At 38.7% G+C, this 72089-nt stretch overlaps 1 protein-coding gene across 1 annotated transcript; it reads left to right on the forward strand.

Moving 5' to 3' along the window:
* Positions 1-628: 628 nt before the first annotated feature.
* CCL28 (C-C motif chemokine ligand 28) lies at positions 629-32683 on the forward strand. The gene is made up of 3 exons (XM_044657757.1): positions 629-737; positions 30929-31055; positions 32476-32683. The coding sequence occupies exons 1-3, from the start codon at positions 674-676 to the stop codon at positions 32672-32674; spliced, it is 390 nt and encodes a 129-aa protein (XP_044513692.1). The 5' UTR covers positions 629-673; the 3' UTR covers positions 32675-32683.
* Positions 32684-72089: the final 39406 nt, after the last annotated feature.

Below are 72089 nucleotides of genomic sequence, written 5' to 3' on the forward strand. Positions count from 1 at the left end.
ATGTCTATGTGTGGGTAAAGTTAAAAATAAGACTTGTTGCCTTGAAGCTGATCTTTTGGGGATATAGTAGCCCCATTTCACTGAAGTAAAATCCATAGAAATAATCTTTTTTTTTTCCTGTCTTAGAACAGATCCTGAGTATTGGTTCCTAGGCAGAAGAGCAATAAGGGCTAGGCATTTGGAGTTAAGTGACTTGCCCAGGGTCACATAGATAAGAAGTATCTGAGACCAGATTTGAATCTAGGTTCTCAGACCTGGCATTCTATCCACTAAGCCGCCTAGCTGTCCCAGTAATATTTTTGAATATCAAATCCCAGAGAGAGGTTAAATGATTTGACCAAAGTCACATGAGTAGGAAGTAGCAGAGCAGACTATGAACCCATGTCCTCCCACTCCTTTAATTCCATTTTGACTCCTTATCCAAATCCCTCAGAAGGTAACTAGAAGGAAGCAGTCTTTATTCATCTACTCAGACTGGCAAAAACCCAATCGAGCCAATGGTCCAACACAACCTCACCCAGAAAAAGAAATATGAGAAATGTATGACATTTAGTACTTCTGGGGGTGGGGCTCAACTCATTTATCTCCCCATCCACCCTCTGGACTTGGGCACACCTGGAGCGTCTCGCTTCCTGAAAGCCGGCTCCCAGGAGGAGGCTGGAGGGGAGAGGCAATGGGGCTCACAGGAGCAGCTCTCCTGGCTGCTGGGGTCCTCCTGGTCATTCAGGCCTCAGAGGGTGAGTGGTGGGGCACCGGGCTTTCTCCAGAAGCTTAGCTTCCCTGGTCAGAGGGAGTTCAGGGCTAGGCTTTTCTCAGGTGGGCGTTGAAAGGGAAAGTCTGCTGAGATGGAAGGATCTACACCTTCTCTGGAGTTTTCTTTCCTATAACCTGGGAGATGGGCATAAGGTTAAAATCTGGACCCACTGGGAGGACACTTTCAGGGAAGGTCCCTTATTTCTTGCTAACTAGGAACCTGCCAGCTCCATGGCCAGGAGGTAGGGCACGGCGCTTCCAGACCAGTTGTGAGAATCAGCTCTTTCTCCTTTGAGTTGGTCCGGGGACAGAAGACAAGGAAGGATCAAAGGGGCAAGTTTGGAGGGGCAGCTTGGTTGCCTAGGTAGGGCACTGGACTTGAGATCCTGGAAGACCTGGCTTCACATTCTATTTCAATCACTTACCAGCTAGCTGATCCTGAGCAAGTCAGTCAACCTTTCTGGTTTTTTTTTCTTTTTTTTTTTTTCTTTTTCTTTTTTTTATTAGACATTTATTAATATTCGTTTTTAATCTGTTTACATACTTTATGCCCCTACTTTCCCCTTCACCCCCCCCCCCCCGCTCTCCCCCCACCCATGGCCAACGCACATTTCCACTGGTTGTAACATGTGTCCTTGTTCAGGGTCTATTTCCCATTCATGTCCGCCTCAGCCCATGCATTCAAGCAATTGTTTATCTTATATGTTTCCTCTCCTGCAGTCCTTCCTCTGAATGTGGGTAGCATCTTTACCATAAAACAACCTTTCTGTTTTGGTTTCCTCATTTGTAAAATAAGAGCATGATGACTTCTCTGGTCACTTTGGGTCTCAGTCTATGTGACCCCATGACTGTTTCACCTAAGATCCAGAGATTTGGAGCTAGAAGAAACCTTAGAGATCATCGTGTCCAATCTCTTCACTTAAAATAAAAGGAAACAGGAGACAGCTAGGTGGCTCAGTGGATAGAGAGCTTCTGAAACTGAAGCCTGGAACTACTTTTGGAAAGGGAAAGATCGGCTAAGGGGACCTTTATAATGAGAAGAGGACAAGAGAGTGAGCAGGGACAAGCTCTGAGCTGGCATTTGCCAAGTATTTAGATTAATATTTGTGAATCATTTTCAGATATGTAAGGCCTGGCCATTGGATGAAGGAATGACAGTTAAACTTTCCTTGCTTTTTAGTGCTAAATAGAAAACCTAAAGTGGCTCTTTAAATATTCCAATTGAATTATTTCATTGCTTGGAGACCATTTTCTTAAAATTTACCAACTGTAAGTTTCTCTATTTCCACTTCCCATCTGGAAAAGAGAGGTAGGGAGGATAGGAAGTGTTACAAGGAGGAGACTAGGATTAGTATGGGACTAAGAGTGAGTCCTGGTGGACAGTAGTGGAGGAGACTGGAGAAAACAAGCACAACTGTGATTCAAATATTCATAGGATTTAGACCTAGAAGGAATCTCAGAAGCCATTTGGTTCAATTCCCTCAACTGAGGTCAGAGAGATGATAGGATTTGTTCAAAGTCACAAAGGTAGAAAGCAACAGAGCTGGAATTTGAATCCAGATCCTATGATATTTCCATTACACTTTGATATTGTTCATTTGTTTTATTCATATCCGACTCTTTATGACCCCATTTGGGATTGTCTTGGCAAAGATACTAGAGTGGTTTTCCATTTCCTTCTCCAGCTCATTTTACAGATGAGGAAACTGTGGCAAACAGTGTTAAGTTACTTGACTAGGGTCACAAGTGTAGAAGTGGAGATTGTCTACCTTTGTACTATGTACCTCAGAATTCCTAAGTATTTCCCAGAATTCCTTTTTAATCTCTCCACCACTTTGGGTGATCACAGTTTGTATAGTTTGCTGTAAGCACTTCCTCTTCCTCTTTTTTCCTTCTGTGAGAAAGGTGGCTTTTTATCTTGCTTTTTATGTTAGTTATTAATAAATCTTCTTAAATATAATACTTAGAATATTAGATATAAATTTTGAGAAGTCAGTGTCTGAGGCCAAATTTGGACTCGGGAAAATGGTTCCCCAATTCTCTATCCACTGCACCACCTAGCCGCCCACTTCCATTATACAATGAGGATGAATTGGGGTGGGGGGGGAAGCAATAACGAGCAACTAACTGCCTAATGGAGCAAGAGGAGCAGCCTCAGGCCTGTCCTTAGTTTAAGTGTGGAGTCTAGCAAGAATTACATTGAGAGTTCACCTAAGCTGACAAGAAAGGTGATGGACATTTTTGGACATGGCCAATGTGGACATTCATTTTGTTTAATTATGTGAATTGTTACAAGGATTTTCTTTTTCCAATGAGGGAAGGAGGTAGAAAGGAGAGAAAATGGATTTCCTTAGTAGAAAAAAGTAAATTTAATTTAAAAAATAGAATCATGTTAAACTGAATATCAAGGGCAGAACTTGAGGGATATAAGAAATCACAAAAGGGCAGCTAGGGGAATTGGGGTGGGAAGAGGTAGAGAGGGGCCATTTCATTTCTGTGCCCAATGATAGGGCATGAGTGTGTTGGAAGGGCAGAGTTTAGGTCTATGACAGCCTCAGGTCTTTTTTTTAGAGCCAGCTGTCAGAGCCACCTCTTAATCCCTGAATCTGGAAGGTGAGGAAGGGACAAAGAGACAGAGGCATCAGCTGGCGCAGCAGGGTAGCAGTCAAGGATCATAGGACAAGCTCTGCCAGCTGGGTTCTTTAAGACACACTTTTATTGCTTCAGGCTATAGGGCTATCATTTCATGTCTAGCCCTAAAACATTAGGTGGGTCACTTAATAGCCAGTCAGACACCTCAGTGACAGACATATCCATGGCCTGAAGGAGTTGATGTAATTGCCTAAGCCAGAGAGCTGCTGACTTACCCTTGGACCTTAGCCTTGGCTACCACCCGAAGGGTGCCTAATGGGTAAATTTTGGCTGTGCAGTCTCCTCCAAGTTGCTGATATGGTTGCTGGCTCCTGCAGATTCAACAGATTCCTCCAAGACCAGAGAAATGTCTCCCTAGTCTACATGACCCTAACCCAAAACAATATACATTACTATGCACAGCTTTATGGGGTGAAGTGATGTGAACATTTCCCGATACACTAACATTAAAATAAAGAAGTGCCCAGTTTTTCAGCTAGTAGGCATCGCTATGCATATCTCCCAACTGTTTTTTCCCCAAAATTAAATGGCTTATTCACAGTTCAACACTGACCAACAATACAATTAGCTAAATTTAGTAACAATTTAAATAAAAAATTAATTTCAATACCTAAAGTACCATGGCACCTTTCTAGTCCCTCTTAGTTTCATGCTTCTGTAGCCATTCCTTTTCTTCTTTTATATCGTCATGACCAGTGCAGTCAAAACTTCTACTTCTGTATCATTTATTTATTCTGTTTTGCATGATTGCAAGAGAAGCTTCCTCCAGATGACCCTGCATGCTTGGCCATTTTTTCAGTACTGGTAGCTTTTTTCGAATACATCCCAACTCAGTTATTCTAATGGAGGAGACATAATACTCTTTGCTTCCTTTTTCCACTTTCATACGCCTCCCTCTCAACCCTTGTCTTTTTCACTAATCATTAACCACTCCTCCTTGGAGATTCACAATATCCAAATTCATCACCCAATTCAAATATTGGTGGCCATTATCTACTAACCCCTAGAACATTCTCTCTCCTTTTTATAATGAAGTCAAGGTCAGTATCACGTGCTCTCTCTACTCTTGCTCTCATACTGGGAAGTCTTCAAAATACGTATCATTAGAACTCAAATATCCCAACTTCCCAATTCCCCAATCTACCCAAATCTCGATATCTATTCCTCCATTCTGTTGTTGTTTAGTTATTCTAGTCGTGTCCAACTCTGTGATCCCATTTGGAGTTTTCTTGGCAAAGATACTAAAGTGGTTTGTCATTTCCTTCTCTGGCTCATTTTACAGATGAAGAAACTGAGGCCAATAGGGTTAAGGGACTTACCTAGGATCACATAGCTAGTAAGAGTCAAGCCAGACTTGAACTCAGGGAGATGAATCTTCCTGATTCCAGGTCACCTAGCTGTTCAAATATATGTAGGGATTTACTCACAAATATTCCATTTTCAGTTTCAAGAGCTCTGAAATTCTTTTATCTACTCATAATCTTTTATCATTTTATATTTGATCCAGGAGGCAGTCTGAAGCCTCTGGAGTTTATCGATTAGGGGGTGACATGTTCAGACCTGCGCTTCAGGAAAATCACTTTATGGCTGATTGGAGAATGTATTGGAGTGATGAGACTTAAGAAAGGCAGACCCACCAGCAGTCTATGGTAATAATCAAGGCATGAGGTGCTGAGGGCCTCTCCACCATGGTGGTGGCAGTGTCAGAGGAGAGAAAGGGAGAAAGGAGAGTGAGAAATGTTGCAAAGCTGATTTCATGGACCGTGGCAATAGTTTGGATATAGGAAGGTGAGAGATAGTGAGGAGTCCAGGATGACTCCTATGTGTAATCCTGAGCCCCCTATAGTAAGAGGGAAGGTAGGATGGTGGGACACTTTAAGGGGAAAGATAATGAGTTCCATTTTAGATGTCTATTGGACATCCTGAAGATGGGTGATTGAAGATTAACTGAGAGGTTAGGACAGGAAAGGTACATGTGAGAATCATTAACATAGAGAAGGTAATTAAATCCACAGGAGCTAATGAATCAGCAAGTGAAGTATTATAGAGGGAGAAGAAAAGAGAGAGCACAAGAGAGAACCTGAGAGACCCCTCAATTTTCTCCTCTCTATACGCCTCTCATACCTCCACTGTCACCCACCCTTTCAGCTAAGGTCTTCACCAAAATAAATGAGGTCATTCACTAAGAGCTTTATCTTCTGTAATGTATAGAAATGGTCAGCCATTTTCTGTAGGTGCAAAAAAGCAGTTTTCCCCTTTAGAACATAGAATCTGGCAAGGCAGCCCTGGGCACGTGCCAGTCTGGCAGTTGGGAAAGGAGCATAAATTGGGTGCACAAACCCCTCAACCCCACTTCTTCTTTGGGTTGGGAGGCAGGAGGTTGTCTGTTGTTTGGACTCCAGGAGGAGGGAGATTGGTATAGGCAGGCAGGCAGGGTTTAAACTACATTTAACTACATTGCTAGCTGTAACAATCATCTTAGTATTGATAAGGCCACTGAGCCTTAGTTATTAAATAAGATAATCTCATAAACCTTCAAGAATCAACAACAGCCTCTGAACCAGGGGAGACTCTCAAAGTCCCCTGGACTCAGCACCTAGGCCAACTTTCTATTTAGACATTAGCATAACTTATTATACTTATTACAAGGTTAAAACTAAATAGAGTTCACCTACTTCCCTCTCTCCCATCTCCCAGTTTACCTTTCTGTCAATCAACCTGAATAAACCCAGTTAAACTTCAAGCCTCGGTTAGTTTTATTAAGAGCTGATAGCTTACCTTAGAGAAGACATCATCATTTTATATATTATCGTAGTCAGATCATGGAAACTAGCTTAGCTGATCTAATTACATCTAGATCAAGCTTGTGCTAGATCTATAAATATTGTTAAGGTCCCAGGAAATCAAGACCAACTTCCTATTTACTTCTAAGCCAACAGACTCCTTGGAGCTGTTACTAAGGGACTAAGTCTGTCTTAGAATTCCATCACTCTTCAGTGAAGCTTACCAGGCTGTTGCAGGAAGCAAACCTCTGTCTTCCATATCTTGACTAAACAACAGTGCTTCTCTGAATTAATAAATAATAGGACCTTAACCCCCCTTTTCATAACACTTCTCTCCCTCTTCTCATCTTATGTCCCTTTGAAATCTTTGATCACTATTTCAACATTTTGCTCACTGTCTCAAATAAAGAACCCACCATTCTTCTTGCCAAAGCTAATTCTTCCACATGGAGCCTTGATCTCATCTTCCATCTCCTTCAACAGATTGGCTCCCACAATTATCCCCCAATCTCCAGTTACTCCTAATCTACTGATTCCTTCCTTCTCTTCTGCCTACAAAACATTTCTAGGTCCCTCAATACTTTAAAAAAAACCCAACCTTACTTTTATCCCCACTAGCTATCATCCTATATCTCTCCTCTCCTTCTCAGCTAAACTCTTTGGAAAATACATCTACACTTGCCCATCTCTTCATCTCCTAAACTCTTGGTAGGCTGGTTTCTAGTCCCATCGTTTAACTGAAATTGCTTCTTCCAAAGTTACTAGTGATTTCTTAATTCCAAGATAATGGCCTTCTTTCAGTCCTTATCTTTCTTGATCTCTTTGCCACAGTTGATGCCTTTGATTCCCAGCTTCTCTGGGATGTTCTCTCTTCTCTGGGTTTTCATGATACCGCTCTCCCCTGGTCCTCCTACCTCTCTGCTGCCCATTTTTCAGTCTCTTTTGCCAGATCTTTATCTAAAGGTATTCCACATTACTTTGTGTGTCTCCCATGATTCTGCCCTGGGTCCTAGTCTCTTTTCTCACTCTATTTTCTCACTTGGTTACCTCCCATGGATTTAACTATCAGAATATTTCCTGTCCTAATCTCTCTTTTGACTTCTAGTCCCAAGGTGTCCTTTTGGACACTTTGAACTAGACATCTCATAGGCATTAAACTAACATGTTCAAAATAGAACTCATTCCTCCCCATTCTACTCCCACCTCCCACCTCCCACCCCACCCTGGCAGAATCCTCCTCTTTCCAATTCAAATCTGATCTTAAATACTTCAATAAGTTTTTTTGGCCTCACATTCCATTTGGCCCATTATAGTCTTTAGGGAGTTGTTTCTTCAGTGTTTTATTTTGGGGCCTCCATTTCTATTTGTCCCTTTCTAGTTTCTAAGTTGTTGAATTTTTCTGTCATTTCTTTTATTACTTGATTTTTTAAACTTCTTTTCAAGTTCCTCCAAGAGGTCTTTTGAGTCCTGACATTCTTTTTCACTTTCCTTTGAGGCTTCGTATGTCTTTGTGACATTGTTGTCTTCTTCCAAGTTTGTATTTTGATCTTCCCTGTCACTAAAATAACTTTCTAAGGCTAGGCTTTTTGTTGTTTTTTTTGCTCATTTTTCTAGTTATTATCCTTACCCCCCACCCTGTTAGCTTATCTCTCTGTTGAGGTTCTTCTTCTCAACTTGTGGGCTAGAAGTAATGCTTTCCAGCATGCAATATAGCCTTCTCTGATGTTTGGGGGTCTTTGGGTCCCTCACTGTGCACTTTTATGGAATATACAGGCTGACGACTTGTGGGAAGATTTGAAGCAGTTTTTTCCAACTGGATTCTGCTCCCCCTGCTTTTGGTTTCTGTGTTGTCTCCTGTGTTGTGCTGCTCCTCTTCTCTGCCTTCTTTGTTGTCTTAGGCTGTTTGGTAGCAGGTAGTGCTTCTTCTGGATCTACTGTTCATTGCCTCATGCTGCTTGCAGTACTTCCACCATTCTGCCATTTTTTTTTTGCCACAGGCCATTTTGCAGTTTCTATGACCTTAGACACTTATTAGCAATATGACCCTAGGAATGTCACTTAACCCTATTTACCTTAGTTTCTTCATCTATAAAATGAGCTGGTGAAGGAAATGGCAAACCTCTCCAGTAAAATCCAAAAAGGGTCACGAAGAGTTGTATGCAAATGAAACAACTGAACAACAAACTCTCCATGTATTGTATATGTACCTAATTATTTCATATTTTCCCCTGTTGACTGTGAGCTTCTTAACAGCAAGGATTGTTTATATCTCTCTTTTTTATCTCCAGAGCATATCACATAGTATTGATGTAAGATAATATATGTAAAACACTCTGTAAACCTTAAAGCATGATATAGTTTCTGGCCATTATTATTATAATTGATGTTTAGCAAGTGCTCATTGATTGACTGACTCCCAGCATTGTTCCCTAAGGCTCTCATTTTAAATACAGATTTTTTTAAATTCTGAGAGCATGGTTTAAGCAACTTCTCTGAGGGCACACAGCTAAAGGATAATGCAGCCCCTTATGTAGAACCCCTTCAATCACACAGAATGGTGGTGGTGGTTGTTTTTTGTACTTAAAGAGGACCAAAATGATGTCACTGATGATATTTTCCAACTTGTACACAATTGCATTTAAGTCAGGCAGAACTACACAAAGTCACCATCCTCACTCTCTATTCCAGAGTGTATATTAAACAGTAGCTCATAAAAAACAACTGCTTGATCACATGAGTCGAGGGGGACATGATTGGGAATATAGACTCTAAGCAATCACCCTAATGCAAATATTAATAATATGGAAATAGATCTTGATGACACATGTAAAACCCAGAGGAATTGCTCTTTGACTATGGGAGGGGGGGAAGGGAAATAACATGAATCATGTAACCATGGAAAAATGTTCTAAATCAATTAATTAAATAAAATTTTTCAATTAAAAAAAAAAAACAACAGTAGCTCATATTCACATTCAACTTCCTTCACAATAACACTGTGATCTTTTGGGTTAAGATGGCGGCAGAGTAAAAAGCAGCTGCTTAACCTCTCCTAACCCACACATATAGAACTCCTCAAGAGGACATAAAAATAAATCCAGACCAACGAAGGGATCCCACAACAGGGTGCAGCATTGAAGGTACGTAGAATTGGGGCATTTCCATGCTATAAGGGGGTGAAACAGCTCTCACTAAAACGCCAGCTGAGCAACCTCCTCCCCCACCCCACACCACCTACAGTGCCAAAGCCAGCGCACAAGAGTTAGAGCAAGTTTGGGGCACTCATTAATTCCTTGGCAGCTACCTGGGATCACCACGACCTGCTCCTGAGAGCAGCAAGACTTAAGACCCCAAGAGGCTAAAGAACCGGACTTTGAGCACAGGTGCAGACACAGGTGCAGACATGGATCCTGAGCAAAGGCATGGACCTTGGGTGGGGGCCCAGAGCAGAGGGGTGCATGACTGTGGAAGCAGTGCCCTGAGACTGCTAAAGGAGCAGAAGAACAAGCAAGGGGACCACCAGGAGGCTTGACCCTGAGAACAATTAGACCTGTGACCTCAGGAGCCTAAAGAGTGCAGAAAGACCCTGGCTGTGAGGATAAAGCTGAGAGGGCGCATGGCACAGTGACTCAGGTGAAAACTACTCCACAGCTCCATAGGCAGCAAGCCTGTCTGCCTTACCCAGACTTCTGACTGAGAAAGAAATAATAATAATGGCAAACCAGGAACAACAACCCTAAAAGAGAAAAATCAAGAAGAAATCTGTAACACTCAACAACTTTTACACAGAAAAAATCCAGACAACAGAGTAAACAGCAGAGAAGAACAAACAAGTAATCACATCCAAACCTTCCCAAAAAAATAAAAATTGGTCACAAGCTCTTGAAGAGTTCAAATCTGAGATCATGAGAAAGATGGAAGAGATTTGGTGAGAGAAGTGGGAAATAGCTCAAAAGGAAATTAACGGGTTAAAAGACAGAAACTCCCAATTGGAGAAAGATGCCCCAAAATCAAATGAAATGGTAAGCAAATTGGAAACAAAAATTAAATAGCTCAAAAACAGGATAGACCAAACCAAAAAGGAAAATCATAAGGTAATAACACAATAACTCTGTGATGTAGGTAGTACAAGCATTATCTTAGTTTTCAAGAACATTCCAAATAATCTGTTATCCTTCTTTTCCATCTCTGATCTTATTCTTTCATCCTCCAAATCTTAACAGAAAATCACAGAATCTCAAGTTGGAAAGGAACCAGTTCAACCCATTCAAGGATTATCTCTACAACATTCCCAACAAATGATCATTCTACTTTTATTTGAAGGCCCATAGTGAGCAGTACCCACTTATGATCTACAGAGGCAGCCTTTTCTTCCACCTTTAAATAGAAAGAGCTCCAATTGTTGGATAGTTTTTCATTATAGGGAGCTAAAGTCTATTTCTAAACAATCCTCCCATCTCTAAATCATAGCATCATAACTTTAAATTTGAAAGGGACCTTTGAGATCAGTGAGTTCCACACCTTCATTTTACAAATAAGGAAACTTCATCCCAGAAAGTCTAAATGATTTGCTGATTGTTACTCACCTACTGGCAAGAAAGATCTAGGAGGTCATTTTGTCCAACATCTTTTACAAGAGGGGAACTTGAAGTTCAGAGGTTAAGTGGCTTGCTTATGGTCACATAAGGATGAGGTCCAGGATGTAAACCATATTCCAAACAATATCCATCTGCATTTTAGTCTCTCCACAGTATATTCAGGTTTTTATTCCTTTGCTTTTACAAGTAGGTGTGGTATGAGTTAATTACTTTTGGCACTGAGGTGTGTCTTGCCAGGTCTCAAATTTCCTTTTCACTAAAACAAGGAGATCAGATTAGATGGCTTATAAGGACCCATCTAGTCCTAAAACTCTGATTTTTTTTATATGTGTGCTATTATATGAAATTGTCCTGGTTTTGCTCTTGAACCCTTATAATCATTTCCATAGAAGAAGGAAATAAAGAAGGAAAATGAGCATTTCTTAAGGGTGTACTATGTGTCAGACACTGCTCTAAGAGCTTTACAAATATTATCTCTTTAATCCTCACAACAACCCTGGGAGATAGGTGTCATTATTATCCCCATTTTACAGTTGAGGAAACTGAGGCAGGTAGCTTTTCCCCAGGGTCGTATAGCTAATAGGTGTCCAAGCCTGAATTTCAATTCTGCTGAATTTCAATTCTGATCTTCTGTTTTCTAAGCCTCATACTATATTCACTGTATAACCTAGCTGCAATTCATTTAGCTACTGTGGTCAAAGTAAAATAGTATATGGCAATAGTTTCCAGCCTTTATGTAGCATTGTCACCCTTTTTTTTTTTTAACATTTATTAATATTCATTTTTAACATGGTTACATGATTCATGCTCCCCTTTCCCCTTCAACCCCCCCCGCGCCCCCCCCACACCCTTGGCCGATGCGCGTTTCCACTAGTTTTGTCATGTGTCCTTGAACAAGACCAATTTCCAAATTGTTGGTAGTTGCATTGGTGTGGTAGTTTCGAGTCTACACCCTCAGTCATGTCCACCCTGACCCATGCGTTCAAGCAGTTGTTTTTCTTATATGTTTCCTCTTCTGCAGTCCTTCCTCTGAATGTGGGTAGCGTCTTTACCTATTGTCACCCTTTTAACAAAATAATTGTTTTGCTCCTTCTAATTTTTTTTAAAACTCTTACATTCTGTCTTAGAATCTATCTATTGTTTCTAAGGCAGAGAGCAGTAAGGGCTAAGCAACTAGAGTTAAGTGACTTGCCTAGGATCACACTGATAGGAAATATCTGAGATCAGATTTGAACCCAGGACCTCTGGTCTTCAGTCCTGGCTATCTACTGAGTCACCTAGCTGTCCCTCCTCCTCCTCCTTTTATTTATTTATTCATTCATTTATTTATTTGCTTATTTGTTTGTTTATTTATTTGGTGTTTAATATTTTTTTTTTTAGGAAAAATTTCCATGGTTACATGATTCTTGTTTTTACTTTCCCCTTTGCCCCCCTTCACCCTCCCCATATCCAATGCGCATTTCCACTGGTTTTAACATGTATGATCAATCAGGACTTATTTAGATATTATTGATAGTTGCATTGTTATGGTCATTTAGTGTCTACATCCCCAACCATGTCCACATCCACCCATGTGTTCAAGTGGTTGTTTTTCTTCTGTGTTTCTACTCCTGCAGTTCTTCTTCTGAATGTGGGTAGTGTTCCTTTCCCTAAATCCCTCAGAATTGTCCTGGGTCATTGCATTGCTGCTAGTACAGAAGCCCATTACATTCGATTTTACCACAGTGTATCAGTCTCTGTGTACAATGTTCTTCTGGCTCTGCTCCTTTCGCTCTGCATCAATTCCTGGAGGTCTTTCCAGTTCACATGGAACTCCTCCAATTTATTATTCCTTTGACCACAATAGTATTCCATCACCAGCAGATACCACAATTTGTTTAGCCATTCCCCAATTGAAGGGCATCCCTTCGTTTTCCAGTTTTTTGCCACTACAAAAAGCACAGCTATAAATATTTTCATACAAGTCTGTTTATCTGTGATCTCTTTGGGGTACAAACCCAGCAATGCTATGGCTGGATTGAAGGGCAGGCAGTCTTTTAGAGCTCTTTGAGCATAGTTCTGAATTGCCATCCAGAATGGTTAGATCAGTTCACAACTCCATCAGCAATGCAATAATGTCCCAATTTTGCCACATCCCCTCCAACATTCATTACTCTCCCCTTCTATCATTTTAGCCAATCTGCTAGGTGTGAGGTGGTACCTCAGAGTTGTTTTGATTTGCATTTCTCTAATTATTAGAGATTTAGAACACTTTCTCATGTGCTTATTGATACTTTTTATTTCTTTATATGAAAATTGCCTATTCATGCCCCTTGCCCATTTATCAATTGGGGAATGGCTTGATTTTTTTATACAATTGATTTACTTCCTTGTAAATTTGAGTAATTAGACCTCTGTCAGAGTTTTTTGTTATAAAGATTTTTTCCCAGTTTGTTGTTTCCCTTCTGATTTTGACTACATTGTTTTTGTTTGTACAAACCTTTTTAATTTAATAAAATCAAAATAATTTATTTTGCATTTTGTAATTTTCTCTAACTCTTGCTTGGTTTTAAAATCTTTCCTTTCCCATAGATCTGACAGGTCTACTATTCTATGTTCACCTAATTTTCTTATAGTTTCCTTCTTTCTATTCAAGTCATTCACCCATTCTGAATTTATCTTGGTGTAGTGTGTGAGACATTGATCTAAGCCTAATCTCTCCCATATTGTTTTCCAATTTTCCCAACAGTTTTTGTCAAATAGTGGATTTTTGTCCCAAAAATTGGGCTCTTTGGGTTTTTCATAGACAGTCTTGCTGATGTCACTCACCCCAAGTCTATTCCACTGATCTTCCCTTCTTTCTCTTAGCCAATACCATATCTTTTTGATCACTGCTGCTTTATAGTATAGTTTAATATCTGGTACTGCTAGGCCACCTTCCTTCAGTTTTTTCATTATTTTCCTTGATATTCTTGATCTTTTGTTGTTCCAAATGAACTTTGTTATAGGTTTTTCTAATTTGGTAAAAAAGTTTTTTGGTAGTTTGATAGGTATGGCACTAAATAGGTAAATTCATTTGGGTAGAATGGTCATTTTTATTATGTTAGCTCATCCTATCCATGAGCAATCAATGTTTTTCCAATTGTTTAGATCTAGTTTTAATTGTTTGGAAAGTGTTTTGTAGTTGTGTTCGTACAACTCCTGTGTTTGTTTTGGTAGATAGATTCCTAAGTATTTTATGTTGTCTAGGGTGATTTTAAATGGTGTTTCTCTTTCTACCTCTTGCTGCTATGATGTGTTAGGAAAATATATAGAAATGCTGATGATTTATGTGCATTTATTTTGTATCCTGCAACTTTGCTAAAGTTGTTGATTATTTCTACAAGCTTCTTAGTTGATTCTCTAGGATTTTTTAAGTAGACCATCATATCATCTGCAAAGAGTGATAGCTTAGTCTCCTCATTGCCTATTTTGATACCTTCAATTTCTTTTTCTTTTCTAATTGCTACTGCTAGTGTTTCTAGTACAATGTTAAATAATAGAGGTGATAATGGGCATCCTTGTTTCACTCCTGATCTTATTGGGAAGGCTTCTAATTTATCCCCATTGCATATGATGCTTGTTGATGGTTTTAGATATATACTGTTTATTATTTTTAGTAAAGGCCCTTCTATTCCTATACTTTCTAGTGTTTTCAATAGGAATGGATGCTGTATTTTGTCAAAGGCTTTTTCAGCATCTTTTGAGATAATCATGTGGTTTTTGTTGGTTTGCTTGTTGATATCGTCAATTTCCTCCTCCTTTTAATAAAGCAAACTATGCAAGTAATTTCTTAGCCAATATTTGATTCAAATAAAAGTAAGAATGGATTATAATTTTTCTAACACTCAAATAAATCTTAAACAGATTGCTTTTTGGTGTTTTTCCAGACCTGTGATTTCATTGGTAAGAAATGAATTTTTTTAAGCCAGTGGAATTGACACAACCCTGAAGAAAGGGAAACAGTTGCACCTAAGGGCATTAGTGGCATATTCCTCTATATTACTATTTTTTTTAAGAAGGGGCAGGGATTGATGCTAAAAGGTGACCCTGATACTTTCAGCCACAGCAGGGCTACCAGTCCACATTGTTCCCCACAAAAGGCAATCTATCTGTAAGTAAGACAAATGTCCACTCATCATGGTGGTTTATGCCAGGTTTTGAACAATCTAGTGACTTTCTGGGCTGGCTTTGCCTTCAGGGACGTGAGTGGATAGATATGTCCCCAGGTACAAGCTCCAGCCAGCTGTTGACCCCAAAACAGTGTCCTCTACTGGGGAAGTAGTACCTCAACAGAGAGGGAACTCCTAGGGAGAAAATTCCTTCTATCAGTTTGGATGAGCATGTGCTTCGCAATTTCTAGCCTTAGAGTGTTGCCTTGGGGTACCAAGAGCTTCAGTGACTTTACCAGAATCAAACAGCCTAGACACAGATATTTAAACCTGAGTTTTATCAGCTGAGCCTCTCACAGTAAAATAATATGTACCATAAATCATTGTTCTACTACATTTACTGTTATAAGATCTTAGGTTTTTGAGGAGATCTGTTTTTTTATTCTCCAGTAATATTTTATTGTATTTTACCCCAATTATATGGAGAAAAAATTTTAATATTTGTTTTCTGGCATTTTGTGATCCAAATTATCTCCCTCCTTCTCCTCTCTTCTCAAGATGGCAAGCAATTCTGATATAGGTTATACATTTACCATTATGGATTCATATTTCCTTATCATTTTGTGTAAAAAGATACATATCATGCCTACAGGAAAACCTCATGAAGGAAATAAAATGAAAACTAGTATGCTTCAATCTACATTCAGATTCCATCCGTTCCATCTATGGTGATGGACAACACAAAGTAAGCATATAATTTCTTTTTTTCTCATTCATTCATTTCTAACTATTAGTGTCATTATTTTAAGCAAAGGAGATTACTTTGGGCCAGGGGAAAGGATTTGAGGTAGAATTAGGAAATAGAGACAGTATAATATGAAAAAAAGAAAGAAAGAAAACTGAATTTAGACCCGGAAGACCAAATTATAAAACCCTTGTTCTACTTGTGCCCTGGGAAAACAAATAGAAAAAAAGACTATCCCTGCTCTAAGAGAACTCAGACTCCAGTTGGGGGAGGCAACATGTAAAAGGAACTTCACCTACAGAGCAAATGGAAAGGCCCAGTGGTCCTAAGTTACTAGTTGTGGAATGGATGGCAAAGCCCTGGAGTCTTTAGGTTAAATCATTAAGTCAGTCAGTAGTGGTGGAAATGAAAAATTGAGGCAAAAAAAGATGAAGTGATTTGCTCAGGGTCACATAGCTAGAAAGTGCCTGAGGCTGGAATAGAACTCAGATTTTCCTAACACCAAATTCAGCTTTCTCTCTACCTGTATCACCTAACTATGCTTATATGTGGGTTGACAGGGCTTTGGGGAAAATGGGGAAAATGATGCACTATTAGTAGAACTGTGAATGGGTCCAACCATTCTGGAAAGCAATTGGAATCATACATAAAAAGTTAACAAACAGTGCATGCCCTTTGACCTGCTACAGCACTACTAAGCCTATATCCAAAAGAGATCAAAGAACGAAGAAAAGGTTCTCTATGCACAAAAATTACAGCTCTTTTTGTGGTGTCAAAAAGTTGGAAAATGAGATTCACATTAGGTGGGAAATGGCTAACAAATTGTGATAAATGAATATAAAAGAATTGTTAGCATACTGTAAGTAAAGAGGATTTTTCTTAAACCCTAACCTTCCATCTTAAATGCAATACTGTGTATTAGTTCCAAGGCACTAGGGTGGTAAAACCGTACAATGGGGCTTAAGTGACTCAGCCAAAGTCATACAGCTGAAGCCAGATTCGAGCCTAGGGATTTCCTGTCTCCAGACCTGGCTTTCAATCCACTGAGCCATCTAGCTATCCCCAATAAGGTAGAATTCAAAGAACCATGAAAAGATACAGACTGAGGTGAGCACCACCAGAAGGGCAATTTATAACATCAATATTTTTTTTAAAAGACAAACAGTTTTGAGGACTTTTCTAATCTGATGAAGAATAAAATGAGCAGTACCAGAAGAATTTAAATAATAATATTAAATAATAAATTAAATAAATAAACCATTTAAATAATAACAATGTAAAGGCAAACATGAAATAACTATGAAAGCTCTAAGAAATTTGTTCAACACAATGACTGTTCATGGGTAACACTTTATGTATATACATAATCACAGATATGCATATACTGTGAGTATAAAATTGTGAAAGATTGCTGGACTTAGAATCAGAGGAACCAGGTTCAAATCCCAGTTCTACCTCTTCCTATCTGTGTGCCCTTAAGGAAGTCACTTATTCTCTTGGTCTTGGTTTTCTCATCTATAAAATGAGAAGATAAGATCATATGTCTTCTAAGGTTCCTTCCATTGCAAAATCTCTGATCTTGTGATTCTAATGGCACCCTCTGCTTGACCTAGTAGATGCAAATTTTGTACATGTTTCTTTGCCTCTCTCATACCTAAGACATGTATCATAATTGTCTGACATGTGTATGGCCCTTTAAGGCAACTAGATGGCTCAATGGATGTAGTGCCAGACCTGGAGTCAGGAAGACTCATCTTCATGGGTTCAAATCTGGCCTCAGACACTTATTAGCAGTGTGACCCTGGGCAAACAATTTTACCTTGTTGGCCTCAGTTTCCTTATCTATAAAATGAGCAGGAGAAAGAAAAGGTACTCTGGTATCTTTTCCAAGAAAACCCCAAATTGGATTACAAAGAGTCAGTCATGTTTGAAAGGACTAAACAACCAAAGGCTCACCAAGGGATTGACATCTTGGTTGATCTTTGCGACACCAGGAGGTAAATGCCATCTCCATTTTACACCTAAGGAAACTCAACCCTTATTGGTTGAATAACTTGCCCCAGGGCAGTGATGGTGATACCTTTTAGAGATGGAGTGCCAGGCCCTGCCCCCACCCCACCTCCCAGACCACATGCCAGGTATGCACCCCCTTATCCCAAACAGAGGAGGGAAGAAACATTCCCATTGGGCTGCTGGGGGGAGAGGTGAGTGAAGTAAAAAATGTCTTCAGCGAAGGTGGAGAGGGGAAGGAGAGTGGCCTGAGTGCTCTGCTCCCCTCCAGCTCTGCTGCCTATGAGCCTCCCATCTTACCCTCAGTGCGCTCCCATTGGCTGCTGGGCAGAGGGACGGGGATGTGAAAAAATGTTGTCAGGCATGGTGGAGAGAGGGAGGGAAGCATCTTCTCCTAAGTCCCTCTACCTTTCTAGTAACAAACTGGGGAGAGGTGTATAAATGGAGATTTTGAACCTTGGACTTCATCACCCATAAGTCCCTTAGTTTTCCCAAAATTCCCTTTAATCTCTCCTGTGCCTCCACGTTTGCGTGGTTGTTTTATATTTGGCTGTAACTCCTCCCTCTTTCTCTTTTGTTCCTGGGAACCATCCGGTTAGTAACCTTTTGGTTAGGTCTCTGTTAGTTTATTGTTAATAAAATATTCATAAATATAATATTTAGTATTTTGCATATTAATTTTAATCTCAACATTTTGGTGACCACAAAGGGACTTATGGGGGATGAAGTCCAAGGTTCAAAATCTTCATTTATATAGGGAGGGAGGCAGCCTCATGATCACAGAGAGCACTCTTGCATGCCTCCTTTGGCACCCAAGCCATAGGTATGCCATCACTACCCTAGGGCACATAATAAGAATCTCTAGCTGGATTGGAATTCAGGTCTTCCAGACTCCTAATATGAACTCTATTCCACTGCCTGACATCCACTCCCATGGTGTGGATGACACAGATGTTAACAACTCTATTCATCTCAAGGACAATGAGGACCACCAAACCTTGCCACTTCCTTTTAAGGTCCTTTAGGCTTCCTGTATGGCTATGTTCGTATGCCCTAAAGTCCTACCTGCTACCCCCATCCCAGCACTGATATATGACCTTCCAAACTGGGACTGACCAGCTAGGTGGTACGGTGGATAGAACACTAGACTGATAGCCAAGAAAACCCAGGTTCAAATCCAGCCTCAGATACTTACTAGTTGTGTGACCCCAGGCTGTGACAGTCACTAAACAGCTTGGTTCCTCAGTTTCCCCAACTGTAAAATGTGGATTTTACAGCCTCACAGGGCTGATGTGAAGATCTACTCTGATATTTGTAAAGTGCCTGGCACATAGTAGAACACTTGCCACCTCATTTATCTTGTCCTTAGTAAGGCTTTGAAGGAGATTAAGTAAGCATCTGCCTTTTAAAGAGAATTGTCACCTTTTTTTTGAAATTGCTTGTCCTGTCTGCCACTCCTAAGGGAAAATTGTCTACTTTTTTTTTTAAGCTACAGGAATATAAACACCGTCCAACCACTAGAGGGCTCTGTTGACCAGAATCCAAGAGTTTGACCGTAGGTGAGTTACATACCTATCCTCAGTTTCTTCATTTGTAAAACGATCTGGAGAAGGAAATGACAAGCCATTCCCAGACCTCCTCTTCCAAGAAAACTCCAAATGGAGTCAGGAAGAGTTGACATGATTGAGATGACTGAACAACAATAGTAATGTTCGGTGTGTGTATATATGTATATTTATGTTTATGTCTTCTCCCTCTAATGTAAGAGAAGTTCTTTGAGGGTGAGGATTGTTTTATTTTTATCTTGGCACAATAGCAGGCATTCAAGAAATGCTTGTTGAATAACATCGAATCAAAAATGTACTTATCCTTCAAAATTCAGGGCGAGTTATTTTTTTCCCATGGATGTACATCTGCAAATGACCATTCAGACTGGCCAACCCAAACTCCACATTTTACAGAAAAGGAAGGTGAGCCCCTGTGGAAGGTGAGGTGATCTTCCCAAGACTGCGGTCTAGCTGCTAAATGGCAGAGCAAAGACTTGCGCTCAGTTCTCCTCTGTGCGGGGAAAAAAATGTCAAACTATTGCTTGCCAGAAGATGTACTACTTTAATTTACTATCATGTTTAAAATTCATGAAGCCTTCTACAGACAGATAAATATTTATTATTTCTGAATTGCTCCATTCACTTTAATGGCATTAATTAATGTAATAAAAATCTAAAACTGTAATGGTTTTATAGTCCTCAATAGAGTTATAATTAATGTGAACTTTCTGTTGATTTTGTAGGTGCAAAGAAGCAATTCTGAATAGTTTTCAGTTTTTAAAAATATTTTTTAACCCTTACCTTCTGTCTTAGAATCTTAGGCAATTGGGGTTAAGTGACTTGCCCAGGGTCACACAGCTAGGAAGTGACTGAGGTCAGATTTGAGCCTAGGTCTTCCTGACTTCAGGCTTGGCACTCTATCTACTGTGCTACCTTGTTGCCTGAATAGTTTTCAATTTTTTTAAAGAAATAACTACATTGAAGTATTAGGGGAAGCAAACCTTTATTTAATAAAGACATTTTATATTGGGGGAAAAAAAGAAATCCTCCCAAATCATTGTTGCCTCAGTGTTGTCGTTCAGTCATATCTGAGTCTTTGAAACCTCATTTGGGGTTTTCTTGACAAAGATGCTAGAGTGATTTGTCATTTCCTTATTCAGCTCAATTTACAGATGCAGAAACTAGGCAAGCAGAGTTAAGTGACTTGCCCAGGGTCATACAGCTAGTAAGTATTAGATGCAGATTTGAACTCATGAAGATGTATCTTCCTGATAACCGGCGTAGTGATTGGATCTATCTACTATACCCCTAGCTGCCCCTCAGTGGTTTCTCCCTCTTCTGAATTCCAGTAGTATTTATTGACTCTACCATTTATTTGATGATGTATCCTTGGTACCTGGCATAATCAGTGCTTATTGATTAAACACCTACTGTGTACCAGGCAATGTGCAAGGTCCCAGCAATATAAAGATGAAAAAGAACAGTTTCTGACCCAACCTCAAGCAGTTTATAATCTAAGAGTGAATACAGAGGAAGAAGGATATAGACATATAAATAAGTATTTGATAACCTGTGATAAAGGCAATGAAAAGAGAAGGATTTCTTTTTAAAAACATTAGACTATCTGAGGGAAAAGAGATCACTTTCAGTTAATGTTGGTTACCAGAGTTGAATTCCTGCCTCAGATGCTAGATGTGTGACCTTGGACAAGTCACTCTCAATCTCAGTTTCCTCTTCTGTAAAAATAGAATTAATAAAAGCACAGAGTTCTTGAGAAGATCAATGAGAGACCATATGTAAAGTGTTTGCAAACCTTAAAGTCCTATACAAATGAGAGAGCTATTATTTAGATAGCCCAGGGACTTCTGGGTTAAGATGACTGCAGAGTAGAAGCAGAACTCTTTACTCTCCTCACCAACCTATATATAGCATACCTCCAAAGGACAAAAAAACCAAATCCAGATGAAAGAAGGGACCCCACAATAGGGCGCAGTATTGAAGATATGTGGGATTTGGGTACTTCCATGCTATGAGGCGGGGGGGGGGGGGAATAACTCCTATCAAAACACAACCTGATCAGCCCTCCTCTACCCCACCCACAATACCACTGCGCACCAGAGTTAGATCGAGCTGGGGTGAAAAATCTGGCTTTTTGGCAGCTAACTGGCACCACTAGGAGCTTGCCCCTGAGAGTAGCAAAACTTGAGACTTCAGGAGGCGGGAGAGTGCAGACCTTGGGTGTGGGAGTGGGGCTGAGAGAGGCAGTGGACAGTGGAAGCAGCTTAGAGAGCTAGGCTCAGGGGAAAACCTCAGGTGGAGGAGCAAGCATGGGCCAGTTTCTGGGTTCTGGGCAGCCAACTAGGACCATGGGGGCTTGACCCTGAAAACAGCTAGACCAGAGACCCCAGGAGGCTGGGGAGTACAGACCTTGGGCACAGGAGTGAGGCTGAGAGAGGCCATAGGTAGCAGAGGCCTAGCAGACAATGGAAGCCAGGAGACTCACAAAGTAGCCTCAGGCAAAAACTGCTCCTTAGCTCCATTCAAAGAGAATCTGCCTGCCTTACTCAGACTTCTGGTTGAGAAAGCATAATGATGCCAAGCAAGGCCCAAGAAATAACCACCAAAAAGACCAAGAAAAAAAGCTTTGAAACTTGATAACTTCTGCACAGAAAAAACCCAGAAAGCAGAGGAGGACAGACAATTAAAGACATGCAAACCTTCCCCCCCAAATGAAAATTGGTCACAAGCTCTTGAAGAATTCGAATCTGAGATCATGAGAAAGATGGAAGAGATCTGGCAAGAAAATAACAGTTTAAAAGGCAGAATTTAGCAACTGGAAATTGAGTTCAGAAATCAAATGAAATGATAAGCAAATTGAAGACCAGAAATGACCATCTGGAAGTCATGGAGAGACAGATAGTCCAGATCAAAAAGGAAAACCAAAATATTATAGCCAAAAAACAGTTTTTAAAGGCTAGAATTGGGCAAGTAGAAGCTAATGATCTCATAAGACAGCAAGAATTAATAAAGGAAAGTCAAAAGACTGACAAAATAGAAAGAAACATGAAATATCTCAATGAAAAGATAATAGATCAAGAAAATAGGTCTAGAAGAGACAACTTGAGAATTATTGGTCTTCTGGAAAAATCAGAGACAAATAGAAATCTAGATATCATACTACAAGAAATTATCCAAGAAAACTGTCCCAATTTCCTTGAAGAAAAGGACAAAATAGACATTGAAAGAGCCTAGAGAACACCCTCTACACTAAATCCTCAGAAGACAACCCCCAGGAATGTAATAGCTAAATTCAAAATTTCCAAGTTAAGGAGAAAATATTACAGGAAGCCAGAAAGACACAATTCAGATATCAAGGAATACCAATCAGGATTACATAGGATCTGGGAGCCTCCACACTACAAGACCACAAGGCTTGGAACATGATATTCAGAAAGGCAAGAGAATTGGATCTATAATCAAGGATCACCTACCCATCAAAACTGACTATATACTTCCATGGGAAAGTATGGGCATTCAACAAGATAGAAGATTTCCAAGTATTTGCACAGAAAAGACCAAGACTAAATGGAAAGTTTGATATCCAACCACAAAAACCAAGAGAAACATGAAAAGGTAAATAAGAAAGAGAGGGGAAAGAAAGAAAATTCGTATTTTTTAAATTGTCTTCTTCAAGGGCTTCAATAAGATCAAATTATTTGTATTCCTATATGGAGAAATATTATGTTTAATTCTAAAAAATTGTACTTGCTATTATAGTAATTAGAAGAATTAGTAATAAGGAGAGGTTGGAGTACTAAATGGTCTAAGATGATTTGGGGGGGGGGGGATTGAGGGAGGGGTGGGAATAGAAGATGGCACCAAGAGTAACTTGAAGGAATAAGAAAAGTAGGATAATCTATACCACATAAAGAAGGCATGGGAAGGGGAGGGGATGAATACTATTACAAGAAGGTGAGGAAGAGAGCATCAATAGGAAATACTTAAACCTTACTCTCAGCGGAATTAATCCTGAGAGGAAAGAGTAGCTAGATCCATTGGGATATCAAATTCTATCTAACCCTAGGAATAAAGTCAGAAGGGATAAACCAAGGGAGGCAGTGTGGTGGGGAGTTCATAAAGGGAGGGGAAGAAAAGGGGGAGGGAATTCATTAGGCCTTAAAATATAAGAGGGGAAGGGGGTGGAAAGGGTAGTAAACCAAGGGAGGGGACAAGGGGAAGTGATTTAAAACAAACCACTGGCTTAAAAGGAAATAGCGTAAGAAGAAGGGGTAGAACTAAGAGAGGATACCAAAATGTTAGGGAATATACAACTGATAATTATAACCCTGAATGTAAAAGGGATGAACTCACTCATAAAACAGAAGCAAATAGCAGAGTGGATTAAAAAACAAAATCCTACCATATGTTGTCTACAAGAAACACACATGAAGCAGGTGGACATACATGGGGTTAAGGTCAATGGCTGGAGCAAAATCTTTTGGGCTTCAACTGAGAAAAAGAAGGCAGGAGTGGCATTCATGATTTCTGATAAAGCCAAAGTAAAAATAGATCTGATTAAAAGAGATAGGGAAGGTAATTACATCCTGATAAAATGCAGTATAGATAATGAGGAAATAACAGTACTCAATATGTATGCACCAAATGGTATAGCATCCAATAGGAGAAACTGGCAGAGCTCAAGGAGGAAATAGATAGTAAAACTATACTAGTGGGAGATCAAAATATTCCTCTATCAGATCTAGATAAATTCAACCAAAAAATAAATAAGAAAGAGATAAGAGAGGTGAATGAGATCCTAGAAAAATTAGATTTAATAGAAATGTGAAGAAAAATAAATAGGGACAAAAAGGAATACACCTTCTTTTCAGCTGCACATGGTACATTCACAGAGATTGACCATGTACTAGGGCATAGAAACATGGCAAACAAATGCAAAAGAGCAGACAGAAATAATAAATGTAACCTTTTCAGATCATAACGCAATAAAAATAATAATCAATAAGGGCACATGGACCAGCAAATCAAAAACTAATTGGAAATTAAATAATATGATTCTCCAAAATCAGATAGTTAAAGAATAAATCATAGAAACAATTAATAATTTCATTGAAGAGAATGACAATGATGAGACATCCTACCAAAATCTGTGGGATGCAGCTAAAGCAGTACTCAGGGGGAAATTTATTTTTTTTTATTTTTATTATTTTTAAACCCTTAACTTCTGTGTATTGGCTCCTAGGTGGAAGAGTGGTAAGGGTGGGCAATGAGGGTCAAGTGACTTGCCCAGGGTCACACAGCTAGGAAGTATCTGAGGCCAGATTTGAACCCAGGACCTCCCCTCTAGGCCTGACTCTCAATCCACTGAGCTACCCAGCTTCCCTCAGGGGGAAATTTATATCATTGATTGCATATAATAACAAATTATCAGGGCAGCTGGGTAGCTTGGTTTAAAAGAAAAAATAACAAGTTAGGGAGGGCAAAGATCAATGAACTCGGCATGCAAATCAAAAAACTAGAAAGGGAACAAGTTAGATAGCCCAGAGGCCTAGTAAGTGTCTAGAAGCAAGAGATGATTGACTGATTGGATATTTGAAGTTTAGGAGAGGGAAGAGAGGAAATGACTCTGAGATCAAACAGAAAATAAGATGTCTAGAGAAGTACCCAAGAAGGATCTGAAAGAAGAGAAGAAGGTGTGAGTAATTATTAGATTCCATTGATGGTGTTTTGCTGGTAATTAAATTCTTTCTTGAGGACCTGAAGAGCTCTTGTCCAGGCTCAGTAGGAGCCTGTTAATTACCAATTAAGACAGAATAATGATTGTATTTAGAGAAGAAAAGGGAAAGTAAGCCTCATGCAGGAGTTTTAAGAGATTGAGTTCCCTTTACCCCAAGAACTACCAATAAGAAGACTGAAGCTTCAAAGATCTTGCTTAAAGCAAGTATGGAAGTTCCAGGGGATTTTGTAATGAACCTACAAAATGTTTGTATTTCAACCAGAATCAAATAACTTTTCCTACACAAAATACAGGTGATCTTCTGTCCTATAAAAGAAGGTGAAAGGGCTTCAAGATTATTTCTCTTCTACTGCCTACCAGATTGTTGCATCCTAGGGTAAGAAGTGCCCTGAAAAGAAAGCAAAGAAGGCAAAGGTTCTGAGGAGGAATTCAAGCCTTATGATCAGAACTGAAAAAACAAAAATTCTTCCTCTCTAATCCATTCCTTGTTCTGATTGGTCCCTGAGGGCAAATGTAGGGGTTAAGGGTGGAAATTTCAAGGAAATAGATTTTGGCTTCCTATACAGTAAAACTACCCAACAATTGGAGGTTTTTCTATTTAAAGGTGGACTGGGCTGCCTGGCCTTGAGTTCCTATGAGACATTTTAGAGATAAGGTCTATAGCAACACCAATATGACAGAGGCAAGGAAGGGGTGTGGCATCAGTGTAGGCCAGCATATGAATCTTTTCTTAAGCAAGGAATTGAGATCATTATTTTACCCTCCACTTCCCTGCATAGTATGTTCTCTGTAACTTCTCCAGATTTAGATAACAGTGGCAAACTCAATTCCCACCTTCCAGTTCACACTTTATATTTGGAATTTGGCTTGACTTTGCTGGTTTCTGATTTACTTTCTTTGTTCCACTTAGACCAGGTCATCGTTTCCTTAGTATCTCAGACCATATTAATTATATAGCCTTCAGCAAAGGCAAAGAGTCAGAGAATGGACCAAAGGAAATCATTCATAGGTGAATAAATTTTATTTCCATGCGACTGTGAAGACCCAATGGATAGGAAAGATTTGTAGTTGTTTCATTCAACAGTCTTAATACTTCTTGTGTCACTGGCCAGCTAGGTGGAACAATAGTTAGAGTCCTAGGTTTTGAGTTCAAAACTGGCCTCAGATACTTACTAGTTATGTGACCCTAGGAAAGGGTCCTACTCTGTTGGTCTCAGTTCCCTCATCTGTGAAATGAGTTGGAGAGGGGAAGGGCAAACCGCTCCAGTTTCTTTGCCAAGAAAACTCCAAATGGGGCCACAAAGAGTTAGAAATGACTGAAAACTACTAAACAACAAAAACTAATGGCATTTTGTGCTTGGGAAGTAGGAACACAGAAAATGAAAGGTGGGTTAATGCAGAGTTGAAGATTAATAGAATGATAAGAGCAGACAGACAAGGGAAAGAAGAATGAAGGTTGTTGCTTTATTGAAATGTTTGACTTATAAAATGAAGACTGGGCAGAAGAGAAGTGGAACCCGACAGATGATGGACCAGGAATGCTGGGAGTGATCAAAGGATCAAGAGTTATGACAAGGGTGAAGACTGGATTAAAGAAGGGGTATGGTGTTGGGATAGATGGAGAGACAGAAAGAGAAATTTCAGAATTGAGGATGATGGCAAGTTAGAAAAGGTGCTGCCTTTGGAGCTAGAGAAACTACATTTAAACCTTAATTCTGCCACTTACCCTAGAGATTATTTTGGGAGATTTAATTCGCTGTAACAGCTTACTTTCCTCCTCCAAATGAGGGGGTTGGACTAGATGACCTCTAAGCATCCTTTCAGCTTTAAATCTATAACCTGTGAGACAGGTTTGAGGTCAGTTAGTAAATGTGTAAGCATTTATTAAGTATCTACTATGTGCCAAATGCTGGAAATACAAATAAAGATAAAAGATAGTCTTTGCTCTTGAGGAGAGACTCTAATAAGGAGAAACCATACAAATAGCTATGTACAAAACAAGCTATCTACCAGAAAAATAGGAAATTATCAACAGAGGGAAGGCACTACAATTAAGAGTGATCAGGAAAAACTTCCTTGAAGAAGGTGAGATTTTAGTTAGACTTGAAGAAACCCAGGGAAACCAGGACTTGAAAATAAAGAAGGAGAGCATCCCAGGCATGGGAAATAGCCAGTGGAAAAAGGAGAAATCAGTAGAGAAAGATGAAAAAAAAAAAAAAAGGGAAAAGCAAGGAGGGCACTGTTACTGAATTGCATAATATATGCGAGGTTTAAGACATAAGAAGCCTAGGAAGGTAGGCAGGGTCATGTTACAAAGATCTTTGAACACCAAACAGAAGATTTTATATTTGGCCCTGGAGACAATAGGGCACCACTAGAGTTTATTGAGTAAGGAATGTAATGTGGTCAGATTTGTGCTTAAGGCAAAGTGATGGCAACATCTAAGGTGCAACCAACTCTGAGTAGCAAGAAGTGGAGTAAAAATAGCAGTGGTGAGAATTAAGGGAGTTGATAAACTGAGAGATAAAGCATTAGAATAGTTACCAGTGTGAATACTGACAAGTGATAGTGATGAGGGAGAAGACAGTAATCAGGTGCTAACAACTGAAGAAGATGACAATGATAAAGATGTGGGTAACGTCATATAATTACATAAGGTGCATTTCAAAAGATGCAAAGTTTATGGTTAACAAAAGTGACATTACAGAGTTTGCCAACTCTTCTTGGCCTTGTAGTTAGGGTCATGAAAGAATTCTGAAAACACTCAAAACAGATACTGAGAGACTTGATTTCTTCAAAGTCAGAAAATATTTACTGATTCCTACAGGCCAGTACCTTGAGACAAAAACAAAATAGTTCCTCACTTCAAGAAGCTCACAGTCAAGTAGAGGAAAAGAACCTATAAAAAGATTCTATGGTCCTAATAATTTAGGTCATTTAAGACGGAATAAAACATGATGGCCAATGACTTTAATCCCTGCTGCTAGGGAAGCTGGAAGCTGATGGATTGTATGAGCTCAGGATTTTTGAGCTATAGTAGGGCTAAAATGATCACTTTGCCCTGTAGCTCTAAAAGATTTGGGCAGTTTTCATTTATGATTTCTTGAAAAAATGATGTTTAAGCTCTTTCTTTGGCCATGGCTTTCAAGCATCTAATGATTCTCAAGTTATCTCTCCTTGACCTGTTTTCTGGGTCAGCTCTTTTTACTATGAGATAATTACATTTCCTTCTAGTTCCCCCCACCCAGTTTTTTTACTTTAAGATTTATTATCTCATAGGGTCATTAGCTTCTATTTGATATCTCCAAATTTTTACAGACTTGGGTAAAGTTTTGTAACTCTTGTGCAAGCTACTAATTCCCTTTCTAATTCTCTCTTCCATACCTCTCATTTCTTAACTAATTTTTTCTTCTAGTACTCCTTTTTAATTTATATTTAAAAATTCAAACTTTTAGGACATCTATTTCATCTTTTCAAAAGATTCCAGATGAACTGTTGCCCAAGTTGTGTTATTCCTTGAGGTCTTGCTTGTAGATTTGGGGAGTCATTCTCTTTTTTCCATGTTTGTGCTTTGAATATACATAACAGTTTTTTGTGATGATGTTATTTTTTGATTATTTATTCTTCAGGATTACTTTCTAACTTTAGACTTTACATTAGGACTGAACTCTCCAAATTTTGGAGGGAATGTCTAGGCTGGTTCTTCACTGCTTTCTTGGGGGTGTTGAATTATTTTAGTCTCTCAAGGACAGCTCATGCTGGAGACTATTTAGCTTTCAGTGTTCTAGATGTAGTCTGGTCCAAGGAAAGATCTGCTTTTTTCCTTCTTGATCTGAATTTTCTAAGTTCCCAACCAGGGTTTAGGTCTATGCAACACAACTATAGCCTTGCCCCATTTGGAGTTCCATTGAACTGCTATTGGACTTAGTCACTTAGCCAGCTGGAAAATTGTGCTGTTTTAGAATGACAGAACTTCAGCCTCTACTTTAGTCTGGGATTCTTGCCCTGGTTATTCCACTGCAGGCTTCAGAAGAGTTTAATGCTGAAACTGTCCGAGTTCAGGACCACATACTAGTTGCTAAATTCTGAATTTGACTCTCATTCAATACATAGCCTAGGACCTATAACTACTTCTTAACCTGGAATATCACTACTAGACAGAGTGCCATGGATTTGTGACCAAGAACTTAGAATAAACCACAGAGCTGCCAGTTGACATCTTTTCCTGTGCCCTACACAAATTTAGACCCTTCTGTGCTATGTTTGAGGCTTATTCTTGCCATGGTGCATAGCTTCTCCCTGGCCTACAGTGCTCTGTGAAGAGTTTCTGCTTAAACCATGTCCACATTGACCACAAACCTCTCTATCTCCCTGTGCTAACTGGTGCTGGGAAAATAACTTTCTGGTTTATTTTCACTGGATTTTCTTATGGGAAAAACCAGAGAAATTAACTTAAATATTATATGTGGGTTCAGAAGGGTGAATAGGAGACAGGAATGACAAAAGATGGGACCAAACAAGTTAGGGAGACTGGGTTTAATGTTAGGGAAAATATTGACAGAAGTGACAATTTCCCTATCAGAACTCAGTTTGGTAGACTTTCTAGATATTTATAGTGGCTCCTGATTTTCTCTAGGATAAAATATGAACCCCTCTGTTGGTATTTAAATCTCTTCACAACTTGTTTCCAACCTGCTTGGCTTGTTGTCACACTCTTTATAGTTCAGACAAACTGACCTTACTCTTCCTCACACATGATGCTCTGTTTCCCATTTCTGTACTGTTGTGCTGCCTCATTGCGTGTAATGAAATCCCTTCTTACCTCCATCTCCACTTTCTAGAATCTCTTGTTTTCTTCAAAACTCAGTTCAAGCACCATTTTCTTTTCTAAATGAAGCCTTACTAGCTCTTCACCAAGCCACTTGTGCTATCCTTACCAATAGCTTGCATTTATTTTGTCTATATTTTAAATTTATACATAGGTGTACATGTTACTTACCCTCTTAGGTGTAAACCTCTGCAGGACAGGAAATGTTTCCTTTTAGTCTATGTATTTCCATGGCCCAACACACTGCCAAACACATCGTATCTGCTTGAGAGATCACTGTTGAGTAATTGAATGGTGAGGACTGTGGCAGAATAGGGCTGACCTCCATAAGGATGAGCTTGAAATTATTATAGGGGCAAGGGATTTTCACACATCCAGTAATTGATTATCTTCTTTTTTTAATTAAAAAATTTTAAACCCTTACCTTCCATCTTAGAATCAATAGTGTATATTGGTTCCAAAGCAGAAAAGCAATAAGGGCTAGGCAATAGGGGTTAAATGACTTGCCCAGGGTCATGCAGCTAGGAAGTATCTGAGGCCAGATTTGAACCTAGGACCTCCCATCTCTAGGCCTGGCTCTCAATCCACTGAGCCACCTAGCTGCCCTCCTGATGATCTTCTCTTTATTGCATCTAATTTTTCATGTGTGCATATTTAATTTTCCAAAAAGTTGTAAGTTCCTTGAGGGACAGAGATCAATTATATGTTGCATAAATTGTTTGATAAGGGTTGAATGGACACTATCTTTCTGCTGTCTTTAGGATTCAACTCATAGACCATTAGAGCTGGAAAAGACCTCAATAATTGTCTAGTTTAAGGATTCTTAACCTTTTTTGGCATTATGGATCACTGGTAAAGCTGAATGAAATCTAGAATTCTCAGAGTAATATTTTAAAATACATTAAATAAAGTACACAGGGTTTACAAAAGAAATCAATTATACTGAAATAGTTATCAAAATACATTTTAAAAGTGCATATAACCCAGGATAAGAACTTTTGACTTTTGTTCTAACCCCTTCATTTTATCATGAGGAAAAAATGAGGCTCAGGGAAACTGCCACTGGAAACAGGTAAGGGGTATATGAGGTGCAATGTTTGAGCATTTTCCTTCTTTTGTTCTTTTAGCCATTCTCCCTGTAGCTTCCAGCTGTTGCACAGAGGTGTCCCATCATATTTCTAGAACACTTTTACCAAGAGTGAAAAGATGCCACATTCAAAGAGCTGATGGTGTTTGTGACCTACCAGCTGTCATGTAAGTTTTGATAAAGCATCATACAATGTTAAATCAAGTCGAAATGTCTTAATGCGTTCTGCTATATCTATTACTATTCTTTATTTACCAACATATACTGTACTCATCAGAAAAAAAAATCTAAAAGCAGACATTAGAATGTTCTTCCAGAAAAATTACCCAATATTATTGAGACAGTCACTGGGATATAGCCTAGTCACACTTTCCTAAGCCTGGAAGGAAAAATGAGCTTCCACTTATCATTGACCCTCCCATTCTCATCTTCAGCTTAAGCAAATGTCTGGATGAAGGAGGAAGAATTTGAAACTTTACACCCGAGGTTGCAAGAAGATAGCTCTGCCCAAAACAAAGGGAAAGTGACTTTAAAGATTCTTGGGAATGCACAGGGCTTCACTGAAATCTCCATGCTAGCTTCCCTTAGGCCACCTCCACTTCTCTCTTTTCCTCCTGCCCCTCTCAACTGCCTCTGTATCCCTAAGGTAGTGAAAAATACAGTATTTTATTCTCCTGGAGGATTTAGTCCTGCTTTCTAAGAGCAGCCAAATAAAGACACAAACAGTATGTCTAGCAATTTGGTGCAGTTGAAAGAATACTGGATATGGAGTCACAGGGCTTGGCATAAATCCTGACTTTACCACTAAGTGATGTTGAACAGCTCACTAAGCTCCTTGATCCCCATTTTCCTCATTTCAAAAATGAGGGGGCTGAACTAGGTAACTTCTTGGGTCCCTTACAATTCCAAATCTACCTGTCTATGAAAAGCGAGAGCCTGAGCCAAGAAAAAAATAGAATCTGAACCAAGAAATCTCAGTCATCTTTTCTATTTCTCCACCTCCTTCTTGAAACCTGTTTGCATAATCTGTTTACAGAGATCTCCAGGAAGGGAAATCTGTTGTGAAGAATAAATATTAGACTATAAGACTACAGCAAGATACTATGATACTTTTGTTTCTTTAAACAAAAAATCCTTACTTATCTAACCATGAATCCCCTTTAGTAAGATCTGGGGTGCTATTATGTGGCATTTGAATAACCAAAATGACCGTAGTGTTCCTCAAACTCTTTTCTTGGGCACCCCATAAGATCTCCCTCAAACTCTATTTCTATCAACAACCCCAAAGTGCCAATTAACGCATCACTTCTTCCTGTGCTAAAGGGGCAGCACTTCATCCTCTGCTACCTTAAGAAAGAACTGCATTTTTCATCTCCTCTCCCTGCCTATATTCCTGCGTCCCATTCTTAGGCTGGAGAAAGTCACAACATAAATTGTACTCTGGATTTAGCCTTGCTATATAAAACCAGGTCTCAGAGAACACATATTTAAAAGGGGGTGCATGAGTAATCATTGCAGTATGTTTTCAGTTATTTATGTTTCCTAAAAGTTTTCCTCCTTCTTCCCTTTCATTTTTTTTTCTGGCAGCCTCCATGTCCATCATCGAAAATACTGTGTCAGCCCCCATAATCACACTCTTAAGAAATGGATGAAAATGCAAAAGAAAAAGAAAAATGCAAAAGGAATTATTTGTGACAGGAAGAACCACTCCCACAAGAAGAAGAGCAAGAGCAAGGTGACACAGAAAAGACAACCTCATAAATATGGACAGAAAACTCCTTATTAGCAATTGCAACAAATGACTTTCCTCCAACACACTTGGCAAGTGACTGGTTCTATGGATTTACCCAAAGTTATCTAGAAGCAAATGTTTATTATTGGAAACCAACAGCTTCCAAGGAGAAAGAAACAGAAGGCAATTCAACTGGTTTCTGTAATATACTAAGTAGCTAACAATAACTTCAAATAGGCAAACACAACAGAAAAAATGTTGTGTGCCTTAGGAGTAGAGCTAATGGGGAAAGTGATGCCAGATTATCAATTAAAAAACAACAACACAAAACAAACCAACTCTCTCCAGTGATTTTACTCTTTCCCCAAGGCAAAATCCTGAGTTTTTTTCCTTACTCTGTTTCCCTTGCATTTCATTAATTTGTTTTCACACTTTAAAACCCATCCCTTAACTCTCCTTCCTTGTCAACCAAGGTTTAGGGGATAAACAATCTAGTTTTGGGAGCCCCAGAGGGCAGGAACCAGCACGCCTTTATGTAGTCCTCTAAGCCTTATTCCCGGCTATGTGGTAGGAGAACCGCTGCAGGGCTGATTTAAGCATGAAATTAGGACACCTGCAGGGGCTCAGAGCCAATCTTAGACAAGAATACTGAAGAACAGTCCTTGCATTATAAGGGAAAGTACCAAAGCAATGAGGGTGGAGAGGTTGGGAAAGAACTTCTTATTTTGGTTATAGCATAAAGCTTAAGGGGAAATCTCTGGAATTTTTTTGCTCAGAACCCAGAATTCAAATTTATTTCTGCTCGAGCTGATAACTGCATTTTTAGTTTGAATAATAATTGTTGTGACTTTTAAAAACTTTAAAAAACTTTTTTTAATCTTAAAAGTTAAATAATTTATGCTAATATTGGTAATAAAACTCTAGAGAGTTTGAACTAACCTCATCTAAGATTTGACCATGTGCATTTGGGAGCAGAATTTGATTCTGGGTGTTGGTGTGAATTAGTCTTTATAGGTAAGCCTCCTATTTGCAAACCTTTCTCAATTTCTCTCTCTGTCTCTCTCTGTCTCTCTTTCTCTCTGTTTCTCTGTCTCTATCTCTCTGTCTCTCTCTCAAATTTTAGTAGACCATGATGGAAAGCATTGGGTTAGTTTAAAAGGTTTACAATGTGCTTCCCTCACAATAAATAAAGGTTGTGTGGCTACTATTATCTTTTTATAGACGAGAAAGCTGAAATTCAGGAAGACAGTTGTCTAGCCCACAGTCCCAGTCCCAAATGATTTTCAAACCCAGGTGCTCTTTGCCTTGCATTGCATTCACCATATAGTCTCTGCTCAAGCCTGGCGTTTTAGCATAAAAATAGAACTGATACAGAAGGAACCAAGTTGGGCAAGTAGATAGAGAGCTTGACCAGAGTCAGGAAGATCCGAGTTCACATTCAGGCTCAGACACTCCCTAGTGGGGGGACCCTGGGTGAGTCACTTAATCCTGTTTGTCTCAGTTTTATCATCTATAAGATGAGCTGGAGAAGGAAATAGAAAGCCACTCCAGTATCTTTACAAAGAAAACCCCAAATGGGGTCATGAAGAATCAGACCTGGCTGATTGAAATGATTACGACAGAAAGAACATTATCGTGAAATGTTCCTTTCTCCTGGACTACTAATAGCCAAGCAGTCATCAAGTTCAATCAGATTGGTTTTTCCAGTTTTTTGATCCCTTCAGCAATACATGATGTCAACATTACCTTCCTAATGTACAAGTTTGGCCATGTTATTCACCTATTCTACAACTCCAAAGTGGCTTTCTATCGCATCTACCATACAATAAAAATTATATCATGGAATTATTTAAAACTCCTCACATTATGCCTCCAACCTACACATCTGGGCTTAGTTTAGATTACTTCTCTCCATAGATTTCATGTTCTATTTGCCAAACTCAATATTGTCTTTAGCCCCACCTCAGATCCATAATGCACTCCCTCCTCAAGGCTGGCTTTTCTTCATCTTCTTTCAAGACTCAGTTCAAGGTGCCCTCATCTATAAAATCTTCCCTCCGATTACCATGTTGCTAGTCTTCTCCCACTTGTGTTATGTACTTATCTGTGTACATGTTGTAGCATTTCAATACGCTGTAAGCCCTCTGAGGATAGAGAGCTATTTTGTTTTTCCCTCGTGCTTGTCAACATATGAGACACATATCTTTTTTCTTGCATTGAATTTTCATTAGATTTTTTAAAAATGTTGGACATCATTACATGAGGACTGTTTACTAAGATTTGCACATGAGTATTTATTTAGAGGCTGAATTTGAATCTGGGTACCCCAGGCAAGAAGTGTTTGGGGTGTTTGGGGAAGATTAGCACCTCTGGTGTGAGAGCTTGTTGAGCCTTTTCAGGGATGGTTATCCTCCTCTGGAGTCTGCCTGTCACTCAAATCTTATCTGTGGCTCCAAGAAGCCATAGCATGCAGTGGCCACACTGGTAAAATCATCTTGGCAGGTGGGCTAACCCAGGTGGAGGGTAATTGACAGGTCACAAACCTGTTAGTGAGTTAGGGGGTTATCTACCTCAAACATATGAAGACTTTCCCCAGAGAAATGGATGCATGAGAACAATTTGTTTCAATGGCCTCAAAGGTGGCTGAAGCTTAGAGCCTGGTCAGATATCAAAGATGGCACAGTCATCTGCTGCATCCTAGGCCATCACCATTCCTCCTGACCCTGACTTATGTCTTGCCCCCTGGGCTTGGATGACTCTGGAAGTGAGGGTGAGGCTGATAACTTTGTGCAACTCTTGTCTCATTTAATTTCAATTCATGTGCAAGTCAAGACATCACCCCCATGATGTCATTTGTTCTCTTCAAAAACAAAAAGGGAACAACAACAGGAGGCAATCAGACACTATTCAGAGGTGGACTTCCTCTTTGCAAAATGTCATACAACCTGTCCCGCAACAGACTGTGTTGGAAAGTAAATTTGCCAAGGATTTTTACAAAACTCATTTTTTAAAATTAAATTTTATGTTTATTGTCATGCAAAACACACTTCCATATTGGTCATTGTTGTCAGATCATACTCATACATAACCCAAACCCCAAATAAAACCAAAGATACACTGATGTGAAAGATGACTCCAACAGTTTTTTCTCAGGAGGTGGATAGCATTTGCCATCATGATTTCAGGATTGTCCCAGATCATTGCATTGCTGAGAGTAGCCAAGTTTTCACAGATAATCATCGTCCAGTATTGCTATTGTTGTGTACAATGTTCTCTCAGTTCTATTTATTTCATTCTGCATCAGTTCCCACAGAACTTTCTGGCTTTTTCTGAAATCATCTTGCTTATCATTTATATAACGAACGCAATAGTATTCCATCACCAACATATACTACAGTTTGTTCAGTCATTCCTCAATTGAGGGACATCCCTTTAATTTCCAATTCTTTGCCACCATGAAAAGAGCAGCTATAAATATTTTTGTACAAGTCAGTCCTTTCCCCTTTTTTATTATGTCCGTGGGATACAGACCCCGTAGTGGTATTACTGGATCAAAGGGTATTCACAGTTTTATAGCCCTTTAGGCATAGTTCCAAATTGCCCTCTAGAAAGGCTGGATCCATTCACAACTCCACCAACGCATTAGTGTCCCAATTTTGCCACATCCCCTCCAACATTTACCACTTTCCTTTACTGCCATATTGACCAATCTGATAGGTGTGAGATGGTACCTCAGCATTGTTTCAATTTGTATTTCTCTAAATAAGAGTGATTTACAACATTTTTATATGATTATTGGTGGCTTTGATTTCTTCATCTGAAAACTGCCTGTTCATATCCTTTGATTATTTCTCAATTGAGGAATGGCTTGTATTCTTTAAAATTTAACTTAGTTCTCTTTAAGTCTTCATTAGAGACATTCATTATCACATTTCCTCCCTTTTAATCTTGGCTACATTAGTTTTGTTAGTACAAAAGCTTACAAAACTCATTTTATTGCAAAGTAAGTGTACTTCATCAGTATTTAAACAACCTATTGCAATTTTCCTACACTATCACCTATAGATACAAATATTTGGAACAAACTTGATGCAAGTGGAGACAAATTCAAGAGTAAAATTTGTATTTTCTGGTTTTCCTCTTTGAACATTCTTTTTCTCTGGCTTCTTTTGTGAGATCCTGCATAGAATTATGATATGATAGATCGATCAAAGTGACAGACAGGGTAAGTTTTTCATCTATAGTCCTCCATCTCTCAACAGAGAGGAAATAAGTATGTTTCAGCATCAGTCATCTGGAATCAACATGGGTCATTGCATTTGTCCTTGCTTTCTATTACTAGTGTTATCTTCATTTATCTGCTAGAATATGGCCTTGTAAAGTTCAAATTGACCTCATATTAGTGTTTCTGGGCTTTGTTTCCTTTCATCTTTTTCTATTCTTGTCTTTAGTTTATTTCAGCTTTGAAAGTTCATATAATACTCTCCAAAACTAATGTGGTATCTCTTCTGGTAGATCATACTGCCTACTAACGAATTAAAACCAGTTTCCGAAGTCTATTGCCCTGCATAGGAAAGCAGAGATGGGAATGAGGAAAGCCAGAGGGAAATAAGCATGTGCTGGCTCTTAACAACAAACTAGGATCTGTAAAGTGAAGATGAACCTCCTGGGTGGAGTATAACCCTGGGATTAAAACTCTGTCTCAGTTTCTTCATCTGTAAAATAAACTGGAAAAGGAAATGGCAAACTAATAGAGTATCTTTGCCAAGAAAACCCCAGATGGGGTCATAAAGAGTCAGACATGACTGAAACAACTGAATAACAAAATGGCAGAGGAAGATGAAAGGAGAATGACATCACATTTAAATGTTTTCTTTAAGAATTATGTGAAGAAATAGAAAAATGGTCAAAAGAGTTGAACAGGCAGTTCTCAGGGGAAGAAATTAAAACTACCTATAGTCATATGAAAAAGTGTTCCAAGCCATTATTGATTAGTGAAAAGCAAATTAAAACATCTTTGAAATGTTACTTCACACCTTTTTTTGCTAAAATGACCAAAAAGGAAAATGATAAATGTTGAAGGGGACGTCGAAAAATTGGGACACTGATGTATCACTGGTGGAGTTGTGAACCGATCTAACCATTCTGGAGGGCCATTTGGAATTATGTCCAAAGGGTTATAAAACAATGCATTCCCTTTGATCCAGTAATACCACTATTAGGTCTGTATCCTGGAGGGATTTTTTAAAAGGGAGGAAAGGACCTATTTGTACAAAAATATTTATTGAAGCTCTTTTCGTGGTGGCAAAGAATTGGAAATTAAAGAAATGTCCATCAATTGGGGAATGTGTGTATATACAACAAATTGTGTGTGGTAGATGATGGTGATAGAATACTATTGTGTTGTAAGGAATGATGAACAGGATGAAGTCAGAAAGAGTTGGAAAGACCTACATGCAGAGTGAAATAAGCAGAACCAGGAGAACACCGTACACATTAACTGTAATATTGTGGAATGATCAACTGTGATAGACTTAGCTATTATCAGCAATACAATGATCCAGGACAATCTTGAGGGACTTATGATAGGGAATGCTGTCCACCTCCAGAGAAAGAACTGTTGGAGTTAGAATGCAGATGAAAGCATATGATTTTTTTCAATGTTTATTTGGGTTTGTGTTTTAGGGTTTTGGTTTTATAATATTATTCATTTGTGAAAATGAATAATATGGAAATATGTTCTGCATGGTAATACATGTATAACCCAGATGCCAGCACTGCCAGCATTGGGAGGAGGAAGGGAAGGGAGAGAAGGAGATAAATTCAATCATATAACTTAGGAAAACTTGTATGGAAAAATTTTATTACATGTAATTGGTAAAAAATAAAAATATATATGGAGGATGGGAGAAGTATGAGACTGAAGTCTGGCAAATATTCCTATTTTCAAAAAGAGAGAGAGAAGAGAAGAGATTCAGAAAAAATGATAAGCCAGAGAGTTTGGCTTTGATTCCTGGGAGAATTCTACCATGTATTATTGAAGGAATAGAGGACGAACCTGTGATATTCTTGGTTTAGGGACCTCTCCAGCAAGGAAATTCCCTTTTATGAGATAGGTCAGCAATTTCTCTGTCCCTACAATATTGGAGAATTGCTTAGAGCATTGAGAGATGTGCTTCAAAGGGATGACTTGAACTCAGGTCTCCTTGTCTGGGAGGCTAGCTCTCTAACCACTATTTAAGCAGCCTCTTAAGGGATAAACATCTAAAACTCTAAGAAAGGAAGCAACACCCACACAGCTTCTTCAAGACCAGATCCCACCAGACTACCTTAGTTTTCTTTTGACATCTTTACCAGCCTGGAAGATAAAAGAGATGCTGCAGAGGAGAACAAGTATGTGAGAAAGGTCCCCCTGCTAGATCAAAATAGAGAGAGATGCGCTAGAAGATAATAACTAGAGGGTAGGTTCAGAACTGGGTGAATAACCAGATTGAAGGCTAATTTCATGACTGCTTGGGAGATGCCTGGTAGAGTTGTCTCTATTTGATCTGAGGACATTCCACATTTTATAAATGGCCTAAGAGAATCCTGGAGTCTCTTAGGTGGACTAGGAGGATTCTGAGATTATGATTTTATAAACACTCTGTGTGAAGTTGCAGGGATAAAAGTCTAGTCTTGACCTTCTCAAGATACCAGAGATTGCAAAGGAATCTTCATCTAGGCTTATGTCTGGGAATATATATTTTTGTACATGGACAAGGTGGGAATTTGTTTTGCTGAACTTAGGCATACTTATAATGACATGCTGTTTGTTTTCATTAGAATTGAGAGTAGAAGAGAAAATAAATTATTATGAACTAAAAATTAAAATAAGTTTAAAAACCAAATATATATATATAAAGAATTAGAAACTGATGAGTTGTCTATCACTTTGGAAATGGATGCACAAGTTGTGGTATATGGTAGCAATGGAATATTATTGTATTATAAGAAACAGGATAGGATTAAAAAAAAACTAGAAAGACTTATATGAACTGATGCAAAGTGAAAGGAGCAGAACCAGAAGAACAGTATATACAGTAATAGAAATATTATACAAAGATCAACTGTGAAGGACTAAATCATTATCATCAAAGCATGTCTCCAAGATAATCACAAGAAACTCATGATGACAATGCTATCCACAGCCAAAAAAAGAACTGTTGGAGTCTGATTGTAGATCAAAGCATGCCATCTTCCACTATATTTCCTTCATGAGATTTCTATTATATGTGTAATATGTCTTCTATCATGACATAAGCAATACATAAATATGTATTATATGAAAGTATGAGTATAACCTAAATTAAACTATCCACTGCCTCAGCGAAGAGGGAAGGGAGGGAAGGAAAAAAACTATGAATTTTTAAGATGTCTAAAATCAATTATCAAAAAGTGTTTCTACATATAACTGAAAAAAATGTTGGGGGTGGGGAGAATTACAAGGGGGAAGGGCAGGGAGGTAGTTCAGTGGACTGAGAACCAGAACTAAAGATGGGAGGTCCTAGGTTCAAATCTGATCTCAGACACTTCCTAGCTGTGTGGCCCTGGGCAAGTCACTTACCCTCCATTGCCTAACCCTTACAACTCTTCTGCCTTAGAACCAATAGTGTTGATTCTAAGACAGAAGGTAAGGATTAAAAAAAAAAAAAGGATTACATGGGAAAGCATATATTTCTGTAACTTGCATACATATTCTGAAGAGACACAAGTCATGGGAAAACAGTAACCATCTAGGGCAAGAAGATACAGCTGGTCCTCAGGGAACAATTTGGTGCTTTCTCAATTATGGGAGCAAGCTATCATATACTGTGTTCCAGGGAAACATTATTGTACAGAGACATTGCAAACATTTTGCAAGCCAAGGTTGTCTAAATACTGTAGATTCTGACAACTGCACCATTATTTTGCTCAAGAGTTGTCTCAAGCCCTTCTGTCATCAATTACTGACAGCAATGATAGTATCACAGTTTCCCAACTCTCAATTACTGATGTAAAGAGAGCATATTCTGTGGCAACTCTAGGGTTATGTATTTCCTCATGAGAACACACACAAATCTGTGTACTTCAGGTTAAAACCAAAGTGTCCATTGCAGTGCTCATTCTATGCCTAAATTACCAACTTATCTTCATACAGAGGATCAGTTCCCATCAGTGAAGATGCCACATCCCTTTGCATGTGAGGTTAGGCTTGACTGGCTCCATTGATTAAATCACATGAGACCATGGGGTTCTAGCCTTTCTACTCTCTACCCAAAGTTACTGACAATATCCTTTAGCCAGCCAGTTACCTTGCAAATTCAATTCTAGTCAACAAACATTTGATCTTGGACAAGTAACTAGTCCCTAAGACCCTTCCAGCTCTTAATTTATGATCTTGTGATTCTAATCATGCTACAAAATTAGCTTGACTTTACCTACGTATACATAAATCACAGTTGCTACGTGGAAATTTTGAAAATCTTTCTCTTTTTTGGTAAATCTTAATTTTTAAAAGTGTTTTATTGATGCTTTGGGAGTTTTTTTGTCACTATAATTTCCCAAGAGCCTTGTCCCAATAGAACCCTCCTTTGTTACAGGCATGCCTTGCAGATTTTGTAAGTTCAGTTCCAGACCACTTAAATATCAAAATAAAATAAGACATGAAATTTTGGTTTTCAGTGCATATAAAAGTTAAGTAGTTATTAAAAGTTACTGTAGTCTACTAAATGTAAAACAGTACAATGTCTTTAAAAAATGTACATACCTATAGTTAAAAAATATTTTATTGCTAAAAATGCTAACCATCATCCTAGCCTTCAGTAAACCATAATCTTTTTGCTGACCAGAAAACTAATCAGACCCAAAGATTGTAGCAAACTTTTTCACAATGGTACATCTTCCAGAACTCTTATCTTGCCTGAAAACTGACCCCATTCTAGTCAGTCAGTTATTGTTTCCACATTCCTCTGATTGTTTACAAATACTTGGGAGGGGTGGGACACCTTTTCTGAATTCAGGAAATTGTACTTATTCACTCTCCTCCTCTCAACTTGGAAAGTCCCACATCTTTTATCCAATTAAAAGGCTGTATTACCTAATGCTGTATTATATGTTTCCTTTTAATTATTTGGCCTTATTTGACTATTTTAGTATATAAAAATCTTCCTTCCTCCATATTCAAGGTCATGCTCTAAGCTGAGAAAGAGGCCTGGTCCCAATTCGCTGGGTAATTGCCATTCATTGCCTAATAAATTGATATGCAGAAGATTGAAACTTTCTTTCCTCAATCATTTCATCTTTCACATGCCACAAAGTAACAGCAATACATGCCTCCCAATGTAATTTTTAAAGAAGGTACTTTCTGTGGTGTCTCTCCTTTCCTTGTCCTCTGCCATACCTTCTCTTCACCAAGAGGAGGAAAGGCTTTCATAAGTCGCTTGTAGGCAAGACTGGTTGATGCATGGGTCTGAATTCTGATGCCTTTTGGTACTGCAAAATGTGACTTTTCCAAAGTGCTTTTACATATCTTAATATCTTATTCCTTACAATTCCTTATATCCGTGGGGGGTAGATTGGGCTGGTATTTCTTTTATCTATTTTACAAATGAGAAAATCAAATTCTTAGGAACTCTCAATTACTTACCCAAGAGATACTTCCATGTTTTCTAATAAATACCCTTTAAAATTTCTGATATGGAAAGTAAAACCCCATTAAATAAAGATAATAGTTCTACATGTTATAATTTCTTTAAATTTTCTTCTGGTTCTTTCCTACTATGATGCATCTATTAATCCCTAAGCATTTAATTATGTATCTACTATGAGCCAGACAGTGTACTAGTCACTGGGAATAATGAGAGAAAAGCAAAAAAATCTTGGGTTCTCCAGAAGTTTACATTCTACTGAGGGAGACAACATTTATAAATATACATTAAATATACAAAAATGCTCTTAAACATTTAAATGCACCTCTGATCTCATCATGAGGATATTCCCTCCAATGATCAAAACTAATCCATTCGTACTCATCCTATACAACTCTTACCCATATCTTCCCATAAGTTCACTTTTCATCAGGAATGCTTGGATATCTTCTATTTTATTGAATGACCATTTCCCCCCTGAAAGAATATACTCAGTTTTGCTAGATAGGTAAATATAGATCTTTCATCTTCTGGGATATCATATTCCATATCTTCTGATCCTTTAGTGTTGAGGCTGCTAAGTTCTGTGTAATTCTGACTGTAGCTCCATGGTATTTGAATTGTTTCTTTTTGGCTGCTTGCAGTATTTTCTCCTTGACTTGGGGGGATCTTGAATTTAGCTATTATATTTCTGGGAGTTGTCATTTGAGTATTTCTTTCTGGAGATGATCTGTGTATTCTTTTAATTTCTATTTTACAATCTTGTTCAAGAATATCTGGGCAGTTTTCTTTGATAATTTCTTATATTATGATGTCCAGGTTTTGTTTTGTTTTTTATCATGGCCTTTAGGTAGTCCATTGATTCTTATATTGCCTCTCCTAGATCTATTTTTCAGGTCAGTTGCTTTTTCAATGAGATATTTCATGTTTTCTTTTCTTTTTTGTTCTTTTGGTTTCATTGTTTTGTTTCCTGATGTTTCATGAAGTCATTAGCTTCTAGTTGCCCAATGCTAATGATTTTCTTCCATTAGCTTTTGAGCCTCCTATTACATTTGGCCCTTGCATTGCTTTAATTTCTCTTCATCATTTTTCATCTGCCTCTCTTAATTGGTTTTATTTATTATATTTTAATAATATTATTATTTATGAATTGGTCTATTCTCTGATAAGATAAGGCACTCATAAACATTAGTGCTTCCTTTAGTCTTATTTCTTATTTCTGAGTTTCTGCAAGTTTCAGTTCTTCCAAGATGATATGATGATCTAAACCCTGAGAGCTCTGAAGGCCACCTCCCACTGCTGATTCAATCCACACAAACACACACATTCCCCCCAGACTGCTGATGGCTAAAATTCTAGCCTCAGCCTTGGGCATGGGCTTTTGATCTCACTCTGAATTTCATCAGTTCATACACACCAACCACTCAGAAGACTGCCCTGAACTGGGACTCTGCCTTGAGCTTTGGCCAGGGATCAAGGGCTCCAGTAATCTGAGATTACTGACCACTACAAGTCCACGCTAGGACTCCAGGACTCCTTCTGGGCCCACACAGATCAGGCTCTGCAGCACAGACTGTCCTGGGCTAGAATGCTAAACCTCACTGCAGGTTTTTCTGGAACTCTAAAGGATATGCTTTGTGTTGCACCACTGTTGGCCCAGGCAGGGTCTTAGGCCCAGATTCATAACCTGGAATAATAGATGTGGGGATGTTGGTAGAGGGCAGGTTCCTTATTTCTTGTTGTAGAGTCCTGTGGGCTATGCTCCCCTCTCACCTGAATGCTCCAGATGTTCTCTGCCTTCCTTTCAGGTTGTTCTCTTCATGAAAGTTGCTTCACTCTGTCTCCTTATTGGTTCTTTCACTCCAGTATTTATTTTGTGACATTATTTTAAGATTGGTTGGAGAGGATTATCATGTTGGTTTTGAGTTTCCCTGCTTCTACTCTGCCATCTTGGCTCTGCCTCCTCTCATAAATTCACTAAAAGTGGTGCAATAGAGTAATTGACTTAGTCAAGAATATCTGAGTTCAAGTTCAGACTCAGATACATACTAGTTGTGTGATTCTGGACAAGTCACAACTTCCCTCAGCCTATCCTCAGTTACCTATAAAATGAAGACAATAAAAGCACCTGCCTCCTCCCAGATTGTTGTGAGTATTAAATGAGATCACATTTGTAAAGTGTTTAGCACAGTGCCTGACATATAGTAAATGCTTAATAAATATTTCCTTCCTTCCTTCCTTTCTTCCTTCCTTCCTTCTTGACATTTAGAGGATTTTGAGTGCTCTGAATATCTGCCTGCCATCCCTTATTCTTGTCATATAACCCCCATTGTCTCTTATTTATATAATTCCTTGATAATATCTTTTTCTTCTTGTTCTTTACTTACTCATTGGTAACATATTAAAGCAGTCTGCTCATAACTACCGCATTCCTCTTCATTGCTCTTTATGTAATAAAAATTTTAATTCTTTAGAAGTAGTTGAATTCTTTATTTTACTATCTTATAAAAGCACTGTAGGATGCTGGAGAAGCAGAACTTTCAAAAAAGTTTGGAGTTAATAAATGATATTTGCACTTTCCTGAAGGCAATCTAATTTATTCTCTTTCTATTCTATTCTGGTCTCTAGTCCTGGCGCTCTAACTACTGCATCATCTAACTCTCCCTTATTGTCTTTTCATATTAAACCTTCAGTGGAGATTATACCTATTCTCCATTTTGGTTCAGCTTTGCCTATAACTACAGGACTATACTCCTTCCCCGGGAAAAAAAAATAAGGGGAAAATAGACAAAACTGCACAGAAGGCCAATCTGACATAGAGATAGCCAGCCATAAATTTTCTTTATAGACAATATATCTATCAGGATTTGGAGTAAAAGAGAATGCAAGAAGGCTATTAGGAAAGACACAACCAGTTCTACTTGGCAACCATATTTCTACTCTAAGATAGAAGTAAAGAAGCTACACTTATAGTAGAAACAGAATCATGAAAATTTATGGTTAGAAAAAAGTTAGGTAATTAACATAATGTTATATTGATCTTAACAGAGATGTTTGGGAAGCTGAAAAGATGGCCTGATACTAGAAATCTGCAGGACTCACACCTCCCCCACACACACAGGCTTGAGTGAGTAGGGAAGGGGAGGTACTCCTTACTCAACCCCTCCCACCAAGCAGTTGGAAATCAGTTGGAAATGGAGGCAGAACTGATGTCTTCTGGCAAGGCTCAGCAAGGCAAATCTCTAATGATGTTCACTTTCTCAACCTATATTCACCACAGGTTTGACTGAGGGACAATAGGAGAAGCTTGATGTCTTGTTGTTATCAAGGACAGACAAATCTAACTTGTATGGGCCGGACAACTGAAGGAAACTTAGCTGAAATTGGATGTAAGTATCCCCAGAATTATAAACTGGTACTGCTCCCAAAAGATAAAGTTTGTACTGATAAAAGAATAAGGGAAGGCAGGGAAGGGGGATCAAGGATTTGGATAAGATCTGGGAAGCCCTGAACTGTTAGGTAGAAACTGCCTTTCCCCCCCAGGAGGGAGTGGCAGACTTTTAGCTAGCTTGCCCTCAAGCCTGTAATTATCACTTCTAATATCTAAAATAACTAAATGAATAACAAAATGCTATTGTTAGAAAGGTCTAATTCCGCTAGACAGGCAAACTCCTGAGAAGAAACCAAAGTGGCTTTTGCCACTATGGCCACCAAGGCAATCCCAAAACCGGGAACAGCAAGCAGCATAACCTGCTCACTTCACCCCCCAGGAATCAACTGTTTAACTGCTCTCAAACTGTTCCCTCACCCAGAGTTCTGTAGGGGGGGTCCCCTGAAATTCTGGGTGAGGCTTGACCCTGTATCTTTCAGGAATTCCACCCTGCCATTTTGCATGTTGCAATAAAAAACAATAACTGAAGAAAGATTCCAATTTGAATCCATATTGCCAGTGATTACCTTTGAAGGAGGATCCAAAGATCATCCAAGTCAATCCAATATCCAGTTCCCTAGACCAATGATGGGCAAACTTTTTAAAGAGGGGGCCAAAGGAAAGGAAATGCTTATCTGTCAGTCTGTTTCTAAGGCAACTCTTTCAAAGTTTCATTGTATTGTATCCTACTCGTATTTATCAGATTAGGAATAATGTCGCAAGGCAGTATAGAACATTTCAGGGGGCCACATCTGACCTGCTGGCCATAATTTTCCTATCACTGCCCTAAACTATTTAATTCTTTTTAAATTTTTTAAAAAATATATTTAAATGTTTTTGTGAAATGCTTATTTTTTAATTAATTCATTTAATTAATTAATTTAGAATATTTTTCCATGGTTATATGATTCATGTTCTTTCCCTCTCCTCCTCCCTACTCCCTCCTGGAGCCAATGATCAATTCCACTGGGTTATACATGTATCATTGTTCAAAACCTATTTCCATATTATTACTATTTGCAATAGAGTGACCATTTAAAGTCAACATCCCCAATTATATCCCCATCGAACCATGTGATCAAGCAGTTGTTTTTCTTCTGTGTTTCTATTCCCACAGTTCTTTCACTGGATGTGGATAACGTTCTTTCTCATAAGTCCCTCAGAATTGTCCTAGATCATTGCATTGTTGCTAGTAGAGAAGTCCATTATGTTCAATTGTGCCACAGTGTATCTGTCTCTATGTATAAGTTCTCCTGGTTCTGCTCCTTTCACTCTGCATCAGTTCCTGGAGGTCTTTCCAGTTCATATGGAATTCCTCCAGTTGATCATTCCTTTCAGCACAATAGTATTCCATCATCATCAGATAACCACAATTTGTTCAGCCATTCCCCAATCAAAGAGCATCCTCTCATTATCCAATTTTTTGCCACCACAAAGAGTGTGGCTGTAAATATTTTTGTGCAAATATTTTTCCTTATGATCTCTTTGGGGCACAAACCCAGCAGTGGTATGGCTGGATCAAAGGGCAGGCAGTCTTTTTTTTTTAAACATTTTAAAACATTTATTAATATTCGTTTTTAACATGGTTACATGATTCATGCTCCTACTTTCCCCTTCACCCCACGCACTCCCCTCACCCACAGCTGACGCACATTTCCACTGGTTTTAACATGTGTCATTGATCAAGACCTATTTCCAAATTGTTGTTAGTTGCATTGGTGTGGTAGTTTCGAGTCCACATCCCCAATCATGTCCACCTCAACCCATGCGTTTAAGCAGTTGTTTTTCTCATATGTTTCCTCTCCTACAGTCCTTCCTCTGAATGTGGGTAGTGTTCTTTTCCATAAATCTCTCAGAACTGTCCTGTGTCATTGCATTGCTGCTGGTACAGAAGTCCATTACATTCGATTTTACCATAGTATATCAGTCTCTGTGTACAGTGTTCTTCTGGCTCTGCTCCTTTCACTCTGCATCAATTCCTGGAGGTCTTTCCAGTTCACATGGAATTCTTCCAGTTTATTATTCCTTTGAGCGCAATAGTATTCCATCACCAGCATATACCATAATTTATTCAGCCATTCCCCAATTGAAGGGCATACCCGTCTTTTCCAGTTCTTTGCCACCACAAAAAGCGCAGCTATAAATATTTTTGTACAAGTCTGTTTATCTATGATCTCTTTGGGGTACAAACCCAACAATGGTATGGCTGGATCAAAGGGCATGCATTCTTTTATAGCCCTTTGAGCATAGTTCCAAATTGCCAGCCAGAATGGTTGGATCAGTTCACAACTCCACCAGCAATGCATTAGTGTCCTGATTTTGCCTCATCCCCTCCAACATTCATTACTCTCCCCTTCTTTCATTTTAGCCAATCTGCTAGGTGTAAGGTGGTACCTCCGAGTTGTTTTGATTTGCATTTCTCTAATTATGAAAGATTTAGGACACTTTCATGTGCTTATTGATAGTTTTGATCTCTTTATCTGAAAACTGCCTATTCATGTCCCTTGCCCATTTATCAATTGGGGAATGGCTTGATTTTTTTGTCTGCACCTCACCTTCCACTCTTCCCTGGGTAAATGAATTAAGGATATTGCTAACCACATCTAGAACCAGAAGTATTTCTTAACTGTATAAGATTGCTATCTTCCTCATCCCTTGAAGGAATTGGTGTTCTAATTCCACTAATAGGCAGTGCTCACTTGGTTTTTTCCATTCCAAATGGATTAAATTAGAATACTGTTCTGAGAAGGAATGTCCCTAAGAACCCTTAAAGGGAATGGTCTCCCAAAGGAATTGAGTAGCTTAGAACATTAAGAATATTGTTCTATGAAACCAAGGATTCTACATCTGGGATCTGGGATCTTATTGTGGGTTTAAGAAATTTGTGGATAACTTTATTTCCATGTAGCTTGTTTCCTTTATAATCCTAAATGTTTTATTTTATACATTTAAAAACATTCTTGTGAGAGAGGTCCTTCAGCTTCACCAGACTACTAAACAAAACCTTTACCAAAAAAAGTTAAGCTTCTTTCTTGGAACAGAACAATTTTTTTTTTTACCATATTGTATCCTTTTCCTCCTTCAAGATTGCAAAAAAAAAAAAAAGTTAACTTCAAACTGTCTTTGTATTAGAGAAATTTCTGAAGGTAGAAGAGGAGGTAGGCATGGAAGACTAGTCAATATAGACATTTCTCTCTAACAAAGAAGTGCTCAGATGTCAGTCAGTCAGTCAAATAAGTATTTATTTAGCACCAACCATATGGAGATACAAAGAAAGGCAAAAGGCCATCCCAACCCTGCTCTCAAGGAGTTCATATTATAATGAAAAAGAATAGATTAGAATAAAGAAGGATTGGGAAAGACTTCCTGTAAAAGGTGGCATTTTAGCAGGATCTTGAGGGAAATCAGGGAGTCCAGGAGGCAAAGATGAGGAGGGAGAACTTTCCAGATCCAGAACCAAGATTTACAATCATCTTAAATTGATAAAAAATTATTAGGACAGTAGGCAGCACAGTGGATGGAGCACCAGGCCTACAGTCAGAAGGACCTGGGTTTAAATGTGATCTCAGACACTTCCTAGTTATATGACCCTAGGCAAGTCATTTAACCCTGATTGCCTAACCCTTGCCACTCATTTGTCTTAGAACTGATACTAAGACAGAAGGTAAAAGGTTTTTTTTTTTAATTGTTGAGAGCAGCTAGGTGGTTCAGTGGATTGAGAGGCATGGGAGATCCTGGGTTCAAATTTGACCTCAGATACTTCCTAGCTGTGTAATCTTGGACAAGTCCCTTAACCCCCATTGCTTAGCCCTTCCCACTCTTGCCTTGGAACAAGTACACAATATTGATTCTAAGATGGAAAGTAAGGGTTAAAAAAATTTGTTTTTGACTGATGAGCCTAAAATAAGAGTACAGAACTAATATATCTTTTTCTTTTCAAGTTAAATTGTGCCAAGATTAAGATTCTAACTCCTAACAGAAAGCCTGTGTGGTTCAGGACCTCTCGTCTTCAAAAGATTCTTAAGGTCAATTAATAGAGGTGAGAGACCTTTGAAGCCCTTATAGAAGGTTTCTTTTTCAGAATAGAGTTGCCCATTCTTGCTGATTTGTTATTATTTATAATTATATATATAATATATATTATATGTATATATATATATAAATATAATTATTAGGTTCACAGAAGGCCAAGTTTGAGTTTGTCAGACACATTACAAAATATTTGTGTTCTTATTCATCCCTGTTTGTAATCACCTTGTATGTTGCATATGGTAAGAGTTAGACTATTTACAAGCCCTTCCTTTAAAAGCTTGATCACCTTCCTGGTCTAAGACTAAGCCAGCTTCAGCTCCACAGAACTGATGGTGATCCTGGAAGAGAGAGGACCCAGCTTGCAAGGGAGATGAGGCCAACCCTGAGGTGAGGAAATAGAGGGTTTTCCGTGACCTTCTTCTTAGCATTGGGCAATGGCTCAGATTGGATGTGAGCATGATTGCTCTCAAATGATCAAAGAAAATTCTTTAACACCTTGGTCCTCTGACTAGGACTCATAGTTGGCTGAAAGTAATATTTGGTATTTTCTTCAGTGTTTATTGATAGCTTGTGTATAGGAATTTGTTTAATATAGGAGTCTGCTTTGTTTAAAAACATAAAGGCTGACGCAGTGACTAATCTTAAAAGCAGAAGATCTTCCACATTAAAGAGGTATGTGACCACAAGATCACAAGGCTTCCCCTCAAAAGTATTTAACCACTTGCTCAAGAGAACCTTCTCATCACTTCAAAGTGCTTGACCAATCCATTGATCAATGGATTCTTCTGTCTAAGAGTGACTGACCTCAAAACTATTGAGGTCATAGGAATGAGAAATGAAGCCTCAGATCCTGGGCAAGTCAGTTAACCCTGTTTACCTCCATTTCCTCATCTGTAAGATGAGCCAAAGATGGAAATGGCAAACCACTCCAGTATCTTTCCTAAGAAAATCTCATGAACCATACGGCCATTAGAGTCGCAAAGAGTCAAACATGAGTGAACAATAAGCATTTCTATTTGATTTTGACATCCTAGCTCTAGGCAATGCTCCAAGATTTTAAATTGTAGAGAAGGAGCTGACCTGCATTGGGAGAGGGAGTTGCCTTTAGCAATGAGATCACAGCCTCAAATATGCCTCTGGTACAGGCTCCAAGTGGTACCTGGCATCTTCACACAATCAACAAGATGGGCCAGGCACTGTGCTAGGTACTGGAGATATAGACACAATAAGTTACACAATCTCTATTAGCAAAGAGATTACATTTTAATGAGGAATTCAAATTCATATATGTATGTATATACGTATATATACATATATAGTACAAAATATAAAGTAAATAAATACAAAATTGTTGTTCTAGAGTTAAGATAGGTATCTCCTATGGCTCCTTTAATTTCTCATTATATGACCTCTTAAATCTAAGTTAGGTATGCATTTGAATTTAATTGTGGTGATCATTTCCTCCTCAGTTATGTGGAGGTGGTCTGAAATTGGGAGAGATTTGAGACAGGAACATTTTAGAGGGCTATTGTAATAATCTAGGTGAGAGATCAGATGAAGCTATATGAGCAGAGGGCAGGGAGCAGATAAAACGGATATGGAGACAAAATGGTAATATCTGGTGACAATGGATACAGGGTGCAAGGACAAGTGGCAGGTGAAAATAATGTCAATGTTGTGAATTGAAGGATGGAAATTAGCTTCAACAGAAATGATTACCACAATAAAATTCAAATGCATACCTAACTTGGATTTAAGAGGTCATATTATGAGAAATTAAAGGAGCCAGAGAAGGAGCTACCTTTCTTAACTCTAGTTAAACAAGAGTTCTTCACAAAGGATAAAGAGGATTATGGCAGATTAAAATAGACAATTTTGATTACATAGAATTCAAAAGCATTTGCTCAGACAAGATCAATGAAGTCAGAATTAGAAGGGGAATACTTAAATAGGAAGAAAGGCTTTGCAGCAAATTTCTCTGATTCAAGTTTGATGTTATATATCTGAAATATATGGGGAACTAATACAAAATACATATGAATAAGAGCCATTCCCTAATAGGTAAATGGTCAAAGGATAAGAGCAGATAATTCTCCAAAAAGGTGCAAATTATCAACAATCTTATGGAAAACACTAATATTAATGATAAAAAACACTAATAATAAAAGAAATATAAATTAAAATCACTGAGATTCTACCTTACACTCATCAGATTGGCAAAGATGGAAAAAAAGGGAAACTGACAATTATTAGGGGGGATTATGATAGGACTGGTACACTAATGCACTACTGGTGGATATGAATTGGCCCAATCATTCTGGAAAGAAATATGAAACTACATTCAAAAGGTCATTAAACTGTGCACACCTTGGTATACCATTACCAGGCATATTCCCCAAAGAATCAAAGATAGGGTAAAAGTATTCATATATACAAAAACACTTATTATAATGCTTTTTTGTTGTAACAAAAGAACTGGAAATAAAGGGAGTGTCTATCATTTAGGTATTAGCTGAACAAATTATGGAATATGAATGTAATGAAATACTATTGTGCTATGAGAAATGGCAAAAAGGACTGATTAAGGGAAATATGGAAGGATTTATAAGACTGACAGAGTGAAATGAGCAGAACCAGAACAAATAATACATTGACTACAACATTGTAACGGTCAATAACTTCGAAAGATAATTAATTACACTTTTAAAAGACTGATGGGCATGCCTCCCACTTCACCCTGGAGACCTGATAGACTATTGATACAGATGATTTTCAGACATGACCAATATATTTCAAATCTGTTTTGTCTGATTCAGCTTATTTCTTATAAGGGACAGTTTTTATTTGGAAAGAGGGAAGATTGATAGTGATTTAAAAAGAAAAGAAAAGAAAGGAAGACATCAATGAAGCATTTTAATTCTAATTCCATTTTTTTTTATCAATTACATGTAATAACAAATTTCCTCATAAGTTTTTTAAAGCTATATGATCCAAATTGTCTCACAACTGTTATAAATAAAGTTAAGTGTGTGCAGAGAGCAGAGGAATGGAACAGCAGAGTAAGGAATTTACTTATAACACTCCCTCCCTTCTTTTCTTTCTCCCAGAGGTGGTAAGCAATTCAATGTGGGTTATACATGTATTATCATACAAAACATATTTCCATATTGTTCAATAAAACATTTAAAACATATATACAGAAACTATAACAAAGTTTATTTGGAAGAACAAAAGATCAAGAATATCAAGGGAAATAATGAAAAAAAAATGTGAAGGAAGGTGGCCTAGCAGTACCAGATGTTAAGCAGTGGTCATCTATACAACAGTGGTCATCAAAACAATATGGTACTAGGGGCAGCTGGGTAGCTCAGTGGATTGAGAGTCAGGCCTAGACACCGGAGGTCCTAGGTTCAAATCCGGCCTCAGATACTTCCCAGCTGTGTGACCCTGGGCAAGTCACTTGACCCCCATTGCCCACCCTTACCACTCTTCCACCTAGGAGCCAATACACAGAAGTTAAGGGTTTTAAAAAAAAAACAAACAAACAAAAAACAATATGGTACTGGCTAAGAGACAGAAGGGATGATCAGTGAATAAACTTGGGGTAAGTGACATCAGCAAAACAGTGTATGATAAAGCTAAAGAGCCCAACTTTTGGGACAAAAATCCACTATTTGACAAAAACTGCTGGGAAAATTGGAAGACAATATGGGAGAGATTGGGTTTAGATCAACATCTCACACCTTACACCAAGATAAATTCAGAATGGGTGAATGACTTGAATATAAAGAAGGAAACTGTAAGTAAATTAAGTGAACACAGAATAGTACACTTGTCAGATCTCTGTGAAAGGAAAGATTTTAAAACCAAGCAAGAGCTAGAAAAAATTACAAAATGTAAAATAAATAATTTTGATTATATTAAATTAAAAAGGTTTTGTACAAACAAAAACAATGCAACCAAAATCAGAAGGGAAACAACAAACTGGGAAAAAATCTTTATAACAAAAAACTCTGACAGAGGTCTAATTACTCAAATTTACAAGGAACTAAATCAATTGTATAAAAAAATCAAGCCATTCCCCAATTGATAAATGGGCAAGGGGCATGAATAGGCAATTTTCATATAAAGAAATCAAAAGTATCAATAAGCACATAAGAAAGTGTTCTAAATCTCTAATAATTAGAGAAATGCAAATCAAAACAACTCTGAGGTATCACCTCACACCTAGCAGATTGGCTAAAATGATAGCAGGGGAGAGTAATGAATGTTGGAGAGGATGTGGCAAAATTGGGACATTAATGCATTGCTGGTGGAGTTGTGAACTGATCCAACCATTCTGGATGGCAATTTGGAATTATGCCCAAAGAGAAATAAAAGAATGTCTGCTCTTTGATCCAGCCATACCATTGCTCTGAATTGTAATGCAGGATTTATGCAAGATCTTTTGCATTTGCAAAATTACCCTAGGCAATCCTGGCAGTTAGGGGACTGGCTAGTGCCAGTCTCAAGACCTGACTGTTGGAGCTGGGACTATATATACCCCTGGAGAACCAACCTGAGGGTTCTGATTTCCTTGACTTCACCTAGACACCCAACTATCCCTTGACTTCCCCTTGGGACCCTGGGAAGTTTGAAGGGAGGTGGGTTGAGGAACATGGGCAGGAATTAGTTAGGTCAGCCTAGCCAGGGACATCCCTAAACCAAATCATCAACCTCATTTTTCTAGCTGGTGGACCACTTAACAGCACGGCAGTGGAAATTATCCCTGGCAGAGGGCTGATTCCCTCAACCTAATCTTACCTTTGTCCAGCACTGGCCAGTCACCCTTAGCAACAGCTTCTCCAGACCCTAACCCTCTTCCCTCAGTTTCCCCTTGTGTTTAAATAAACCCTTAGCCTGATACTGAGAGCTTCTATAGTTATTGATATCATCATCCAGGGTGTGGAGAGGGAAGATAACAACCACCTGACTTCAGAGGGAGTATTGGACAGGCATCCATTTTATTCAGGAAGTGAGTTGGCTTCACTTCCTGTTGGTTCTGCTTTCTCTCCAGCAGGGAGGGGCTCCTCACTCCTCACCTTAAAGGAGCCTACAAACAGCAGGGAGACTGACTGGACATCTCAGCTCAGGCCCACACATTCCTGGCTGTCTCAAATCAACAAATACAGTAGTTGTTAGCTCCCTGACCTAGGGGACTCACTGGTACCACCAGCTCCCTAATTGTCGGCCTGTTTACCCTCTTATTACAGTTTGTACCCCAAAGAGATCATAGATAAACAGACTTGTACAAAAAAATTTATAGCTGCGCTCTTTGTGGTGGCAAAAAAAGGGAAAGCGAGGGTATGCCCTTCAATTGGGGAATGGCTGAACAAATTGTGGTATATGCGGGTGATGGAATACTATTGTGCTCAAAGGAATAATAAACTGGAGGAATTCCATGTGAACTGGAAAGACCTCCAGGAATTGATGCAGAGTGAAAGGAGCAGATCCAGAAGAACATTGTATACAGAGACTGATACACTGTGGTAAAATTGAATGTAATGGACGACTGTACTAGCAGCAATGCAATGATCCAGGACAATTCTGAGGGATTTATGGAAAAGAACACTACCCACATTCAGAGGAAGAACTGAAGGAGAGGAAACACAGAAGAAAAACAACTGCTTGAACACTTGGGTTAATGAGGACATAATTGGGGATGCAGACCGGAAAGGACCACACCAATGCAACTATCAATAATATGTAAATAAGTCTTGATTGATGACACGTTAAAACCAATGGAAATTCAAGTTAGCTAATGGGAGGGGGGAGTTTGAGGGGGTGACGGGGAAAGTAAAAACATGAATCATGTAAGCATGGAAAATTTTTCTAAAAATAAAAAAATTAATTAAAAAATATATAGAAAAGATATTAAGAAGTTCTTAAGGGGACACAGACAAGAAGAATAGTGTTTGTACTACTATGTTAAATTTCCTATATTGTATGCTTTAGAAATGGGCATGATAAAAAAGAGTACCAGGCCTGGATTCAGGAAGATCTGAGTTCAAATCCAGCCTCAGACCAGCTGTGTAACCCGAGGCAAGTCACTTACCCATTATTTGCCTCAGTTCCTCATCAGTAAAACTGTGACACACTGGAGAAAGAAATGGCAAACCTCTCCAGTATCTTTGCCAAGAAAACCCCATGGACAAAGTCCATGAAGTCACATAGTCTGACACAACTGAATGACTGAACAACATTTAAAAAACCATTCATGGTACATTTGTGGTTTTATATGTAATCCTCCTTCCCTGTCCATCTTTATAGATGGAAATGTTCTTCTTTGTGGCTAACCAGCAAGTTACTTCTTCCAAACTTAGCTATTTCTGTCAAAGGCACCACCATATGTTTGTGTGACCTCAGCATCATTCTAGAGTCTTCCCTCTCCTTTACCTCACTTTTTCCTAATTAGTCGACAAATTTTGTTGTTTCTCTCTTCAAAACATCTCTCACATCTGACTCTTATTCTCCTCTCACATTGACAGGCTTTGTTCAGACCCTCATCCATCCCTTCTCACCTCGAAAATATGTCTGCCTGTCTCAAGTCTCCTAATAGTACATTAGAGCTAGCAGATCTGAATATGTGACCCCTGTACTGCTCAAATTCAGTGGTTTCCAGCCTCTGGAAGAAAATATGAACTCCTTTGTTAAGTTTTTAAAGCTCTTCCCAGCCTGACCTCAACTTGTCTTTCCAGTCTAACTGGAATATCCTAAAATATGCAATCCATCCAACTGGCCTTCTCTCTCTCCCTCATACACATTCCATCTTCCATCTCTGTATCTTGAATTAACCAACCTCACCTCTACCCCACTGAGACCTTTTCTTCCTTTAAAATGCTGCTCAGTCACCACCTTCTGCAAGGAGCCTTGTCTGAGCCTCTCAGTTCTCAATTTGTCCTTCTCAAATTGTATTTATCAATTTTGTATGTAGTTATATTTATTCACTTTATATTTTTACTGTATATATTTATATATGACATTGCTGTCTCTCCCTTCAGGGGGATTGTTTCATTCTTTGTTGCTGTATTTTATAGGACTTAGTAGGGGCCCTAGCCCATAATAGATGCTTAATAAATATTTGTTGGTTGATTGAAGTTCATAATTTAAAATTATTTTTAGAATACATATCAAATTTTAAAATAATTATTTTAAATTTTATCAATTTAAAAGAATACACTAATAGTAAAAAAATATACACATGAAATTTAACAAAGTAGCAACAATATTGCCATTTGTATCCCCTTTCTGAATTTTTTGTTTTCTTTTATATAGTAAAAAAACCTTGAAATTTTTATTATAAACTTAGGGTTTTGTTTTGTTTTGCTTTTGAACTTTGTGAAAAAAAATCAATAAACCCAAGGCAGATAGATAGTTCAGTGGATATAGCACCAAGCCTGGAGATAGGAGTTCTTGGTTTCAAATGTGACTTCAGATGCGTCCTAGCTGTGTGACCCTGGAGAAATTACTTAACCCCAATTTCCTAGCCCTAGCCCTTGCTGCTGAAAACACTACTTAGTATTGATTCTAAGACAGAAGGCAAGGGTTTAAAATTTCTTTTTCATTAAAAAATCAATAACAAACATTTCTATATATGAAGAACAGAAAAAATTGTTTATGGAGTTATGAATCTCTCTTAAGTATAGTTTGTTTTTCTTTTAAGCATATGTTAAATTTATTATGGCAATACACATACTGCCCCAATTGTCTGTGTCTCTCATTCTGCTCTCTTCTATATAATTTTAAAAAATGTTTTATTGATGCTGTTTTCTTTTTTATCTCTATCACTATCCACCATATAAAAAATCCTCCATGTAACTAGTAATTATTATCAAGCAAAACAAATAGATGCATTGTCCATGCCTAGAAATGTATGCTTCATTTCACAGCTAGAGTTCTTCACCCCTCTGCCAAGAGGTAGGAGGCATGCTCCACCATTAGTCTTCTGAAGTCCATTAGTCACATTGCTGATTGGAGGTTTGAAATCTTTCACTCTTTCAATTGTAGTCATCATTGAGTAAATTGTTCTCCTGGTCTTGTTTTGCTCACTCTACTTTATTTTGAGCCCAGCAACATTTGTAATTTCTACCTTTTGCTATCTTTGTCAATCTGATGGATGTTAGAAGGAACCTCAGAGTTCTTTATAGAGGCATTTCTGATTATTATCATTTTATGTTTATGTGTTTGTTTTATAACTCTTTGTAGTTTTTTAAACCCTTACCTTCCATCTTGGAATCAATACTGTGTATTGGTTCCAAGGCAGAAGAGTGGTAAGGGCTAGTTTAAGTGACTTGCCCTGGGTCACACAGCTAGGAATTATCTGAGGTTGAATTTGAACCCAGGACCTCCCATCTCTGGGCCTGACTCTTGATCCACTGAGCTACCTAGCTACCCCCAACTCTTTGTTATTTAATTCTTTCATATAGTTGATAGTTTGAATTTCTTCATTTGAGAAAGCCAGTTCATATTCTTGGCTTGCTCTTTCCTAACCACAAGGGATTCTTTTCATATGCATCTTTCTTCTTGCTTGGCTTTCTAGGGGTAAGAGAGGAATAAGAAACAAGTTATCACCCCTGTGTGCCAGGGTCAGCCCCATCCATGAACCTTTGAAAGGTTTGTGTCGTTCATACCTACCACCCAATCCAAATCCTGGTAGCTGTTGTCCTTAGTGTCCCAGGTCATTCCTTATCAATGAGTTTGATGCCCGGTTCATAATTTTTCTTTCCTCCTATATTCCTATGTTCCTACTAGGGCACTTCAATATACATAATGATTCTTCTTCAAATACCCTAACCACTTCATTTCTCAATCTATTCATCTTCCATAAGCTACTACTTCACCCCACCTCAGCTACACACAAAGATGGTCATACTCTTGATCTTGCCATCAAATATATTACCTCCATGTTCAAGAATTCTGAAATCACCTTATCTGACCTTAATCTATTGGTTTTTCTCCTCTTCATCTGCCTTCTCTCATGTAACCTTACTCTGCAATGTGACTTCCAATTCATTGACTCCTCAGTTCTCTTCTAGATCATCTTGCCTATGTTAGCCTCTCCCTCCTCTTCTCCCCATCTTCACTCCTTGGTGAACCACTCCAGTTCTACACTGTCTTCCTCTCTTTAATCTCTTGCTCCCTTATAATATCACTGAGTATACTCAGTCAAGGCTTAGTCTTGGATCACTCCCATCATTTGTGGCCTTTGCTCCTATAAATGTGTCGCTGAATGAAAGTGGAGAAAATCACACAACCACTATAAAATTTATGTTATAATACCTCAACAGGGACTCCACTGCGACTGGGCAATCCTATTATAGATCTCCTATCAATTTAATATCCTACTCCTCACAGAGACTCTTCTAAACCTTTTTATCCCTCTTCAAATGTTGGATGACTCCTCCTCCTCTTCTTCCTCTCTCATTTGAGAAGCTTGCCTAATATTTTAAGGGAAAAACCTTTTACTCGGTTGTCTTCTGCTACTTTCTCCTTTACCTTAGTTTTACACAATGATGTGGTCTTACTCCTTTCCAAGGCTCACCCACTATACTTGTTCAAGTGATCCCATTCCATCCTGTCTCCTTCAATGGATTGTTCTCTCTGTCATCCCTGCTCTTTCACCCATTTTCAATTTCTCTTTCTACTGACTCGTTTCCTAGTGCCTGTGAACATGTGCACGTCTCTCTATCCTGAAAAATCCCTCACTTGACCCTTCCATCTCCACTATCATCCTGTTTCTCTTCTGCCCTTTGTAGCTATACCACTTATAAAAGCCAACTATGGTAGGTGACTTCATTTTCTTTTCCTCTCATTTTCTTAACACCTTATAGTCTGGCTTCTGATTATATAATTCCATTGAAACAATCTCCTCAAAGTTATTAACCATCTCAGTTGACAAATCCAATGACCATTTCAAGATTCTCATTTGACCTTTCTTCAGACATTGACACTATTGATCACTCTCTCCTCCTTGATACTCTCCTCTCTCTAAGTTTTCAGGATATCACTCACTCCTGGTTTTCCTCCTACCTATTTGACTACTCTTTCTCTGTCTCCTTGACTAGATCTTCCAGATTATACTCTCTTAGCATGGGCTCCCTCTGGGTTCTGTCTTGGGCTCTCTTCTCTTCTCCTTCTATACTACTTGGTGATTTCATAAACTCCATGGATTTAATTGTTGTTAAATGTTTAATTGTTCAGTAGTTTTCAGTCATGTCTGATCCTTCACAACCCTGTTTGGTGTTTTCTTGGCAAAGATTCTAGAGGAGTTTGTCATTTCTTTTTCTAGCTTATTTTATAAATGAGGAAACTGAAGCAATAGGGTTAAATGACTTACCTAGGGTCACACAGCTAATAAGTTTCTGAGGGCTGAATTTTAACTCAGGTCTTTCTGATTCCAGGGCCTGTATTCCATTGACTGTACCACTTAACTGTGTATGGGTTTAATTACCATCTCTATACTGATACTTAAATATACTCCAAACTCTCTTTCTGATGTCCAGTCTTGTATCTCCAACTGTCTTTCAGACATTTCGAGCTGAAAAGTCCAATAGACTTCTTAAACTCAACAAGTCCAAAACAGAACTCATTATCTTTCCCTTAAACCTTCCCATCCCTTCCTACCTTCTCATTTACTCTAGAGGACAACATCCTTTCCAGTCCTTAAGGCCCACAATCTAGGAGTCACTATTTCTTACCCTCCAAGTCTGTTGACAAGGCCTGTCAGTGCCACTTTGCAACATCTCTGGAACACACTCCCTTTTCTCTTCTGATCTTGCCACCATTCTAGTGCAAGCCCCCATCACTTCATACCTTGATTGTTACAATAGACAGCTGGTGGGTCTTCCTGCCTCAAGTCTCTCCTCATTCCAAAACATCCTCCGTTCAGCCACTAAAGTGATTTTCTTAAAACACTGGTCCAATCATCTCTCCGTCTCTACCTCCTTCTCTGACTGTCTCTCTGTCTGTTTCTGTCTGTCTCTGTATTTCTCTCTCTCTCTTTCTTTCTCTCTCTCTCATACACACACACACATATACACACACACACATACATACACACACCTCATACAATAAACTCCTTTGACTTCCTATAGTCTCCAGGAGAAATATGAAATTCTCTACTTTGAATTCAAAGCCTTTCATACTTTTCCAGTCTTCTTATGCCTCGTTCCCAGAGAAGTGAAAGACCTGCCCACACAGTCTCCATCTGTTGAATTCATCCTTCCTTCGAGACCCAACTTAGATTCCACCTCTTCGTGATGGCTTTTCTGATGCTTCCCTTTTCTTTCCCAAGTGAAACTGACACTCAATGTCTATGATCTGTTAAGAATTTTAGGATTTCACTTTAGATCTTTCAGATCTTCTCTACTCTCTTGTATCATAGTTCTTTATATATCTTCCTTTCCCTTTGTTAGATTGAAAGTTCCTTGAGGAGATGATCTATCTTTGTATCCCCTACATCTGGCTTAGTGCCTTATCTATTATAAGCCTTTAATAAATATTGTTTGTTGAATTGATGACAGAGCCGGGATGAGTGGAGCACCCTCTCCTGCTCCTTCCTTCCTTCCTTCTACGGAAGAACTAGATATCTAGGGATAGAAATCTCGATTTTGTTTCTCGATCCTCTGACTAAGGAGGATCAGTGCTTTAAAGAGACAGTGTTCCTTTCTCTCCTTAGCCTAGGCTGGAAGAGAAGTCTCATGAGAGGAAAGATGTGCCTGGGGAAGTTTGAGTGCAAACCCAGATGCTCTTTCTTAGAGAGACTGGATTGAGTTTGGAGCAGAGCAGGGCAGCTATTATTTGAACAGCCCCTGGGAAATCTGCTGCTGCTGCTGTCTTGCTCTCATCATATGGGGCCAGTAGAACACACTGAGATCAAGTGGAAAGTCTGTCTGAGTGGACTAGTCGTTATTCAGCTTTCCATTTGGAAGAAGCAACACCAAAAGGTGAACTTTTCTGTTCCTTTTCTCCCTTCCCCACCTTCTCTGCCCTGAAGTGTCTGTTATATCCAAACTTGCCTTTTCTTTAAAGCTGGTATATATTTCTGTTTAATCAGGATTAAAGGTTAGCAAAAGAATAAAGTAAGATCAACTACAGAAGAGTGGTAAAGGTAGGCAATGGGGGTCAAGTGACTTGTCCAGGGTCACACAGCTGGGAAGTGCCTGAGGCCAGATTTGAACCTAGGACCTCCCATCTCTAGGCCTAGCTCTCAATCCACTGAGCTACCCAGCTGCCCCCTGAAGTATATGTTTTGAGGCATGGACAATGTATTATCTGAATCTTGGTTTGTATTCTCCCTACTACAGTGCAGAAGCTAAGCTTTCTTTTTTTTTCCCTTCCTTTTTTTCTACCTTTGCATAAGAATTGTACAAATCACTCCCAATGGAGGCATGGATACACTAGAAACTAAGTACTTTAACTCTTGGGTTTGTAGTTTTCTTCTAGTGACATTATGGTTATTATACTTTCTTTTTCTTTCTCTTTCCCATTCTTTGGTCTCTGTTTTTTTTTCCTCCTTTTCTTTCCCTCTGCCTTAGACCCAACAATGGCATCAATATGTGGCTACCAACTGGCCCTGGCATCAATACCTATCAAAGAAATTGATTTAGTCAATATATAGAACAATATATATATAGAAGTGTCTTCAAAGGGTGGTGGGAGAATGGGTATCCTTTCCTAACTGAGATCCTACTGGGACCAAAAAAAAAATGTCGAGAATTAGGGAAGAGAGGTATTGACCCAAGAATAAAGAGGATACTGGTGATGGTAGCAGGCCAAAGGATAAGAGAAAACAATACTAGAAAAATGAAAAAGAAAACCAAACTACAAGATATAATTAGACTGTGTGATGTGCCAATAATTTCCCTTTTATTAAATAGACTGTCTCGCTCCCATTCCAAAGACTCAGTCTGGTTTTATTTTTTGATGCATCTTTTCTCTCTCTCACTCAGGACATTTTAAGTGTTATTAGCTGCTTTTCTCCCTGTCCTCCAGATTTCTTCCTTCATTGGCTCTTCTTTCTCTAGCAATCATCCCACATCTGGCTTGGATTGCCTTTTCTTCTATGTGGGGGCTGATGTGCATGCCCTAGGCTAGACAAGGTAGAACAGGCCCAGCAATGCACATCTGCCTCCACAAATCAGACTTTGCAAACTGAAATAGAAATATCTTTCCTCTTAATAGAGATTATTCATCAAGAACATATGATAACTAGCCTGGACCTGCATCCCTAGGAACTGAAAAAACTTAAAACTCATGAAATTTTAGAGCTGGAAGAGAGCTCAGAGATTATTTAGTCCAACTTTCTTATTGTACAGATGAAAAAGCAAACTCTGGGAAGTTTACATGATTTGCCCCCAAACTCACCCAATTATTTAGTACAGAGCTAGATCTCAGATCATGATTTCCAGAATGTTGCCTTTACAATCAGTTTACTATTCAATCAGTAAATTGTCACAGGTATTCAAAGGTTTCAACTTTACTTTCCATAACAAAAAAGTAAAGATTTCATTTATCCTAGTCCTGCTGTCAAAGCAAATAGAAAATGCCTCATTTCAATAAAAGGCAGCCTTTTCTTCTCCCTTTTTCTTATGTGATTAATGCTAAATGCAAAAAGTATCCAGGCCTTTTCATTTGCCTCTAGAAATATGTGAGAAAAGTTGCAAAACAAAAGTAGTTATTTATTAGTTGAGAATTAAGTCCTAAACATGGTATATCCTTGCCTAGGTATTCTGTATAATTAGTAGAATTTTTGCTGTCTAATTTTCCAAGTCATGGGTTAAAAGTTATATCTTTGTTAATCTTAATTTCTTAATTTTCCTTCATTTGGTATCATTTAACATCAAAATTTTTTTCCTATAGTTTTCACTGAGGTAACTTTTAGCTTGCTTAAACTGTGCTGGTGAACATTTCATTGGGCATGAACTGCCAGAAGAGAAATGAGACACTATCAAAGTTGAAGTCTGATGGTAGGAGAAAGGAAAGTTTTACTTATTTTTTCAAAATATAAAACTTTGTACTTTGGAGGGTCAGGTACAAGTTAGACACAGCCTATACCAGGAGAAGTATCAAGGACACTTTGTTCCTCATCTTATATGTTTTTGAGTTCTTGGCGTTTACTTTCACCTTTTTCACTGCATTTGTCAACTTAGAGTTATAAAAGAAAAGTCACCAAATTGTTCATTCCTTTGTACCCTGTGATCTACACAGAGTAGCATAGAAGAAGGGTGAGCCTGGGAAAATGAAGCTTCATCTCTCTTCTGTCTCAGATAAGCACATGAAAGCTTATGTCTCCCAGAATGACATGAAGGATTTGGGGAAATATATGCATTCACCATACTAGGACTCTATCTACCTTCCTAGGTTTTGAAGTCCTACTTGGTTTTCAAGTGAAGAAACCCAAACTATCCATAGCCATGCTAATAAAAAATTGCTCCAAATCACTGTTAATTTCAGAGATGAAAGTCAAAGTGTCTCACACTCATCAGATTGGCAAAGATAGCAAAATAAAGGAAAATGTTCAATCTTAGAAGGACTGCTGAGAAACATTCATACTGATGCGCTGTGAGTGGAGCATTGACTGATTCAGTCACTCCAGAAGACATTATGGAAGGATGCTCAAAAAGTCATTAAAAGGGGGACAGCTGGGTTGCTCAGTGGATTGAGAGCCAGGCCTAGAGATGGGAGGTCCTAGGTTCAAATCTGGCCTCAGACACTTCCCAGCTGTGTGACCCCAGGCAAGTCACTTGACCCCCATTGCCCACCCTTACCACTCTTCCACCTATGAGCCAATACACAGAAGTTAAGTGTTTAAAAAAATTAATAACAAAAAGTAATTAAAAGGCATTTAATCTTTGACCCAACAATACCATTCCTAGGCAAAGAGCTCAAAGATCAAAGAAAGAGGAAAAGTACAAAAATACTTATCTCGATTTTTGGATAGTGGCAAAAAGCTGAGAAACTAAGAGAATCTTCATCTCTTGACTAAAAAAATTCTGACACATGATTATAATAGAATAGTATTATGCCTTAGGAAATAGCAAAATATGTGATTTCTGAAAAAATTGGAAAGACAATGATCCAAGACAATTCTAAAGAACTAATGCTGGAAATTGCTATCCATTTTCAAAGAAAGAATTGATGGAGTTTGAAGGCAGATTGAAGCAGTCTTTGTTTTTTTTTTCAAACTTTTCTTACTTTTTTTGTTACAACACAGCCAATATGGAAATGTTTTCCATAACTTTCCATGTGTAATTGATATATTGTTTACCTTTTCAATGGGTGGGGGAAGAAATGGAGGGAGAAAAGGAATTCAGAACTCAAAATGTCTAAAAATGAATGTTAACATCTTTAAAAAGAATATGAAAAAAAGAAGAGAAGAGCAAGATTTTGAACCTGGGAATCAAGATGGAGGAAGTTGTTTCTCAGGCCTGTACTCATGACAGTTATGAAGTACCCATCTCTCTCCCTGTTTGATATGGACTCTTTTACATTATTAAAATGTCAAAAGGGGGGGGAACCAAAAGAACTGATGGAGAGTGAAATGGGAAGAGCCAGGATATAAAAGAGCAGTATATGTTTGCTCCTAGAGGTAATAGGAAGCCAGTAGGGTGTGCCCTGAATAGCTAAATGACAGTCAGACTAGAACTTTTGGATAATAATTTCTAAACCAATAAGATCATATTTAAAAAAACTATTTCAAAAGACTTGAAAATTCTGATTAATACAGTGATAAACTATGATTCCATGGACCAGAGATGAAGCCCACTACCCTTTTATACCAGAGAAATGATGGAATCAAGATATAGAGCACATGGGGCAGCTGGGTAGCTCAGTGGAGTGAGAGTCAGGCCTAGAGACAGGAGGTCCTAGGTTCAAACCCGGCCTCAGCCACTTCCCAGCTGTGTGACCCTGGGCAAGTCACTTGACCCCCATTGCCCACCCTTACCAATCTTCCACCTATGAGACAATACACCGAAGTACAAGGGTTTAAAAAAAAAAAAGATATAGAGCACAACATATATTTTTGGATAGTGCCAATTTTAGAATTTACTTTGCTTGACTATGCCTATTTGTTATGAAGGTTTTCCTTTTTTAAATGTTATTGTTCAATAAATGACAGGGCAGGGTAAGAGAGAAAAAGAATGCCTAACTGAAAAAAAAAATGAAACTAAACCAAAAAAAAGAGTAGTTTTACCTGGAAACAAAAGGATTCACTAGCTCTAAATGCCCCATCTTCCATTCCCACTTAGGAACCTAAATAAGCTGTTCTAACTAGGCACTGAGCTTGCTCACAAAAAAACATAAGTGTAGCAATCCAGGTATACATTAATTGTGATATTATTTTAAGAAGTATTCAAAAACTTAACTCTTATACTGCTAATGATTGATCTCTGCAATCCTGAGTCAAATTGAATGTGGACCTTGCCAAATCCCTAGCCCTTCCCTAAGGCTACACCCCAGAAGAGAGTCAGTTATCTCAGTCTCCTTACTTTTCCTTCAATGATCAATTAACATAGGTATCAAACATCAGTAGATGCCTTAGGCCATATCCACCCTGGATCCTGATCTTAGCTCTACTTATTGTTTTAGGTTTTGGCAGTTTGCATTTTATGATGATTACCTCATAATGTTAATGTATCAGGCCACCAGCCTCTCCCCTTCCCCCCATACTGTTGTATGTAACCCCAATAAAAGTGACAAGACATCAGTTGGCAAGAGAGCTCTTGACCATCAGAGCTCCTAACCATGAAGCTCTTGACCATCAGAGCTTACTCGCTGTCTGTCTACCTTATGCCAAAACTTTCTGTGTCTGCATGTCTTTATTCTCGCCTTATATTCTCCTTCCATTAATCCTTAACCCGTAACCCATTTTCACTCAGTCCTTGGTTCCCCTTTCTGAGTGTCCAACCCACTAGGAATCTTCGTGGAGTCGGTGGACGGCTTCAATAAGAGTATGTATTGTATTGCCCAGGTGGTTATATGTGATCGAATGAGTCTGTTTAAATGTGGCTTGAAGAGATCCATGAGTAGACTATCTCTAGATTCTCCTCCACCCACTCTTCTCCAGATGAGACTTTGGTTTCTGCCAGGAGGAGAAACAAGAAGTTAGAATCAAAGGCATTCTGCTATCCTCAGAGAGAAGAGGTACTGAGCTAGAATTATATCTTCCCCCACTTCAAATTTTGTTAGTCTAGGGGAAATAATTTCTGGATTCAAGCTAAGCCTCTGATGACTATGCCATAACAAGGAAGCAGGTTCACAAAGAATACATTGTGAATAGCAGATAAACCCATTTATCCATACTCAGAGCCAACAGAAATCAGAATGTGTACATTTGAAAATATACCAGATAATACACAGAATGAATGAGCTCTTCCACTGGGAGGAAGATATCGAAATTCAAACAAGAGAGAAAGTCACAAATTTTCCCCATTCTTCTAGTGTAATAAGCTAGGGATAGGTACATGATGGAGGTGCCAGTTCCTATGCCTATTGATTTCTTCCTAGAATCTTCTTCTCCCCTCAAGGACTTGAAGAGAGCTTGGAACCAAGTGTCTTCTTTCTCAAAGTTGGAAGCCAGAACGGGGAGTTTCCCTTTCTTGAACTTTCACCGACTCTATCCCTCACAGAGATCTGAGTAATCAGCTTCCACCAATGAGGAGAGTCATGCAAATTGACACTTTGAGCTTCATGTTATAATAACATGGAGTGTGGTGATACAATGGAAAGAAAAGTAGGAAAGAGTCCTATGATCTGGGTTCTAGTCCTAACTCTCCCTCCAACTAGCAGGGTAATTTTAAGCTATCCCTTAGTTTCTTTGAGCCTCTGTCACCACATCTGTAAAATGAGGTTGTTGAATCAGATTAGGCATTCTTAATCTGGGATCTGTGGATTTAAAAGAAAAAAGCTTTTGAAAACTATTTCAATATAATTGATTTTCTTTGAAATCCTATGTATTTTATGCACTTAAAAACATGTTTCTAAGAGAAGGTCTACCAGCTTCACCGGACTGCCAAGGATGTCCAAGACTCAAAGAAAAAATTAAGGATCCCTGAATTATATTAATATCTAAGGCTTCTTCCAGTTCTAAAAATTTTAAATTTCCAGGTCTTGCTGTTTATTAATGAGATTTCTGCTTTTCCTAGGGACCCAGACTATACATATGGAAATCTTCTTGCCATTATTTATATGATGCTGAGTCACCACCAATTAATCAAGCCATAACCATTCATTAAGTGCCTACTATGCACCTTACTAAGTGAAAGGAATATGAGTCTAAGAGCTAAAACAATTCTTACTGTCAAAGAGTTTTTATATTCTATCAATAATTCCAGGAGCTAATCCAGGATCTTAAGGATTCTGCATTGTACACAAATTTTTTCCCATTTCTGTGCCCCCTTTACACTTATTTTTTTTAACCCTTACCTTCCATCTTGGAGTCAATACTGTGTATTGGCTCTAAGGCAGAAGAGTGGTAAGAGCTAGGCAATGGGAGTTAAGTGACTTGGCCAGGGTCACACAACTAGAAAATGCCTGAGGTCATAGTTGAACCTAGGACCTCCCATCTCTAGGCCTGGCTCTCAATCCACTGAGCCACCCAGCTGCCCCCTCCCCTTTAAACTTCTTGCTTGCAATCAGAGGTTGTAATTTGAACCTAGGAGAGGAAATATAGTCAGGAGCTATTTTGTTTTTCCTTACAATAGCAGGAAGCAGCAAAGAATTACCCAAACCAAATCCAGGCTGCAGACCAATCTTTTACTACCTGAAGGCTGGAGTTTGGAATACACTTAGATCTAGAGTCCAGCTTAATAGCACAGTGAAGAGAGTGCCAGGCCTGGAGGCAAGAAGATTCACCTTCCTGAGTTCAAAACTGGCCTTACTGCTAGTATGTAAGTTATTTAATCCTATTTGCCTCAGGTGACTCAACTATAAAATGAACTAGAGAAGGAAATAAGAAACCACTCCAGTATCTTTTCCAAGAAGACCCCAAATGATGTCACAAAGAGTTGGACAGGACTCAACTATAACAAAGTCTCCACTAGTGGGGAAAACGTTAGAAATTGTTATAGTCTAAGGAAGCTAGGTAGCCTTGGAACCCATAGCAAAGGTTTAAAAAAAAAGAAAAAAATTGCTGTGGTCAATGTGGGATACCAAGATGTTAGCTGTAGTGCAAATAGGGTGCATGTCAGCCCTGCAAAGCCTTACTGCAGAGTTTCTGTCAGTTGAGGAAGGGTTTAGAATCTTGAGGAGTGTCAGTTGACCCTGAAGACTAGTGGAGAGTAGGAGAGTTAGTCTGAGCTCTATCTTTGGATTGTAAATCTGGCCTATATTCTACAGCTTTTCTCTTAAAATTTGTTAGTTTAACTATTTCCTTTGAATCTCCCTAACCTCCATTATTCTCCATCATCATTTTCCCTGCCTAAATTTCTTTGGAGTTTTAAAAGGAGGATAGATCTGAGTGTTAGTTTCAAACTTGGTAGATTTAGTTTCCCCGTAGTCAAATAGGGCTTACCCTTGTTACAAATTATCTCTTGAATCATTGCATCCAACTTTCCTGACCCTATAGGCTACAAAACCTCTCTGGGCTGAGTTAGGCAGGTCCTTTCTCAGTCTCACACTCCTGTCTCCCTCCCCCACCTGAAGCTTTCTCTAGGCGGCTGTTAGAGATTCCTTGTATCCCTCCATCCCTTCCAATCAACCCTAAAATTCAATAAACCCTGTTTTGTCACTTAATCAAAGCCTTTAACTACTTCATTAGTTGATTGATAAGAGAGGGAGAAGGGAGAAAGGAAATAACATTCTCTCTGGGTCCTGAGGGATTGAAGGTATCCATTTTGGAGGAAATGAGATCTCAATACTTCCTCTGAATCTTCCTTAGTGAACCTGAGAAACTGACTAGAAGCCCTCTAGTCAGTTTAAAGTCATTCTTGGCTGGCCCTAACCTTTGTCTGTAGAAGTGCCCTTCCTACTTGAAGGCTCAGCCTGATCCCTTTAGTGTCTCTGTCTCAAACCTGTGTCCCAGTCTGTGTTTCCCAGGCAGTAGCTGTTTGCCCAAAATATCTCATCCTCTCCCTTACAACTCCTTATACCTCTGTGTTTATATTACCTAAACTCAGTCATTCCCTTACTTCTCCTACCATCTCAATCTAGTGTCTTCACCATTGTACCTTCCTTATCCATTTTACTGCCTTAGGGATCCACAAAACCCTATCCACGGTGCCTTATTCCCCATTCACACTACCTTTAGTCCTTTACCTGTCTTATCCCTATTGCAACCTTACCTTACCCTAATCTCATTACCTCCAGCCTTTGGTCTCATATCACCCTATTGCTAAATTCCCTTATTACATAGCTCATCTGAGAGATCTGACAAGAATGTTGACTGGGGTCCAAATCAACACAGTTCAAAGAAGAAAACAGTTGGGAAACATGCAATAAATAAGCATAAATGGCAGCATGTTATTGGTCAGAAACACTAATAATGATAATAATAAATGAAGGAGAAGGATGTAGAAAGAAGAAGAGGAGAAAGAAGGAGGAGGAGGAGTAAAAAAAAAGGTTTGCAAAGCACTTACATATTATCTCATATGATCTTTATAATAACCTTGCTATTATTATTCCCATTTTATAAATGAGAAAACTCAGGCTGAGAGAAGTTAATCTATTTGCTCAAGGTTACCCAGCAAGCGTCTAAGGTAAGATCTGAATTCAGGTCTTCCTGATTATAAGTCCAGTGGATCATTCACTGCACCACCTAGATGCCATTAATTAGAACTGATAATATTCCTAAGGGCCATGGACTCTCCATAGCTTTGAAGGTTCTCAGTTTATTCTGACTCTTAAATGTGCCTGAAAAACCTACAAGGATCTGGCACGGAGGACCTTCTTCTTGCATCAAATCAAAGAGATGAGGGCTTACAGTCTTGCTAGAGCCTCCAATAAATATCAGTCTGGCCAGTACGGCATAAACACCAGTCAGGATAGTCATTGGCTGACCAGACATTGATTGATACCTCAGCCATCCATCCACAAAAGTGGAAAGAAGGAAAAGGGATTATTTATTTATTTGTTTGTTTTTTATTCACCCTCTAATTATTTCTGAGACCCAGGAGTACAAAATTACAGCATACTGCTCTTACTCTGTAGTAAAGTAGCAGATAAAAAAAACAAGCACTCTCATTTTTTCTTTTCTCATTATTAGTTTATGATCTGGAAGTTTTAGAAAACTGGATGCAGCCATCCCCCAATTGATAAATGAGCAAAAGATATCAACCGATAATTTTCAGATGAAATCAAAGCCACATAGACATGAAAAAATGCTCTAAATCACTATTGATTAGAGAAATGCAAACCAAAACAATTCTGAGGTATCATATCACACCCATCAGATTGGTTAACAATAATTTTGAATCAACACAAGCTTGAACTAGATAGGAGAGCTCACAAACCACTTAGTGAATTCACATCCTACCTAGTGCTAGATGAGAAGCCAGCAAGATACTTGGAGAATTCCACCTTTTTTTTAACTCAGTCAGAAACTTGTTCACACTCTCAGAAAATGTGAACCCTTTCAATGAGTATTACCACTCCAAAAGGTGCAAATTGGTTCCCACAGACACTGACTCCTGAGCAGTGCTAGACAATTTGGAAACTGTGATTGGACCCTGTGAAGATGGGAGGAGACAAGAAGTCACCATAAAAGCAAGCCCTGAACTCAGTCTCGGGAAGTTGAGTCTAGTGGAAAGTGAACTCCAAGAAGAAAGTCACTCCAAGAAGGAAGTTGGCTTCAAGAAGGTGGTTGGCTCAAAGAAGAAAGTCGGCCTCAGGAGCCACCTTCAGCTCCAGTCATTGTCTTGACCTGCCTCTTGGAGGGAACTTGGGTGAGTGGATAGCTTGTTTTCCCTTCCTGTCTTCTGGAGATAGTTTAATGCTGAATGAAGATTAACAAGACCTGGCTGAGCCAAGGACTGGAACAATATTTAGTTAGATAGGTTAATGTCTTCTCCACCCTTTTGTATTTCTCTACTTTAACTCTTTCCACCTCTTTTATAAATAAAAGATTTATACTTTTCATATATTTAGCCAAACCATTAATTTTAACACTTACACTCCCTATGTGAGCACATAACATGAGAAGGAACATGGAATGCTGGGAGAGAGTCCTGGGGAGCAGATTCTAATTACACACTACTGAGCCACCTAACTGCTCTGAGGGGCAAGGATCTTGAATGAAGCCCAAGGAACCCAGTCTAGGGGAGGAATAAAGTCCAGAGACAGGTTCCAAGAAATGGCTGGACCAGAG

The sequence above is a fragment of the Gracilinanus agilis genome, chromosome 1 (assembly GCF_016433145.1).
Source record: "Gracilinanus agilis isolate LMUSP501 chromosome 1, AgileGrace, whole genome shotgun sequence".
Taxonomy (NCBI): Eukaryota; Metazoa; Chordata; class Mammalia; order Didelphimorphia; family Didelphidae; genus Gracilinanus; species Gracilinanus agilis.

What these genes read in the sequence shown, in the direction of transcription:
- CCL28 (XM_044657757.1), top strand. Translation starts at nt 674, where the DNA reads ATGGGGCTCACAGGAGCAGCTCTCCTGGCTGCTGGGGTCCTCCTGGTC. An exon ending in GGTCATTCAGGCCTCAGAGG is followed by an intron (nt 738 to 30,928) that starts GTGAGTGGTGGG and finishes TTGTTCTTTTAG; the next exon opens with CCATTCTCCCTGTAGCTTCC. An exon ending in TGTGACCTACCAGCTGTCAT is followed by an intron (nt 31,056 to 32,475) that starts GTAAGTTTTGAT and finishes TTTTTCTGGCAG; the next exon opens with CCTCCATGTCCATCATCGAA.